The sequence below is a fragment of the Phascolarctos cinereus genome, unplaced genomic scaffold (genome assembly GCF_003287225.1).
Source record: "Phascolarctos cinereus isolate Bilbo 61053 unplaced genomic scaffold, phaCin_HiC Scaffold_5;HRSCAF=322, whole genome shotgun sequence".
Taxonomy (NCBI): Eukaryota; Metazoa; Chordata; class Mammalia; order Diprotodontia; family Phascolarctidae; genus Phascolarctos; species Phascolarctos cinereus.
The window spans coordinates 217,303,296-217,358,053 of NW_027555958.1; the positions used below are offsets into that span (position 1 = coordinate 217,303,296).

Consider the following 54,758-nt stretch of genomic DNA (forward strand, 5'->3'; position numbering starts at 1 on the left):
GTCATCCATGGCATCTCAGGCCTTCTCCAATCACTCTGACTTTTGTTTTGCCACTGAACTTCAATGATGCTGGAAGAAAGAGTGAAGCTGATGACTTTGTGCAACTCTGCCTCACCTAAATCCAGTTTACACACAAATCAAAACACCACCCTCATGACATCATTGGTTCTCTTAGAAAACAAAGGATGAATAATAACAACAACAAAAAATCCTTAAAATGAATTATCAGTGTCTCTTCAAGGTATTCATATTCCCCAATGTTTAGTTTGGTGAAATACAATTGCTGTAGGATTCACTTTCTGGAAGTCCTTTGTAGATTGTTGCTTTCCTCAAATCCAAGGAGACATCTGCCATGTAGTATTCCAGCAGTCCCTGATTCTCAGTGGCATTTTCTGTGTTACAATTCAGGTGATGTTTTACCACATGGTTCCCATATAAGAATAACTGCCCTGTCCCAGGTTTCACCTATACCTCCTGCTTTGGAAATCAAAGAAAGTGATCCGTAATCTGAACTCCTGGGTCTTAAAGCACGCCAGTTCTGCTCAGGAAAAAGCCCAATTTGAGTAGCTACAGCAGTAGCAGCAAGAGGACTGGATATTTCAACTGTGAAACATATCATCAACTTTGATTTGTCAAGTGATATGGAAGAGTGTGCACATCGAATTAATGGTACAGGTTGTGTTGAGAACCTCAGTCTCGTCACTTCAGTCTTCAGTGAGAGGAATGTCAAGATTCCCAAGTATTTGGTGGATTTTCTTGTGCAAACTAAACAGGAAGAGCCATCTGTCTTGCTAAGCAGCCTTATACACTGCAGCTTAAATAAGTTTTTGTTTGGATTGGTTTATAAATAACAGAGTCTCAAGTTTGATTTATATGTAAGTATATAGTAAAAGTATTTATTATTAAGATAGTAAAATAGGGTTAAGATTAGTAAGTAGAATAGAGTTAGAGTTAGTAAGGCCCAATAGGTAACAATAATATACTTAAGTCTTAAGAGGTATCAAATCTTGTCATGATCAATCATCACTGTCTGGGGAACTATCTACATCTGGATCCCATGGGCTGGGGAGTCCCGGTTTTCAGCCTCCAGAGTCCCAGTGAGATAATTCCTGGGCTCCATGTCTGCACCTCAGGGTATACTCCAAAGATAAAGTTGGGGCTACCTGCCTTTAGTATTTCCTTTTAACAAAGAAGGCAGTTTGCCAAAAATTAATGCATAATCTGTGGGGAAGGAACTGTTCTCAATACTATCCTTCAGAGTATTCCTGTTTATGAATATCCTGTTCTTGGAGGGGTGGCCAGCCCTCCCTGGAAGCAAATACCATAAACAGTCCTTCAATGATTAGCTAGAAATAAGATTAACATGAAAAAAGAGTCAGGGTCAAATCATATTTAGCTAGGTCAGAAAGTCTTTTTTGAATTCATTTATCACACCATCCCTGACAGAAAGCATGGCTGACAAACATCACTATAAGGGTAGCAGGCATGGACGTTCTAAGAGTACTAGATTCAGTGGAGGTTTTGGTGCCAGAGATTATTGACAAAGCAGTGATGCTTTCTAGTTTCAGTGGTAGTCAAGCAAGCAGTGGTCACAGGGGTAGTGGAGGTGGTGGTCATGGCAGCAGCAGAGGATTTGTGGAGGTGGCTATGGAGGCGGCTACGGAGGCTTCTACAACAGTGATGGATGTGGAGGAAACTATAACTCCCAAAGGGTTGACTGGTGGGGTAATTGTATCTGCTCACAGCAGGTCACCCTACCTAATAGACTGTACCTTAAGTAGTTTAGAGGACTTGCAGTACATTGCCAGCTGTGATTCTCCACTGAAATATTTATTTTAGGAAGCTCAAAGTCACAAGAAGTAATGAAAGGAACAATCAGCAACCCTACCCAGAAGGTGGTTTGAAGACCTCATCGCTGTAGTTTGGATTAACTCCCCTTCCTCCCATCCCTCACCCAAACAGCATTTTTAATTTTGTGTGTGAGGATCATGTTTATTAATGCACTGTGCATTTAACTTGACAACTTTATTTTCACATCCTCTTGGCTCAAGTGATGCTCAAGATATCAGTTGTTTGGACAAAATAAATTTCTTGAACTTGGGCTGAAATCAAACCTTGGCACAGAAGTGTGATACATCTTAAACAAGAATCATTGATTCATCCAAAAATATTACAAGGGAAAAACTTATGCAGTAGCTGGCGTTAGGGCTTTTGATATTGCAGATTTGGAAACCAAAAACCAAAAGCCTGAAACAGACATCGTGGAGCAGATCAATGGAATTCGTTTCTAATGTGGCAAACTACTAAATTAAAGTTCTGATTTACTCACTCTCTCCTGGATAGGCACTTAGAACTTAGTAGTCATTAATAAGCCATTCTAGTCATGATGGGGTAGCTGGCTGGCACAATGGTTGGTATGCTGAAGCTGGAGTCAGAAAGACTCATCTTTCTGAGTTCAAATCTGGTTTCAGATACTTAATAGCTGTGTGACCCTGGGCAAGTCGCTTAACCCTGTTTACCTCAGTTCTCATCTGTAAAATGAGCTGGAGAAGGAAATGGCCAACCATTCCAGTATCTTTGCCAGGAAAATCCAAATATGGTCACAAAGAGTTGGACATGACTGAAAAGTGACTGAACAACAAAAAACATTTTGTGCATAACTTTTTACAAAATGCTTCTTTTGATGTACAGAGAATTATCTATCTATATATGCACATAGACACATATACATATCCACACACGTCTTGTGTGTGTGTCTTAAACTCCCAGTCTTATTTTGTCTATTGCGGATTGTTAACCCCAAGGGACTAGATTCTAAAATGTATTTGCCATGTGGGAATGATAGTTGGGAAGAAAACCATTTGCCCATGACAGATTTCTGGATACTTTTTGCTGGTAATAGTATGTAGTGAACCATTTAACAAATATTTATTTTTGTAAGCCTAAAAGTGATTCTTTGAAAGTTAAAAATTACATATAGGTATATAGATAGATAGATAGATAGATAGATAGATAGATAAATATAGGGCACAGGGTGAGTTGAAGAAGAAGGGGTGATATCTGGAGAATAGAATTAAGGGGTGAGAGAGGATTATACTGGGAGAAGGAGATAGGGAGAGGTAGAATGGGGTGAATTATCTCACACGAAACAGACAAGAAAAGGCTTTTACAATGGAAGGGAAATGGGGGAAGGTGAGAGGGAATGAGTGAATCTTATTCTCATAGGATTTGGCTTAAATAGGGAATAACATACACAGTGGGGTATGGAAATCTATCTTACCCTACAGGAAAATGGGCGGGGGGGAGGGGAAGGGACAAGAGAGGAGGGAGATGATAGAGGGGAGAGCAAATTGGGGGAGGGGGTAATCAGAAGCAAACACTTCTAAGAAGGGACAGGGTCAAAAGAGAGAATAGAATAAATAAGGGTGGGATAGGATTAAGGGAGATATACTTAGTTTTTCACAACAACAACAAAAAGAAAGTTAAAATTGACCAAAAGCAGTACTAAAACACTGGCACCTGAATGTTGAGTGGCACTGTATATTTGAAATTACATATTTTGGGATAGTGTGAGCTTTTACTGTTACATCACATTAAACTCTGAAGTCAAATTAAGCAGACTCAACATTAGCTGTGCAGCCATAATTTTCTGATGTGAGTAATATAAAGCCAGCAACTTAGAATGAAAACATGCCAATGTTTTGATACACTTATTTTAAGATATGAATGAAACACTTCTAAATACTGATGTGGTGTCCGGATTCCCAGATGTTTGTTGCATGAGTTTTGTTTAGTCATCTTTTCTTTTTTCTCCCATGAATGTCTGATAACATTGCAATCGTCAAACAGGTGGTTATCTTTGCTGTACTGGCATAATCAGTGACTTGTACTTATGTCTTATGTGCGTGTCCTTAAACTGCCCATCTTATTTTGTCTACTGGAGGTTGTTGACCACAACAAGGGACTAGATTCTAAGATGTATTGGTACCATGGGAATGATAGTTGGGAAGAAAACTACTTGCCCATGACAGATTTCTAGATACTTTTTACTGCTAGTTTTGTGTAATATTTATGGAACCTTTTAACAAATATTTGTTTTTGTAAGCCTAAAAGTGATTGTTTGAAAGTTTAGAGGAACTTGACCAAAAGACAGTACGAAAACACTGATGTTCAAAAGTTGAATGTCACTGGGTGTGTGAAATTACACATTTTGGGATAGTGTGAGCTTTTAATGGTAGGTCATATTAAACTCTTAAGTCAAATTAAGCAGAGCCAATGTCGTCAGTGTAGCCGTAACTTTTCTGATGTTAGACAAATAAAATCGACAACTTGGAATTAAAACATGCCAAGATTTTCTTACTTCTAAACAGTGACGTGAAGTGTCCAGATTCTCAGAAGATTGTTGTATGTTTTGTTTCGTTGTGTTTTCTTTTCCCCCCCATGAATGTCTGATACCTTGCAATCGTCAGACATGTGATTACCTTTGTTTTATTGGAGTCATCAGTGACTTGTGCAATCAGTGGTAACGTCTTAGCAAGTTTTATCATCCAGCAACATTGTCAGTTCATAAATAAGGATTCAAAGATCATATGTAAGAATGGATTTAAACTTGCTAGATGTAAAGATTGCCCTCCAAGTCACTGTAGGTTTAGTTATTGCTTACTGGATTAGTTTATATGCTAGCACTGCATGTGCTGTGCATATTCTGGTGTTATTAAAATAAAAAGTTGAACTGCAATTATATATATGTATACATTATATACGTACATACATACATATGCATATATATAAAATTGCTAGCATTTTTCCGTGAATAGATTCTATAAGCTGCAACCTCCATTAAGGGGAGACTTTCATGGTGGCCTCAAGACCATCAGACCTAATCTTATGACATTAGCCTTTAAGGACCTTCATAGTTAAGTATTTATTCAAGAAGTATTTATTCATTGCTCACTACACTCCAGGCAGGAGCAGCTAGAAGACACAGCAGATAGAGCACTGGCTTAGAGTCCAGAAGACTCATCTTCACGAGTCAAATATGATCTCATGCACTTCCTAGCTGTGTAACCCTGGGGTAATCACTTAACCCTGTTTGCCTCAGTTTACTCATCTTTCAAAACAGCTGGAGAAGGAAATGGCAAACCACTCCAGTATCTTTGCCAAGAAAACCCCAAATAGGGTCATGAAGAGGATGTGACTGAATAACAACAAATATTCCAGGCATTGCACTAAATGCTAGGAATAAAAATATAGACAGAAAGAAAAATTGTCCCTACTCTCAAAGAGCTTACATTTGAATAGGGGAAATCAACTTATAAAGGGGAGCCGAAAGGGGGAAAGTAGTAGAAAAAGTCCTGTGGAGTTGTCAGTAGTGCATCCTGGAGAGGAGTGAAGAAATGGATGGCCTGGACCTCTTCCTTAATTTGGAGGTTCTGAGAGGAATCTGCCATTCAGAGAGAGACAGAGAAACAGAGACAGACACACACATAGAGACAGAGACCCTAGGGTTGGGAATGGGGTACTTCCATTGTGAGAAGTCCTGGGATGGATTCCAAGGGAAGAGGTTATAATCAAAACAAACTCAAATACTGAAGGGGAGGGGATTAAACAGAAAGGAAGAAATAGTAAAAACCTTGGATCCAGGATGGAGTAAAGAGAAGAACTTCAACAGAGAGAAAATGGGCTGTTTCACTTGTAAGATCACAAGAAGGAAGCTCCCTCTCTTCTACCATTTTGCTATTGGTAAAGAGGAAGGTGAAAGCAAAGAGAGAGAAAAGTACAAGAGAACTGGAAGAGAGAAACTCACCCTTAACAATAACTAAGAATGTGAATAGGCTGAACTAACCCACAAAATGGAAGAGGATAGCAGCATGGATTAGAAAGAGGAATTTGACAATCTGTAGTTTAAAAGAAATATACTGGAAATACAAAGTTTTACATAAAGTTAAAAATGAAGGACATATTACAATTAACATAAATTATGTTGTGGCCTGTGGTTTTATACTTTGAAGTTTTTTAGTATGTGTTCTGTTGCTTCAGATCTTTTTAAATACTGAAATAAATTTTCCAAGAACCCAAGGTCACCTCCACAAAAGTCTCCTCTGCTAACTTGGTGAGGTGTGGAGTTGCTCTTGTGTCCTCCAAGACCATGATAGAGGACCTCAAGTTCTGGCTGGTCCTACCAAATGAGAAAGGCTTCAATTATTGTCCTAGGGATGAACTGCCTGCCAATAGTCCAAGAATAAGCCTAGCTATACTCAGAAAGGCTTATTCTACATTGGTTACGTGACAATTATTTTTTTCAGCTACATTAAATCAGTTCTCGAACACTATCTGAGTTACAGTAGGGGTTGTGATTCACGTTGGAGAGAGTGTGCACAGATGGATGAGACGACAGCTCTTGAAGGATAAATTACTTTTTAAAAAATTTTTAAATTTTATTAATTTATTTTGATTTATCAACAATCACTTCCATATGCTTTTGAGTTGAAAATTTTTCTCCCCCTTCCTCACCCCCACCCTCCCCAAGACAGTGCACAATCTGATATAGACTTTACATTTACATACCCATTAAACATATTTTCACATTAGTGAAGTTGTAAGTAAAAATTAAAACCAATAGGAGGAACCATCAGAAAGATGAAACAAAACTCAACAGAAGGTAAAAATAAGTGATAGCGATTTGACTTCCACAGTTCTTTCTTTGGATGTGGACAGCATTTTCCATCCTGAGGCCTCTGGAGATGTCTTAGATCCTCGTAATGCTGAGAAGGGTTCAGTTTAACAATCTTAGTCGTTGCATAACGTGGCTGTTATTGTGTACAAAGTCGTCTTGGTTCTGCTCACTTCACTCAGCATCAGACCACATAAGTCTTACCAGGTTTTTCTGAAGTCAGCCTGTTCATCATTTCTTATAGCACAATAGTATTCCATTACATTCATATACCACAACTTACTCAGACATTCCCCAATTGATGGGCATCCTCTCAATTTCCAATTCTTTGCCACCACAAAAAGAGCTGCTATGAATATTTTTGTACATGTGGGTTCTTTTCCTTGAAGGATAAATTCTTGTAAGAATATTATTTTTTGAAATTCATTTAGCACCTCTATGCTTTTTTCCTGCAAATAGCTGCAGAATAAATAAGAGGTAAAGAGTCCATTTTTTAAAAAAAAGGCTTTTTTTTCCAGAGTAGAGATAAACATTCTTCCTGGATCCTGATAGAGGCGCACAAAATCTGACCATTTTAAAAGAGAGAGGTCAAGTCTGTTAAGCATAATAAGTAATTGTGCACATAACTTCCCATGTCATTATCTGTAGCTACCTTGTGTGTTACATATGATATGCTCTATACCACAACAGTTCTTTGTATAACACTCCTAAGTCAGTGGATTCAGATGTAAAACGGATTCCTGCCAACAACGTATTCACTTTGAAAACTAGAAATTAACATTATTATGTTGTACTGCATTTTTATTTATTTTGTTAAACATGTCCCAATCACACTTTAATCTGGCTAAGGCTGTACTCTGCTCTCAGTCATCTACCCAGTCTTTAAGCCATTTTCAACTGTAGTAACATGTTTGTGATCCCATTAGGAAGTGGGTTGTGATCCAAGTCCATAATCTGGTGATACAGATATTTTCCTTGCTCTTCTCCTTAGCATTTGGGCAGCAGACCAAGACTGGAACTAGTAGCACCAATCAGTGGAGCTTAACCATGCTCTGCTCCTTTGGAAATCCCAAGAACCTCCATTGCTCTAGGTCTAGCATCTCCCAACTAGCACATAAGTTGATACATTTGGTGAATGAGGACTTGTTTTACATTTAGACATAAAGGTCAAAATCGAGTATAAGTTTGTCCAGACAGAAAAGCTTGGGAAGTTTCTGCAAAAAGTAGAGCAGAGTCACTATCAAACTTGTAGAACTGTGGTAAACTACAAAAATATTCAGGTTGAGGCTTAGGTCAGCTTCTCACTTGTTAGAGAGGTCTAAAGCCAGGTTCCCATGGGGGTGAAGGGCTCCACTCAAGTTCCTGCAGGATAGTCACTTTTGGTTTTGAAGCTAGGGTATCCATTCCTAAAAAAGGTATCTCCGGAATGGGAAACAAAAAAATGAAAGACTTGCCTCTGTATCTGAAGAAAGGACTCCCACATTTTCCATGCACACTCACTATTGGTATAAGACTTACAGATTCTTATACAGATGGAGTTTTTACACGAGGAATGATCTTGCTAAGCAGTTTCCAAAAGAAGGATTCTTTGATTTTGATAAAATAGAACATTTTAGAAATACCCTTGAATCTTGCAGCTCAAAGATGAAAAAGGATGAGTCAGAAGTCTATTTTGGTCAGCAAATAGAAGCTGCCATGAGATTTTAATAGTAGAACTTTAGAGGTCTTAATGATTCTACCCAACAAGAGTTAAAACAAAAATGTACTTTTAGCCAGTCTGATTCCCCTTCTGTTTCTCCTCTGCCAGCTGGGGAGACGGAAACAGAAAAGAATCTTTTGGAACTTGACAAAGAACCCCAGGAAGTGAGGAAATTTCCTATAGCTCCCTCAGTGACTACCACTATTCTTTATTCCACTCTCTTCCTGGACCTTTCCCCTAATTTCGGGTCATGCTAGCTATCATAAAAATATTCTCCTTGAAGATGAATTAATAAAAGGAAATGGCTTGAAGACTATAGTCCTCTTCACCAACTCCTTGGAGTAGATAGGAACCTCATCTCAGCACCTAACCCTTGAGCCCAGGTGAAGTTGGTTATAGAATTTACTATAGGAAACACCCAAGAAATGAGGAACAATTAACATGTGTCATTAATTGCCATAATCCCATATTGGCAACTATGAAACAAGTCTTGCATGTCATGTTGCGCAATGTGGATAGGCAAAAGACTATCAGAAGAGGCCTGGTGTCCCATTATTGATGCTGAACAAGGTCAGAACCTTGATCAGGCTCAACAGGAATTGCTCAATGCAATCAATGGTCTGTCCTAAGTAAACAGGCTGGGGAAAGATTAATAACTGCAAGCAGAATGAGAATGAAGAGCCAACAAACTACTTAAAATGTCCGAGGACAACTTTTGAAAGGTACCTTATCACAAATGAACCCGTTGACAATACCAAGGAAGTGATGGCAGCTCCATCTGTCCAAGGTCTCCTCTCAAAATTCAAAAGCAGTGGGGAAGCTAGGTGGCACAGCGGATAGAGCATCGGCCTTGGGTTCAGGAGGACCTCAGTTCGAATCCAGCCTCAGACAGAATTCAAAAGCGGCTGCATAATGTCTGTATTGGGTAGCAGACTAAATCTCCAATAATTCGTAGCTGTGGCAGACCAGTCTTCCTTGTCACTCCTCACTTTCTTCTCACTGTGTCCCCCTCCCTCATATTCAATTAGTGGACGAATCCTGTTGATTCTATCTTTGTTATTGTTTAGTCAATTAGTCATGCCCTACCCTTCATGATCCTGTTGGGGACTGTCTTGGGAATGATACTGGAATGGTCTGCCATTGCCTTCTCAAGCTCATTTTATAGGTGAAGAAACTGAGGCAAACAGGGTTAAGTGACTTGTCCAGGGTCACACAGCTAGTAAGTGTCTGAGGCTGGATTTGAACTCAGGTCCTCCTGACTTCAGGGCCAGTAGTCTATCCACTGTACCACCTAGCTGTTACAGCTCTCATATGCCAGTGTCCTGATGCAGGTCCTCATTATCTTATGCAGAACAAGTTTGTTGGCTGTTCTTGTCTCAAGTTTCTCCACAATTGTCTACTCAACTGTCAAGCTGGCAATCTTCCTAAATCAAGAGGCTGACTATGTCATTCCCTTATTCAATAAACTCCAGTGCCTCCTTATCACCTTCAGGATCAAATATAAAATCCTCCGTTTGGTTTTTAATGCCTCAAAATCTGTCCCTTTCCTAACTTTCAAATATGCTCACACTCAAATATTCCCTTCCATGTCTGTCCTCTTACAATCCAGGGATACTGACCACCTTGCTGCTTGTCACACACGAGCTTTCCATGAATATTCACTGACCCTGCCTCATGGTTCCCAATATCTGTCTCCTGGCTTCCCTGGCTTCTTTCAGGTCCCAACTGATGCCCTGTCTTCTGCAAGAATTCTTTCACAGAGCAGAACCAGGAGGACATTGTATACAGTAACAGCAATATTGTATGACGCATAACTGTAAATGATTCACCAATTCTCAGCAATATGATGATCCAAGACAATTCCAAAGGACTCAGGATGGGAAATGTAATCCACAACTAGAGAAATTACTGATGCAGTCTAAATGCAGATTCAAGCACACTATTTTTCACTTTTTTTTTTTGAGTTTTATTTTCTAAGACATAACTGAAATGACTATGATCCAGGAAGGGTGCTAAGTACTGGAGGAGTCAGGAAGACTTGAATAAAAATTGGATCTCGCACACATATAGCTATATGGCCCTAGGAAAATCACTTAACATCCATGTGCCTCAGTTTTTTCATCTATAAAATGGGAATATTAATAGCACTTACCTCCCAGGATTGTAAAGATCATATGAGGTAATAGCTGTAAAGTACTTTGCAAACCTTAAAGCACCATATAAATCCTAGCTATGATTATTATTCGCGCCAACTTCAGCCATTAGTATTTCCTAAGCTTTCCCTCAAATTTGGGAGGTATGCTTTATTTGGAGCCAATGCGTTGACAAGATGTAGCCTCCATGTCCTCCAGCCTCCCTTTTCATAGCTTCTCATCTCTTCCATGATGCCTTTTTCCTTTGAAACAACATTGGGTTCCTTTATTAACTTTTCTGTACAAGTTCTCAAAGTTTTAGATGAAAAACAGACACCAGTAACACTAGGTTAAGAGAAGATTAAGGGAATTTCAGAGTTAGGGCCAATGTTCAGGATGCATATGAGGGACTTTGGCAAAGACAACACTCAGGGACTCCACTGCCCTGCTTACTCAAATGCATTGACTAACAGATAATTAAGTTATGTAAAAGAGGGCAGTGGGGCAGACAGGTGGTGAAGTAGATAGAGTGCAGGGCCTGGAATCAGGAGGTCCTGAATTCAGATGTGGCCTCAAACACTTACTAGTTTTGTGACCCTGGGCAAGTCACTTACCCCTTTTTGCCTAGTTCTTCATCTGTACAATGATCTGAAGAAGGAAATGGCAAACCACTAATATAGTAGAAAACCCTGCCAAGAAAACCTAAAATGGGGTCTTGGAGAATCAGACCCAGCTGAAATGACAAAAACAACCATGAAAGTCACAGTGTTGGCTGCAATGACAAGAATGCAGGGAGAAGGTTGCTAGCTCTGCTCTGGCATCACATGATGTTCCTTAAAGTTATTAAAGTTTTAATATTATTCAAAGTGCTGTGATACTGTCTGCAAAATTTTTTTTCTTTTCAACAAATATCTATTGTTTCTCTTCTGTGCAAGGTACTATGCTCGATGTTGGGGATTTAAGGGGAAAATGAAAAAAATCTGTTTTACAACAAATTCTACTATGGAAACATGACATTTATCTGCAACATTCTTTATAGGAACCAGTAGGAATTTACTCTCTCCTCACCCAAAATAGCAGGGAGGCTTGGAGAATTCCTTTGAAGGAAGATTTTGAACATTGCTAAGCTAAAAGAGCCAGAAACACCATTAACTGCAGGCAGATTGGCTGGACAGTCCCACAAAAGAGTGCTAAAACTTCCTCTGAAGAAGGAGCCCCAATCCCAGCCCTAGAAGAAGATTTCAGCAGTTTTAGAAACAGGATAGGATATCAGTGGGGCATTCACACTTGTCTGGGATTTGAACCATTAAAGCTATTGCAGCTGAGCCATAACCTTGGGCCCTCCTGAGTCCCATAGGTAATATTCCCATTCTGATGGGCAGCATGGGAATCCATGGGAAATTGTATTTCTTTATGTCTTGGGTCATTTCCCTTGTTGATTTGAAATGAGCCCTTATGGCAAGGAGACAAAGCATATTTTATTGGAATGGATTTCTACAGTGGAGAGGAAAAGAGGTTTTATGTGTAGATGGGCAAGACACTTCAGCCTCAAGAAGACCTGGCTTTAATCCTGTCTCTGACTCCTACTGGCTGTGTGAGCCTGGGCAAGTTGTTTAACCTCTCTGTGTCCCTGGCAACTCTTAGACTAAAAATCCCAAGACAAAGGCAGATGTGCTATCAGCAGAGGGAATTTCCTCTCCAGGGAGCTCACTACATAAATCAAAGCACAGGAATCTATAGGATTTATTTTGGTATTCGTCCTAAATGAAAACTTTCCTATTTGATCTATGGTTCCTGAGTTTTGATAGGGAATTCCACATCTGCATAACTAGGATCACCCCCAAACAATACCTGGAGTAAAACCGGGAGTTATTTGGAATCCATGATACCCACATCTAGATGACCAACTTTGATATAATGATAAAAATTATCCTAGTAGACATTCCTTACACAATGAAAGAAACTTCATCTTTACATTTCAATTATGCTATGTGGTCCAGGTTAAGCTGATCAGTTCCTATTCACCAAAGTCCCAAATTCATTTCAATCATTTAAATAGATCCCTGCCTAGCTGCCTTCAGCCTAGCATTGGGAAAAATGGGAGGGTCTGAATCCTGCTCTTCACATGATTCTCCTCCCTCTTCTCCCCCCCCCCCGCCCTCATCTACCCTCTGAATCATTGGCCCTGAGAGTTTGGACGTTTCTCATATATCCTTGGTAGAGCAAAGACTACAAAAAGGACGGCTTTTATATCTAGGTCCTGGTCAGATTGTTTGTTCTCTCTTGTTTTTCAGAAAACCAGGAACTGAGAATCATGGCTGGGAAGCCCAAACTGTATTACTTTGATGGCAGAGGCAGAATGGAATCGGTGCGCTGGCTCCTGGCAGCTGCTGGGGTGGAGGTAGATGTTTCATTTCTTACTTTGTTGTTTTTCTTCAGATTAAGTGAATATTTAGTAGAGGAGAAGTCACATGGAACTTACTTAATGACTACCTCCAAAAAAGGGGTCTAATCATTGTGATCACCATCTTTCCCCCCCCCCCTTTAACAGTGAACTGAGTCTCAGGAGCAAATTGAAAGTCATATTTATCTTGCTAATTAAGTGTTGATTGAGTTCCCCTTCTGAAAGTGGAAACCGAGCACAGTAGAAAAGTCACTGGATTTGGATTGAGCAGATGTGGATCCAAGTCTTGGTGATACGACCAGCTAGCTATATACCTTTAGGCAAACCTCCTTGCATCTCTGAGACTCAGTTTCATCATTTGTAAAATACAGGAGTTGAATTAGATTATCTCTGAGATCCTTTGTAGCTTTAGCATTCTGTGATTCTGGGATCTTTGCCTGTACGTAATTGAAAAATATCTAGGAACAGTGGTTGTGTTTTCTAAAGAGATTTAAGCAATCTACGTTTTTGCTGACTTTTAAAAAAAATTCAGTCAGGTTTGGGGAAGGTTCAGATTCCTTATATACAAGGTCTTCCTAAAATCTTTGCAAAGTTTCTAAACTTTTAAACATTAGTAATTTAGATTGATATGCCAGAAAAAAACTTTGTAATAATCTTTCAGGTGATAATGAATGATTTTTCTCCCTCCTCTCTTATATTGATAAATCACTTCACCTCTTGGGGATTCACTTTCCTCTCTTGCCAAATGAGGAGATTAGAGGAGCTAATATCCAATGTCCCTTTCAGCTCTGCCTACTTCATAAGATGTGAGGGACTTCAATTCTGCTAATCATAGGACCTTACTCTGTGGCAGGATGGAAAATACAACTACTTTGTGGACAGATGTGTAATGTGGTTACTGTAAACTTGAACAAACTTCTTTTTAAATATTGAAAAGCTATTTCTTTTGTACCTGCACCCTAGGTTAGGCCTAAAGCTCTGCAGAAGTTTTAAGAGGACCCTGGGTGGACACATACATTAGGTTAATATGTAATGAGTGTATTATTGCTATTCTAAATGAATTAAAATTTTAAAAAATAGATTTACAATTACAATATATGAAAATTTGGCTATTGTAATGTCTATGTTGCAAATATCAATAGATAGAACCCACATAAACAGAAGCTAGTTGGGTGGGTGTCACATCAAGAATGCAAAGGGGGATTCTGATAATAAAAAGTTTGAGAAGTGTTGGACGAGACCATCACAGAATCATAGAGGTAGAGCTGGAAGAAACCTTGGAGGTCATTTAGTCCAAAGTCCTCATTTTTGCAGGTGAGGAAACTGAAGCCCAGAAAAGTTAAATGACTTGCCCAGGGTCACCCAGCTAGAAAATGGGTACCAAAGGCAGGATATGAACTCAGGTCTTTGTGACTCCTAGTCTTGTGCTCTATCCATGAAACCACCTGGTTGTGTTAGGTGATCTCTAAGGTCCCTCTCAGTGCTAACATTTCATCATTCCATTGCCCTGATACCCTCTTGTGTCCTTCTCCTTTCTAGTTTGAAGAAGTGCTTTTCGAAACAGCTGAAGATTTTGAGAATTTAATTAAGGGTGAGTTCAAAGTCTTGCTGTTGTGCTCTGCTACTCCATGAAGATCAGACTAACTCCCATTGCCTTGCCTGAAAAGTCATGCAAAAAGTCTCCAAGATCCCTTGTAGCCCTAAAATTCTCTGATTCTATAGTTGTGACAGGGAATTACATGAAACAGTACACATGTGTGCTTCTCTGTACCTGAGAAGTAGGGTTTGAATTTCAAAACAGCTACCTCAGGGAAGAAAGTAAAGCTTTTTTCCTCCTGAAACAAAGGGCCTTTGGCTTGTATAAAGGAATAACGGTGGAAGTAAAGAGTGATGGGATTTAAGACTGGAAAGTTTAGGTTGGCGTTGGGTCATGCGATTCTATGAATTGGAGGAATGAGTAGGCAAAAGGGAGTTACTGGAGTTTTATTTTTTTTCTTGTAGAAATAACTTGATATTGCTGTGTTTCCTTTTTATTTCCCTGATGTTTCCTGGACTGTGAAGTGGGAATGATGATATAGCGCCTGCCTCCTAGAGCTGTGAGGATCAAATGCGATAATATTTTAAAAAAACACTTCACGTGGTACCTGGCACATAGTAAGCACTTAACAAATGCTAATTTGTTACAACGACCCTGAAAACTTGGTGCTATTATCATCCCTATTTTACAGATGAGGAAGCTGATGCTAACAGGTTAATTGATTTGCCTAGGGCCACATAGCTAGCAAGTGTGTGAGACAGGATTTGAAATCTGGTCTTCTTAATTCCAAAGTCCAGAATGCTGTCCACTGTGCCATTTATGTGAGTAAAAAAAAAGGGGGGAAGGGAATAAATATGCATTAAATGGGTCTTGTAACCATCTTGGACCTCAGTTTCCTCCACTGTGAAATGAGAGAATTGAACTAGAGGACCTCTACTGTCCCTTCTGGTTCCAGCACTATGATTCCATGACTGTACTCCAATGACTTGACTTTTCTTTCTGTTTTTAGGTGGAAAACTAATGTATGACCAAGTGCCAATGGTTGAAATGGATGGAATGTACATGGTACAAACCAGAGCCATCCTGAGATATATAGCTACAAAATACAACTTGTATGGGAAGGACCTGAAGGAGAGAGCAATGTACGGTAATCATTGCATGCTTATAATTGAACATTAAAAACCACCTTTTTCATTTTGGAAAATTTCTTTTTAGTAATTGAGATTGGCAACTAATTTGTCCTGGGTCATATGACCAGTAGAGTTCAAAGGCAAGACTTGAACCCAGAAAATCCTGACTCAAAGGCTCGCTGTTTATTCATTAAAACCTCTGTCTCTCAATGAAATTGTGTTCAGCAGTTACCTTCTTTCCTGTATAAAAGCAACAATGCTTTCGTCAGTATGTTATGAATACGTAAAACTTTCTAACTTCCTTTCCCCATCTGAGCTGCTTTTGGACTGGGGTTGGCCTGGTAGTAGGTATCTCTACCAGGTAAGACCAACAAAATAGTGAGAGGTCAAAGGAGAAAAAAAAATCTCTAACTTCAAAGTAGATACCTGACTTTAAAGTAATGATATTGACTTTTGTAGACTACTTATCAATCAATTAATCAACAAACATTTATTAAGCATCTACCATGTGCCAGGCATGTGCTATGCTCAAAGGCCACAAAAAGGCAAAAAACAGTCTCTGCCCTCAAAGAGCTTATATTCTAATGGATTGCTTATGGAATATATTCCCACCAATATTTTAAGGGCCATATGCAATGGGCTAGGCCACCCACAGGTACCTAGATGACTTGCTCAGGAGATAGGAAATAATGGCTTTGGAGCTCAAAACAACTCCCAATAATCCTGATTTGAAAAAGCGTGAGTTCAAGAACAATAAATATCTTCACTACTTATTCAATCAATGAAAGTGAAGGTGTTTAAAAAATTAATATCTATGTTTATTAACTTATCATAGAGAAGCCACATAGTATACTGGAAAGCAATCCATATTGGATGAATCATCCACAAGCATTTATTAAGCACCTGCAATGTGTTAGGTGCTGTTCTAGGCTATGGGAATAAAAAACAAAGACCAAAAATATTTTGAAACAATTTTTATTCCTAAGGAGTTTTTTTATATTGTGGAGTCAGAAAGAACTGGATTCAAGCCTAGGCTTTGACACTACCTTTTTGACTCTTGAAAGGTTATTTAACCTCTCAGTGCCCCCTAAAATAATAAGTGGCAGGTGACTTGTCAGTTTGTGTAGTTGAAGGAGTAACCCATGCTGTTGAAATCATAGGTGCAGATAAAAACACAAAACCAAAACAATTCATGGAAACTGTGAGCTCCTTGAAGGTAGGGGCTGTCTTTTGCCTCTTTTTGTATTTCCAGAATTTAACATTGTCCCTGGCACATAGTAGGCACTTAATAAATGCTGATTGATTGACTAGTAGTGAATGTTTGTCTAAACCAAATGAAAATGTCCTTTAAAATGAAGGTTGATGTTTTTAAAATCCTGAATCAAGCTTTTTTCCATTCTAAAGAAGATCCTGGCTGCCAATCTGTAGACAGACCATTTTCCCCATCTGGGCCTTAAAATATGTATGACTGATTAGACTGTGTTCTTATCCTGGGGTTTATGACCTTGTTTATTTAAATATTTTGATAACTGTATTTCAATTTAATTGGTTTCCTTTGTAATTACATATATTTTGTTTTATGCATTTAAAATATTATTCTGAGAAAGGGTATATAAGGTCTAACTGGATTGATAATGGGGTTCATGACACAGTAAAAAGGTAAAAAATCTCTGGATTAGAGGAAAAGTAGAAAGCGTTCAACATAATAGCATCATTGATGTAGAGCTAAAAGTGATCTTAGAAATCATCTATTCCAACCTCCTTATTTTACAGATGAGGAAACTGAAGTTCAAAAGAGTTAATTATCCTGTTCAATTTGAATTGCCAGTGATGACTGCTCTTGAAATGAATAGATCTGTTTCAGGAGAGAGGCAACAATTTTAAACTAATTACATTTTTTACATGGGTCTGTTCTTCAAGGTAGGGCCGGTATTCAAAGCTTCTCCAACAGGTCTTTGGGCATGTCCCTGGTAGCACATATGTTACAGTTTTGGCCTGACCTGTGATTTCATTGGCAGAAGGAATTCCAGTAAGGAAACCCTTTCTAACAATACAAGTCAGCAACAATTATGACTTAGAGTCTTATAAAGTTGCTTTCAGTGACTTGTCTAGAGTCGTGCAGCCAGTATGTGTCAGAGATGGCACCCAACTATGATCCCCCAATTCCAAGGCTGGCTTTATAATGTGGGGTTCTTAACTTGGAGTCCATGAACTTGCTGGGTTTTTTTTTAATTTGATAACTCTGTTTCATCCTGATTGGTTTGCTTTATAATTCTATGTGTTTTATTTTATGCATTCAAAGTATTCTGAGGAAGGGTCCATAGGCTTAACCAGAAAGGGTCCCAAAGTCACTTATGACACAAAAGGCTAAGGATCCTTATTCTTTACTTCCCTATGATGCATCTTAGAGCCTACACTACAATGATGAATTAATATCTCACATATAACATCTTTCTTTGGTATGTCATAACAACACTTTATACTTTTAATAGTATGTTAATAGAAAAGATCAAGTGAGGAGTATACTAAGTGGCTTTTGAGGTCCTTCTAGTTCTGAATCTATAATCCTATATTTTTAAAGCACAGGGATGACCATATTTTAAAAAAGAATAAAAAACTTCTGTGTGGTGACCAACAAGATCCCAAATAAGGCATTTTCTCTGGTCCCCACTAACTCTCAAAGGCCCTCTCAAAAGAGCAACTGTGTGCCAGAGGTAGAGTAATACAGTTGAATCTACAGGAAAAGAACTTGAGATTCCCAACAAGGTAACAGCTTATGAATGAACACTGGGCAGCATTAATCCTTAAAACGTTCTCTAGGCAACCCTCTATGACCTATAAGCCATTGAAAGGGCATACAAAACCATCCATGGGCTTGTGCCTTGGACCTGCACAAGGACTTTCCTCCTAGTGCAGACACTCGAAGCACACATCCCACCTCCAGCTGCCATTGCTACAGGCAGTAGGCATTGATTCTGCCTAGCTATGTGAGGAGGAAGTGGGTTGGGGAAGGGAATCAGGCTTCCTTCTGCCTGGGGCAGTCCTTAAGGAACCTCAAGACTACCGAGACTATATAGAATACTACTCCACCCTACCCAGCACCTCAAAAGTAGTAGAAGCTGATGCAGTCCAGTTAGAGGAAGAAAGAACCATGAAAAGTACAAAGTGTTTCCTTGCACCAAGTCTAAAGGAAAGGGCAGTGAAACACAACTAAAATAGCTAAGTCCAATCCAGAAGTTATGTAGGCTAGGGACCCAGGCCCTAGCCTGGGAAAAGTATATCCTTCAACATGAGACGAGATTGAGGCAGATTTGTAGCACAGCCCTGAGAATATGCCTACAAAAAAGGTAGACTTTCAAGAAGTGAGTAATAGGGTTTAAAAGGAAAAAAGGCTAAAACTACTGATAATTTTGAGATTAAATTTAAAACCCTGAAGCACAAGTAGATAAATCAACAGAAAGGATAAACAAATTAGAAGGAAGGATGAGTACTAAAGTCTCCAAAAGATGACCAAGTTCTATAAATATTACAAGACAAAGGTATTGGACTTTGCTCAGAAGCCTCCAGTGGTTCCCTAACTCTAGATAAAATACAGACTTTTCTGTTTTATATTCATAGTCATTCAAAACTGGAATTAAGTTCCAGGTTGTGTCTTTCTGAGTTTCTCACATATTACTTACCTTGACATACTACCTTCCAGCCTAATTTGCCTTCTTGCTACTTCAAACACAGTATTAAGGCTCCCAGTCTCTGCCTTTGAAAAACACCCTGGTCCCCATGTCTGGAAAGCACTTCCTCTTTACGTGTGCATCTTAGAATTCTGAGATCCCTTCAAAGCTCAGCTCAAGGGCCACTTCTTACAAGAGTCCTTTTTTGACTTCCCTCATTTCCCATCCACCCCTCCAATTATTTTGTACTTATTGTATATAAACTTTACATTTACCTACATATTCACATCTTATTTCCCACAATAGGATATAAATTCTTTGAACCCAAGGATTGTCTCTTTTTGTCTTTATCTCCCTAGCATAGTACCTGGAACATAGTAGGTTATTAGTAAAGTCTTATTATATATACATAAAAATGACTTAATTAGTGTTTGTTGGCTAGGGTGAATTGGAACCATTGCTCTAAGTGACAAAGTTGTAGCATTGTAGGGGTCGTCTTGAACCTTTTCCCCTATAGGAACTGTCCCTACTTTTGAACCCACTTCATTATTGTCACTCAATTCACAGAGTCAATTTTAACCTTTCTTTGCCCAGTTGACCACTTCTTGGCTCATTCTAATACTGTATATTTCTTAGACATTAATTATGTTCTCTACATCTATTAAATGCTGAAATTTACAGTTTTTGAGGTCTATATGTCTGAATATTCTTGGGGAAAAAGCATTTTTTTTCCAGGGAAAAGCCCCGACAACTTTGATTTTAGGTGGTGTGACCTGCCTTTTAGGGATGAAAAAATTAAATGTTAAATAACAGATGACAGGATCAGAGATTTAGAGCAGGAAGAGACCTTAGGAGACTTCTAGTCCAAACACTTCCTTTTACAGATGAGGAAACTGAGGCACAGAATGTTTAAGTGACTCAGCCAAGATAGTGAGTGACATAACCAGAATATATGTTAGACCTGGACTCAGAGTGGTGACGAGGTGCAGTGGATAGAGTGCTGGTTCTGGAGGTAGGAAGATTCATCTTCCTAAGTTCAAATCTGACCTCAGAAGTCACTAGCTGTGACCCTGGGATCTGCATACACCATACAGAAGAAATGTACCTTTTTAGACACTTAGCCCTGTTTGCCTCAGTTTCTTCATCTATAAAATAAGCTGGAGAAGGAAATGGCAAACTCCACTCCAGTACCTCTTCCAACAAAACCCCAAATGTAGTCACAAAGAGTCAGGCATGACTGAAATGACTGAAGAACAATAACAGGAAGACCAGGTTCAAACCTTGTCTATGAGACATTATAGCTGGGTGACCCTGGGCAAGTCATTCTCTGAACCAATAATGCCTGTAGGACCTAGCTCACAATGTGGAGAGGCTCAAATGAAATCATGTGGGTAAAGTGCTTTTCAAATTTTAAAGCCTTTTCTCTCTATGTCAGTTATTATTAAATGCTTTTTCAGTCATTTCCCCTAGTACTCATATTTTTATTTATGTCACTTTTCTCCTCCAGTATTGACATGTATGTGGAAGGGATGAGGGATATGAATGACATGATTATGCTCTTCCCACTTTCTTTGCCTGAAGAAAAACAAAAGAATCTCAACTATATCCTGGAGAGAGCCACTCAAAGATTCTTCCCAGTGTATGAGAAGGTATGGAACAATGCCGTTTGTCCTTCATTCTTAGAAACAAACATGACTCAGGGAAGTGATGCCATGACATACAAGTGAATTGCATTTAAGTGAGGAGGGCTGTGCAAAGTCACCAGCCTCAGTTTCTCCTCTGGAGTGATCTGGATCCAATGGCCAGATATGGATCAGGATGACTGGAGAAGGCCCAGGATGCAGTGGGAGACCATGGCCTTTTCAAGCTAAGGTCTTTAACTGGTCTCAGTTTGACTGAGGCAGCACCCATTCAGTGATTAGGGCTTAATAAAAAAAGAGGCAAAGATCTTCCCCTCCCAGATCTATGGAACAGTGAGGCAGTGTGTGATCTGCCTGTACAGTCATTGAAATTACTAGCACTTTGTCTACTTCATTATGAGCAAATACTTCACAGTGCAGAAACACCGGAGGCCCCAGTGGTATAGAAGAAAGACCACTGGCTCTGTAGACAGATGATCTGAGTTCAGATCCTGCCTCTAATACTTATTACTTGTGGAAATATGGGCACATCACTTAGTAACAGACCTCAGTTTCCTAAGCTTTACAAAATAAGAGAGCAACTTATAGTGGATAGAGTGCTGGACTTGGAGTCAGGGAGACTTTGGTTCAAATCTTACCTCAGACCAGCTGTGTGACCCTGGGCAAGTCACTTGTGCTCTCTGGGCCTCAGTTTCTTCATCTGTAAAATAAAGAAGCTGGACTTAATGACCCCTAAGGTCTCTTCTAGCTCATAATCTATGATCCTATGAATTCATAAAGAGCTGAAAGTAGGCAAAAATAAGATAGGCAGCCACTTAGAACTCAACATCAGAGGATACAACAAAAGGCACTTAAGATTCATTTTTACATTGAAAAGCTATATGGTTGGTCCTGGCACTGATCTCCTTGAGTTCTTATGCATCTTTTTAGACTGGTAAATAAAGGAAGGGCTGGTGGCTCCTTGAGTTCTCTTCATAAGAAATGGATTTTTCTGAACCTATTTATAAAGTTGGTACAATCTAATCCTTTTGGGATGAAGACTTACTAAATCATTTAATACACATACATTAACTGCATCAGAAGACGCAATAGCAACAACCTCTCCACAAGCATTTATTAATGAGCCAACTGCATGCCAGAGACTGTACTCAGCACTGAGGACCCAAAGGCAAAATGAAATAGACCCTGCCCTCAAGGAGCTTACATTCTTATAACTAAAAGTGTTTGTGTGTGTGTGTGTGTGTGTGTGTGTGTGTGTGTGTGTGTGTGTGTATACACACACATAAGTACAACGTAATTTGGGGGGAAGATATTACTAACTTCATCCATATGACATCTCTAGTAGATTATTAAACTGTGAGTTTATAGATCATAGTTTTACTGGAATATGGGAGGCAACAAAATATAACACTAGATTTGAGCTCTGAAATCTAGGTTTTAATTCTAGCTCTGCTATTTTCTCTATATATACTTTGGGTGAATCACTTTAACCTCAGTGGGCTCCTTTTCTCCACCTGAAAAAGAAGGGGGTTGGACTAGGCAATCTCCAGGTTCCTTGCACAACTTAATCTTCTATATAATTCTGAGTGGCAATGAAGTGCATGTTTTGCACAACTCTTCATTATAATTTCAACATATATACTGTGCACTGATTGTCTGTGTATCTTGTAGTATCCTCTGCCTGGCATAGTACAAGCTCCTTGATGACAGAGATTAAATTGTTTTTTGCCTTTTTATACCTATCACCTTACCCAATGCTATGCATTGTTATTCTTGTTCAGTAGTTTTCAGTTGTATCTGACTCCTCATGACCCCTTTTGGGATTTTCTTGGCAGAGATACTAGAGTGGTTTTGTCATTTCCTTCTTGAGCTCATTTTATAGATGAGGAAACTGAGTCAAACAGGGTTAAGTGAGTTGCCCAGAGTCACACAGCTAATAAATGTCTGAGATTGGATTTGCATTCTGGAAGATGAGTCTTCCTCACTCTGGGCCTGGCAATCTAACCACTGTGCCACCTAGGTGTCATGCATGTAGAAAGTATTTGATGAATATGTGTTTATTTGTTAAATAATATCTGAAATAGAAAAATATGTTGTACCAGACTTGTTACACAAATTGTTGTGTTGTTACACAGATTGCATACACCTCTGTCACAGTGGAGAAGAAACTGATGCATGGATCTGTCAGTTTCAGTTTGTGGTGACCGATAATTCACAGACTCCATCATAGAGAAAATCTGTTTAAAAATACTTGGTGTTTCTGTCCTTGGTAAAAAAAAAAAAAGTTGTCAAAATTATAGCACTGTCTCAATAACCTACAATTCTTGTAGGCAGATTGTCAACACAACCTGAGAATGTGGTCAACAGATGATCCCTCTGGGCTCCTAATATGGGCAAAGGATAATGACAAAAAAAGCAATCAGATTCTGCTGTAACCTGGGTTTAGGTCACATGCTATGTTTCATTGATTGTCATAGCTAAGGAGACCTTAGCTTGTCTTGGGTTTTGTAAATTTTACTTTCCCAGTTTTGTGACTTTCCTTAAGCTTAAGGATATTTCCTTTTGGCTGAAATATTTCCCTCTCCTCCCCCCCTTCTAGGATTTGTTGTTTTTTTTCCTCCACTGAAATTCCCTTTTCTGGCTAAATTGGGGTCTCCTGTAGGATTCCAAATAAATTGTGCAACCTTACTGCCTGTGGATTACTGCCAATAAGTATGTTGACTGCGTTAAATAATACTGCTTAGAGTTCTATGCTATTGATTACATAGTTGTTGAATTGAACGTGGCCCTGAATTCATTGCTGTTGCCTGCCTTATGGTATTTTATTGCTTGTGTGTGTCTATCTGAGCTTCTTGGTTATCATCACCCAACAAGACTGCATATTTTTTTTTGGTTAGAATTTGCCCGATTGCTTTGTTGAATACATTTTAAAATGGAGTTTGAGCCAAGAGTTAAAAGTCAAGACTTTACCCATTTGTTGTGAGGTGATGCCATGAGAAACTCACTGAGGATTTTACATTCTAGTAATAATAATAGCTAACGTTTATATGACATTTACTATGTACCAGGCACTGTGGTAAGGACTTTACAATATTATCTCATTTGATCCTGCCAATCACCCTGCTTAGATAGTCTGAAGATGTAAGGGGCAGAGATTTGGGAGTGGACAAACTGAAATGTCTGATCAAACTTGAAAAAGATATTACAGTCAAGAGGTTTAGACCTTCTCCCACAACAGGGGTGCCCTAGGCTAGGGGTTTCTTCAGGAAAGCTAGTAACTACTACAATCAAGAAAGGAATCCAGGTTTCCTAACTCCTGGCCCAAACTGGGTTTTTTTTTCTTTTTTAAGACTTTTTTTTGGGGGGGGTGAGGGATTTGGGGATAAGTGACTTGCCCAGGGTCACACAGCTAGTTAGTGTGAAGCGTCTGAGGCCGGATTTGAACTTAGGTCCTCCTGATTCCAAGACCAGAGCTCTGTCCACTGTGCCACCTAGCTATTCCCCAAATCCTTTTTTAAAAAATTTTCTTTCATAATACAGTGTCTCTCTCCATCTCTCGTTTGGAGTAATTCATAGTGAGGAGAAAGATTCTACTGGGTGGAAAGTAATTATTTTGCTTGCAAGAGAGAGTATACCAGGCTATACTTTTTTATTTTAAAGTTAATCATCAAAAACCTAAATATTTGGATATAGAAAGAAAGATTATATAAGAAACTGTAAACTTTTATAAGGTGTCTCATACCTAGAATGCAATAGCCATTTGGTTGATCTACCTGCCTCCATTCCAGTTCATCTTTCACTTAACTACATAGATAATCTTCCTTAAGTGTTAGTGTAACCACATCCCTCTCCTATTCACAAAACTCCAATAACTCCTTATTACTTCCAGGATCAAATACAAAATCCTCCATTTGGCTTTTAACTCCCTTTCATAACCTTACCCCTTCCTACATTTCCTATCTTCTTACGCTTTGCTTCTCTCCCACTTCCACCCTAGTTACTCTGAGATTCAGAGACCCTGGCTTCCTTGCTGTTCTGAACAATCTCCTGACTCCTGGGAATTTTCCCTGGCTGCCTCCCATGCTTGAAACTCTCTCCACCCTCATCTCTGCCTCTTGGCTTCCTCCAAATCTCAGCTGATATCTCTTTTGCAAATCTCTTTTTCCAGTTATCCTTAATTTTAGTGTCTTCCTTCTGAGACAGCACTGAAATTATCCTGTCTGTAACTTGTTTGTATGTAGTTGTTTATATGTTGTCTCCTCCATTAGACAGACATCTTTGAGAGAGGGATCTTTTTTTTTCTGCCTTACTTTACATACTCACTACTTAGCACAGACCCTAATACACAGAAGGTGTTTAATAAATGCTTATTTCCCATATAACTAAGAAGGCAGAAATAAAATTCCTCTCTATCTCCTTCTACCTTATGTTTTTTTTGTGTGTGTGTATTTTTTGCTCTTTCCATTAGAATACAAGTAATGCACCCTATATTCTCCCACCTTCTTACCCTTCTCTCCTTGTTACTGGCCCTATAGGCATTACAAGACCATGGGAAAAATTACCTTGTTGGCAACCAGTTGAGCTGGGCAGATGTACAGCTGATTGAAGTCATCCTAATGGTTGAAGAACTCAAGTCTGGCATTCTCTCTGCATTCCCTAAGCTTCAGGTAATTCCATCAAAAGTGGTCACCACCTATTTTGTATATACCCATTGCTTTACATGTTGTCTTGCCCTTTAGATGTAAGATACTTTAGGGCAGGGATGGTGTTTGTTTTTTCTTTTTATCTCCAGAGTTTAGTGTAGTCCTTAGAACACAATTGAAATGTTAATACATGCTTGCTAATTAGTTGACTTAACAGATCTGGGATTTCCCTTGTGTGCATCCTTTCTCTACTGACCCTAATTCTATTTATCTCCCAAACCTTTCATAGATGGTCTTCCTGGGCTGCTGTGGCCCAAGACATTCATCAACTGTTGAGCACCCTTCTGCTGATGATTCTTATGAATTTAGCTGAATATGTTTTCAGATGGTGAGCAAACAGCCCAGGGCCAGGCCCAAAGCTCAAAGTCTTTCCAGGTTGGTGGGACCACCTAAGGCTTTCATTTGACTAGCATAGCTTTGGAGAATTATTGGTCTCCTCCACACCACTTTGAGCAAACAGAGGAGGATTTTAATGGAAGCCATGTTAGGACATGGCCCTAAATTCGATATAGTCATCAATTTATTCACTAATAAATCATAGTTAGCACCAATTATGCACAAAATAGTGTGCTAGTCTCTAGGAATAGAGGTAGGGAAATATAAAAATGAATGTCATGATCTTTGCCTTCCAAGGGCTTACATTCTATCAAATTTTGCTAAAGCTTTCCTTTTTGATTTCTAATGTAGCTGTTTTTATTGTGGGCAGGGGTAATCTGAGGTCATCATTCATTGGTATAGGGAAATCCTGTTGGGCAAACTCAACTCATCAGTGAAATTCAACACTACTTCTATAGCTTATAGTTGTAGAAGACTGGGAGTAATAAGAGGTTATGTGACTTGCTCTGAGTCACACAGCTAATATGTGATAGAGGCAAGACATGAACCCATGTGTTCTTTATATATGGAGGTCAATCGGTGCTCCATTCACTACTTTAAGTTGCCACTTCCAATTTGGCTTTTAATAAGTCTATATAAACAATTAAAGGAAAAAACCCATGTGGCATATACATTTTGAAAAGAGAAAGCTGTTCTTTCTTATACTATATTATATTGTATTGTATTGTATAATATTGTATTATAAACTGAAAAGTAGGCCTTACACATTTGCAGACCAGGGAATTCCTGAGGACTTTCAAACATCACTGCTCATAGGGAGAAAATGATTGCCACAGTTTTCTACCAGGATGAAATAGTTTCCAAAGGGTCTTGACAAGAGCAACCCTGGGGTCCTGCTCCAATGTGCAAGGATTATTCCTTCATTTACAGGTGATGTCATATTGTTTTTTTTTTCCATTTTAGGAGTTCAAAGCTAGAGTCATCAAGCTCCCCAGGATCCAGAAATTCCTTCAGCCTGGTAGTCCAAGAAAGCCACCAGTGGATGATGCAAGTTTTGAAGTTTCAAGGAAGATATACAAGATTGATAAAAATTTGGTTCTTAAACACATGAGCTAAATATTCACAAGTAGAGTTCTAAAGAACACAATTAATATTTTAGTTTCCATCTGTAGTCATGCCCACAGAAATACTAGGATGTGCTCCTGTGACATTCCTAGGTTCAATAACTAGCAAATATGATTTCTCCCTATAGGGCTCATTGTAAATCAGAAAACCTAATCTTTACATTGCTTATTATAAAATTTCATTTAATTAGAACCTCACCTTACTCAGGATTGTAGAATCATAGATTATGTTCTCTTTTTAATTCCAATAAACAGCTAAATTTAGAGCTAGAAGAAACCTTAGAAATTTTTGAGTGTAGTTCTGTCTCCTCCACCCCCATGCCAGTGCTTTTTACTCAGATAGTAATTAAAATCCAGACATACTCCAAGGTCACACAAATGGTCAGAGGTAGAGCAGGGATTCAAGCTCAGGTCAACTATAAAATATGGATAATAATAGCACTTACCTCCCAGAATTGTTGTGAGGATCATATGAGATAATATTTGTAAAGTTCTTAGCATAATGCCTGGCACATAGTAGGTGCCCAAGAAATGCCTGTTCCCTTCCCTGACACTGACCATTCCAAATTTAACACTAGTTCCACTGTTATACTACCCCCTTCCAATTAATTCAAAATTTTCTGCGTTCTACTTTAGGAAGAAAATTATACAAATTATGAGTAAGATGATAATAAAGTTGATTTTTTAAAATTACTACATGAGACATTAGGTTCAGTATAGATTCCAACCTTTTTTACCTATCCTTTTGCTCTTAAGGATCCTCAAAAAAGAAGAAATATTTGGTTATACTCACTCCACAGGATTTGGGCAGGAAAGTAGTCTGATAATATCTTAGGTTTTCAATTTTTAAAAAATGGTTGTTTAACTCTCAGATAACTAGAAATTTTAATTAAAGAAAATGCCCATTCTCTCTGTGTTATATTGCTTTATCATGGTTTTACTTGTGTAAAAAGAAAAAGATTACTTTTAATACTATCAAGGAAAACAACTTTGAAAATTTCCCCTTTTGAAATAGCCATTGACTTGCAAATGCAAGAGAGACTTTCTGGAGAGAACCAGTGGTTTCATTTTTTCCAAGCAGATAATTTATCCGTGCAACATTGTGTTAGATTGTATTGCAAAGCCACCTAAGAAGAAACTTACCAGCATTTAGAGGTAGAGTCAAGGGAAGTCTTAAGTTTTCATTTGGGTTACCTAGTTTTTGTGCGTACTGATTACTGATTACTGATTACATAATAACTGGAGGAGGATGGTTCCCAATATAATGTTCTCTCTCAGCTCTGGAAGTTTTTTTTTTTTAAAGGCATCTATAACTCTCTACCATTTTTTGTCTAAGCTCTGAGCCCACGGCCAGAGACAGCATTCTGGCAAACACCTCAGTTTTTCATTTCTCTTTCTTCCCGCTTTCCTGGGACACTTTCTCTCAATTGCCTCCTTTCAGTTGTAACCCCAGTGGATATACCCCCAAAAAAGCAAAGGTCTGTGGTTAACCTTACAACCTTCTTATAATCAAAGTAAATGTTTAAAATGAAGCAAGACAAACAGACTTTCCCCATACCCAAAGAAAAAGGATTTACACTTCCATGATGGAGCTCAAAAGGAGAAAGGAAATACCAAATTACTGGCTTGTCAGGTCACTTGATTTCTGGGCTTCAGTTTCACCATCTATAAAATGTTGTTTTAAATGACTTCTAAGGTCCCTTCCAGTTTTAGATTAATGATCTTATGAGGCTACTCCAAATGGGAAAAAAATTTCAAGGGGAAAAGAAAATCACATTCAACCTGGATTTTTAAATATTATATATGTAGTGCCTTACACCTCATAGGAATTAATTTTTTTTCATTCTTTCCTCGCTTCCCTTCTTTCTTTCTACTTTTCTTTCTTTGTCTGTCTCTTTCTTTTTGTGCCTTGTTGCATTGTCCTTCAGTTTATTTTGGTTGGTTTTTTTAATTTTGCCACAGATATAAGCATTAATGGAACATAAAAAACCTTTTGTGCTCCCTAAGAAAATAAGATGGAGGACCAGAATTTGGCAAACTAGAAATTAATGAAAGTTATCCCACTGACTTGAGAAAGGGAATGGAATCATGGATTCTTAAGTATTTAGTCTATTCACTCAAACCTCAGAGGACGATTTCAGCAAGTCAATAAAGTATAACCAGTTCCAAAAAAAATTTTTCATTTTTCTCCTTAAGTTTCAAATCCATGAACATGCAAAGGATCTATGATTTCTTCCACATGGTGATTCCCTCCATCATTGCAGTTGTCAATTAATTTATTATTTAGTTTTTAAAAAAAAAACACCCCACAGAATTGCTAAAGGCAATTTAAAGAGCTTAGGTGTTTTGTCCAGGATCACACAGCTAGCAATTGTCAGAAGTGTGATTTTAACCCAAGTATTCCTGACTCAGGGCCCAGCGCTCTGTCCACTGTTCCCACCCCACCTCTAAAGTTGAACATATAGCATAACCAATGTGTGGATTTGTTTCACTTGACTAAACTTACTTATTATGAGAGAGGATTCTATTGGTAATGGGCAGAGAAAGTGGGAAGTAATGAGGAAAAGAAAAGAGAAAAAAGAAGAAAAAAGAGAAAAGTATCAACAATAAATAATTTTAAGAAGGAAAAAATAATAATTACTTGAGTATTGCACAAGGGAGGAAAGTGTAAAAGAATAGTGGCTTCAGTAACGTTGCAGGTCACAGCCTACAGGCTGATGAGCAGGAGGATTTGGTTCATGAGTAACTGCTGCACTTCCAGCCAAAGTGAGATGGGAGATGGGGACAAGGGAAGGCAAGCATTCATTAAACACCGACTGTGTCCCAAGCACAATGGTAAGCACTTTACAGATAGTATCTCATTTAGTTGAGATAAGAAGACTCAGTCTCCAAAAGAAACAAAAATCTCAGTCTACTGGGGAGATAATGGCCAAGCAAGCATGAACAAACAAGCTACATACAGGTTAGAAGTAACGTCAGGTTATCTTTTGTGTAGGTTTAACTTGACTACAACACTAACTTCTGTTCTTTTAACTTGAGACCATTTAGTTAACTGCTCGTTAGGTGTGACTGTTGACAAATGAAACAGAGAAAACATTGCCAACTTGTAGGCTTGGTAAGATTATCAACGTGAACCATGCCATATTAACCAAAAGGTTATCTGCGTTATAATACATAGATGCTTTTGATCTCCAAAACTATGCACGAGTATTGGAACATTGTGTGGCTATTCACCACCAAGATGAGGATCAGGCATCTTGGGATTTCAGAGATCTTAGGGTGCTGAGTCAACATTTAGCTTGTGAATTTTGTGCAGGGTTCATGAAATAATGGGGTCAAAAGATTTAAATCCAGGTCCTTAGGGATTACCTACCCAGTCTCTTCATTTTAGGGACAAGGAAGCAAGCCCTGAAAAGGGAAGGACTGCCTAAGACCACCCAGCAAGATGGGAGGAGATGAGTCTGGAGAAGGGTCTGGAAGGATAGGGCTGATGACATTGATTTCAGGCAGAGCTTTGTCCAGGTCCCAGATTTGAAGCGAGAAAAAGGTGAGACATTGGTGTGTATCTTCTCTTGCCTCCTCCAGCTCCTGGAAATTAGTTGGCCATCAGCAGCTACAGCTGGGCACATTTACAGACTTCTCCAGGGGAGATCTGCAACATCTTGTTGGGGAGAGATCAATGTCCATTTCATCTGCTCCTACCCTTTTCATATACCCTAAGATGACTAAAATGGGTTTAGTCATAAGTAGCCTTATAAATCATATATTTCAGGGGCAGTGGGAAAATTTCCCTGACCATCGTATCATGCCTTCCTATGTGCTTAATGTTACCTGCAATTTCTTTAATAGCAAAAAAGGCTTTTGAACTATTAGGGACAAAAGCCTAAAAGGTAAATGCTTATGCTCTTTGATCCAGCAATACCATTGCTAGGTCTGTATCCCAAAGAAATCATAAAAACGGGGAAAAGAACCTACACACACAAAAACATTTATAGCAGCTCTTTTTGTGGTGGCAAAGGATTAGAAATTGAGGGGATACCCATCAACTGGGGAATGATTGAACAAATTGTGGTACATGAATGTGATGGAATACTATACTATAAGAAATGAAGAGCAGGGAGATTTCAGAAAAACCTGGAAAAACTTATGTGGACTGATGCTAAGTGAAGTGAACAAAACCTGGAGAACATTGTACATATTATTAGCAACATTCCAGAATGATTAAGTGGGAATGACTTAGCTCTTCTCAGCAATACAATGATCCAAGACAATTCCAAAAGGATCATGATGGAAAATGCTATCCACTTCTAAAGAAAGGACTGATGGAGTCTGAATGCTGATTGAAGCATCCTATTTTCCTTTTTTTTTTTTTGCTTTTTTAATTGTTTTCCCTTTTCTTCTGTTTCTTCCTTTACAACATGACTAATGTGGAAATATGTTTTATCTGACTGCACATGTATAACCTACATCAGATGGCATGCCATTGTGGGGGAGGGGAGGGAGGGAGAAAAATTTGGAACTCAAAATCTTTCAAAAAATGAATGTTGAAAATTGTCTTTACATGTAATTGGAAAAATAAAATATTATTAAAAAAGAAAAAAAAAGCTAAATGCCTGGTAGAAGCAACCCACAAATATAGGATATAGACATTTGAGTTCATTTCTTAGAATGGGTAGATCAACTTTTATGTTTTTTATCCATAACCAATAGCAGAGCTAGGGTGGTATGACTTTGTTTCAAGGCTTGGAAATTTCAAAATTAAAACATTTATGATCCTTCAAAATTATAGGAACAACTGAGTTTAGCACCTAGTTAGCAAGAATAATTGGTTAAAATAGGGAAATATGCGATGACCCATGCTTCATTCTGCACACTTCATTCCCCCTCCTCTCCAGCTCTGCCAATCCAGTGAGCTCTTCCCCTTACCTGACACAATCCCCCTTTCCTTTTCCCTTTCTCCATCAGTTTTCCAATCACCAGCTTTCCAGTATTCCAAGATCGCTATCATGGTCTCAGATAAATTGAGGGTATGTTTCAAGCCCTTGCGTTAGGTTCAAAAACTACTATTTATGGCTCTTGCCAAGTAGTTGGATAGCTATAGCTTTGTGATATGGTTTGAGATTTGCTAATGTTGTGTCTCCTTCATTTGCTTGAATTTTTTTTTTTACCTTTTGTTCCTCCAAATGAATTCCATTTTATCTATTTCTATGAAGTCTCTCCTTTGGTATAGTGATTCGTATAACTTCTAATCTATAAATTAATTTAGGCAGTACTGTCATTTTCACTTTATTGGTTTGATTCAACCACAAACAATGACTATCTTTCCAATTACTTAATTCTGTATTTATTTATGTAAAGAATGTTTTGTAGAAGAGGCCATCTTCATGACATCCAATGAATTTGAGCTGAAATGGGCTAGTGCTTAGGACACAGCAGATGTAATTTTTTTTTTTTAAAGATTCAGCTCCAGGCAGGCCATTAGAATGTTCACTTTGGATTCTTGTGACTCAGGTTCAATTAGTCATTGTCTTTAACAGCTGTTGAGAAAGAACAGCTGCAGGAACTTTGCTTCTTGGAATGAGTAGCTTCAGAGAAGCTTGGATTGCATTCAGTTATGAACTCCCTTGCCATCACTGTCCACCTATACAGAGAGATGGGAAATACCTCTGAGTTTTTACCTAATGTATTTAGTGACTTCTACCTGCAAGGCACCTTACAAAGTGCTAGGGAAACAAAGGTGGTAGTTGTAACAATTAAAAAAGGAAGGATGCTGAAATCTTAGAAAATATTTCAGTCCTAACTGTTATTCTCCCCTCCTCTTCCCTCTCCCCCAAAAAGTGACCAAGAAAACATCAATGACTCTTGAATCCTAGACCAATGTTTTTTTGTTCTGGACCTGTGATTTCATTGGCATATGGGGAACTCCTGACAGAGGAAGCCCTCTGCTAACGCAGATTTGCACCTATTTTGCAATTCATAGCTTTAGAGATTGCCTGGGGGCAATTTAACTGAGAGGTTAAATGATTTGCTCGGACTTGTGTCAAAGGCAGAACTTGAACCCCGGTCTTACTCAAGCTGAGATCAGCTCTCTATCTACTATCCCAGCAATCTCTTCTACTTAACAGCTGCAAACCTTGTTCAGGGTTAAATTATCTCTTGCCTGTACTCAAAGCCTCTCCTTGGGGTAGAGACCTTGACCTTGGGGTGCTGATAGCACTCGTAGTCCTTCAGCTGGAGCATCATGGTTTAGTAACATTTTCTCCCTACATGATGGACTCCTGCTGGTGAGATTCTTATTCCCTGCCTGAAGCCAGGTTGTTGATGAGGGAGGACTGAGAGCCTTAACCTCCTACCTACCATCTTTTTTACACTCTCCTCACTCCAACCCTGTACTCATGGGCCTGACCCCAGGCTTCCTTTCCTTTCCTTCTTTCCTTCCTTCTCCTATGCTAATACAACAGAATGCTAATTACATTTACACTTCTCAAAGCTTGCAAACCTCAAAGCTTCCAATGTTTTCTAAAAACAAACCACCACCACCACCACCACCACCACCACCACCACCACCACCATATTTGATAGTTGTTGGGGTTTTTTTTGAGGAAATCAGGGTTAAGCGACTTGCCCAGGATCACACAGCTAATAAGTGTCAAGTGTCTGAGGCCTGATTTGAACTCAGGTCCTCTTGATTTTAGGGCTGGTGCTGTATCTACTATGCTACCTAGCTGCCCCTGGGTTCTCTTTCTGCCTAGCCAAAGGCCAGGTGTATCACTCCTTGGTGATCTTCTGCCTAGTCTCCAAATCAATGTCAAACAATCAGAAATGCCCTGGAGCCACTGAATTTGCTTCAGTCTCAAGAGTGAAGTAGGCAGGAGTCAGCCCTGCTTAGGAATAGGCTAATGACTGGCATCTCAGGTGGGTTTTTCTACATTTAGTTAGCTAAAGTTGTTTATCACATAATTTGGTTGTTTACTTCAAAATTGCTGATAAAATTGTGTATATTATTTTCTCATTGGTAGACTGACTTATTGCATAGTCTCTGGTGTTTTATCATCTGTTTTTAAGAATATACTTGTTCAGTCATTCCTGACTAAATATGTAATAACTTTGTGACTCCATTTGGGGTTTTCTTGGCAAAGATACTAAAGTAGTTTACTATTTCCTTCTCTAGTTCATTTTACAGATGAAGAAACTGAGGCAAACAGGGTTAAGAAACTTGCCCAGCATCACAGAGCTAGTAAATGTCTGAGGTCAGATTTGAATTCAGGAAGACGAGTCTTCCTGACTCCAGGCCAGGCCCTCTATCCACTGCATCATCTAGCTGACCTTCAAGAATACACAAGTGTTGTTTATTACATCACACCACATTGGAACTTAATTTAGCGATAAAAAACAACTTTAAAAAACCAATCTACTAAAAAAGCCTCAATCACAAAATTGAGGCTTAAAACCAAATAGAATCAGTTACATTAAATCAACAAACTATCTTAATAAGGTAATAAAACTTATTTACATGAACCCTTTCCCCCTTCTTTTCTCCTTTCCTTTGCCCAGTCTCTCTCCACTTTCTACTTAGGTTATGTCCACTCTAAGCATATGAAAACTACCCTTGGCAGAATGGGCCTAGAACAAAAAAACCCAATATGTTCCAAAGGCCATGAAACAGCTAGATGGTGCAGGGGATAGAGTGTTGAGCCTGGAGTCAGAAAAACTCATCTTCCTGAGTTCAAATGTGTCCTCAGGTACTTCCCAGCTGTGTGACCCTGGGCAAGTCACTTAACCCCGTTTGTCTCAGCTTTCATCTGTAAAATGAGCTAGAGGAGGAAATGACAAACCATTCTAGTATCTTTGCCAGGAAAACCCCAGATGGGGTCACAAAGAGTTGGATATGAGTGAAAAATGAATGAACAACCAAAAAAATTTTGCCCATAACTTTTTACAAAATGCTTCTTTTATTGTACATTCAGAGAATTATCTATATGTATGTACATACATACATACATACATACACACATGTATACATACATATCTATGTGTATATATACATACATATACATACACATATGCATATATACATATGTATGTACATATATACATACATATACATACACACGTGTATGTGTGTGTGTGTGTATATATATATATATATATGTATATATATGCATTTATCTTGTATGCATGTCCTTAAACTGCCAATCTTACTTGGCTATTGGAAATTGTTGAATACAAAAAACGACTAGATTCTAAAATTTATTTGTGACCGTGGGAATAATAGTTAGGAAGAAAACTATTTGCCCATTACAGATTTCTAGGTACTTTTTGCTGCTAGTTTTGCACAGTATTTATTGAGCCTTTTAACAAATATTTTTGTAAGCCCAAAACTGATTCTTTGAAACTTTGGAGAAACTTGACCAAAAGACAGGACAAAAGCACAGGCACTTGAGTGTTGAATGTCCCTGTGTATGTGAAATTACATATTTTGGGATAGTGTGAGCTTTTAATGTTAGGTCATATTAAACTCTGAAGTCATATTAAGCAGACTCAATTTTGGAAGTGTAGCCACAACTTTGCGATGTCAGTAAAATAAAATTGGCGACTTGAAATGAAAACATGACAAGGTTTTGATACACTTGTCTTAAGATATTAATGAAACACTTCTAAACACTGACACAGTGTCCAGATTCTCAGATGTTTGTTGCATAAGTTTTGTTTAGTTGTGTTAACTCACCCCCCCACCCCACCTCAAACATGTGGTTATCTTTGTTTTATTGGCATCATCAGTGACTTGTACATTCAGTGGTAACATCTTAGCAAGTTTTATCAGCCAGCAATATTGTCAGTTCATAAAGAAGGATTCAAAGATCTTATGTAAGAATGGATTTAAACTTGCTAAATGTAAAAGACTGCCCTTCAAGTCACTGTAGGTTTAGTTATTGCCTACTGGATTAGTTTAGATGGTAGCACTGCATGTGCTGTGCATATTCTGATGGTTTTGTTTTTGTTTTTTTGCTTTTAGGCAATTAGGGTTAAGTGACTTGCCCAGGGTCACGCAGCTAGGAATTGTCAAGTATTTGGTCTGAGGCCAGATTTGAACTCAGGTCCTCCTGACTTCAGGGCCGGTGCTCTATCCACCGCGCCACCTAGCTGCCCCCCATATTCTGATGTCATTAAAACCAGAAGTTGAATTGTAATATATGTATATATTATATACATATATGTTATTGCTAGTATTTCTCCATGAATAGATTCTATAAGCTGCAACCACCATTAACGGGAAACTGTCATGGTGAACTCAAGACCACCAGACCTAATTTTATTATACTTGACTTTAAGGATCTTCATGGTCAAGTCAAGTCAACAAGCATGTATTCATTGCTCACTGTGCTCCAGGCAGGGGCAGCCAGATGATATAGTGGATAGAGCTTAGAGACGGGAAGACTCATCTTCAAGAGTTAAATCCATTCTCAAACACTTCTTATCTGTGTGACCCTGGGCAAGTTACTGAACTCTGTTTGCCTTAGTTTCCTCAAAATGCCTGAGGCTGGATTTGAACTCACAAAACTGAGGTAGCTCGGTGAGGCACTGAATAGAGTGCTAGACTCCTCTTCCGGAGTTCAAATCTGGCCTCAGATAAGAGGTTATATTATAATAGAGGAAATCAACTTACGAATGGGAACTGAAATGGGGAGAGTGATAGAAAAAGTCCTGTGGAGGTGAGTCAGTAGTCTCCAGCATCCTGGAGAGGAGGGAAGAAATGGATGGCCTGGACCTCTTCCTTAATTTGGAAGTTCTGGGAGGAATCAGCCATTCAGAGAGAGAGTTAGACAGATAGAGACACAGAGACACAGAGACAGAGATCCCCAGGTTGGGAGTAGGGTACTTCCATCATAAGAAGTCCTGGGGTGGAGTGAGCTTCCAAGGGAAGAGGTTATAATCAAAACAAACTCAAATACTGAAAGGCAGGGGATTAAAAAGAAAGGCAGAAATAGTAAAAAACTTCAATCAGGGATGGTGGAAAGAGGAGAACTATAATAGAGAGCAAATGGGCCATTTCACTTATAAGGAGGAAGCTTCCTCTCTTCTACCACTTTCTTATTTGTAAAGAGGGAGGTAAAAGTAAAGAGAGAGACAAGTACACGCACAATATGAAAGGATTGAACTTACCCACAAAATGGAAGAAGATAGAAGCATGGATTAGAAAGCAGAATTTGACAACGTGTGGTTTAGAAGAAACACACTTGACACACAAAGTTTTACATAGAATTAAAATGAAGGGCTTAAAGTCTATTATGTTCTAAACAACATGTTGCAATTAACATAAATTATGTTGTGGCCTATGGTTCTATACCTCATAGTTTTTCAATATGTGGTCTGTTTCTTTAGATCTTTTTTAATACTGAAATGGATTTTTCAAGAATCCAAGGTCACCTCCACAAAAATCTTCCTCTGTTACCTCTGTGGGGTGTGAAGTTGATCTTGGGTCCTCTAAGACTGTAATAGAGGACCTCAAGTTCTGGCAGGTCCTCTGTTTTTTCAGCTACATTAAATCAATACTCACACACTGTCTATCTGAGTTACAGTAGGAGTTGCAATTCATGTTGGAGAGAGTGTGCACAGATGGAAGAGATGATGTCTGCTTGATGCACAGAAGGATAGATTCTTATAAGAATAGTATTTTTGGAAATTCATTTAGTGCCTCTGTGTTTTTCTCCTTCAACTAACTGCAGAATAAATAAGAGGTAAAGGGTCCATTAAAACAAAAAGGATTTTTTTTTTCAGAGTAGAGATAAACACTCTTCCCAGATGCTGATACAGGCTCACAAAATCTGAACATTTTAAAAGAGAAAGGTCAAGTCTGTTAAGCACAATAAGTATTTGTGCATGTCACTTTCCATGTCAGTATCTGTAGCTACCTTGTGTGTTGCGTATGATAAGCCCTAAACCACAAGAATTCTTTGTATAATACTCTAAGTCAATGGTGTCAAATGTGGAACAAATCACAGACATTAACATATTCACTTAGAAAAACCACAAATTAACATTATTTATGTTGTATTGCATTTTTGTTTATTTTGTTAAATACTTACTAGTAGTATTTTAATCTGGTTAAGGCTGTACTCTGCTCTCAGTCATCTCCCCATTCTGTACCTAATGTCAGCTGCACGACCATTATGAAATGGATTGTGATCCAACCCCATGATCTGGACATACAGATTTTTTCCTTCCCTTCTTTTTAGCATTTGGGCAGCAGAACAAGACTGGAACTAGTAGCACCAATCAGCAGAGCTTAACCATACTCTGCTCCTCTGGAAATCCCACGAACCTCCTTGCTCTTGGTATAGGGTCTCCCAAGTAGCATATGAGTTGTTAAGTTTGGTGTTTTCTGTACACTGTCAGTGGCTTGTTTAGTGACTGTGGACGTGTTTTATATTTACTCTTTAATTAATTTGTTTATTTTTAGTTTTCAACATTCACTTCCATAAGATTTTGAGTTTTAAGTTTTCTCCTCCATCCCCCTCTCTTCTCTCCCCAAGACGGCATGCAATTTGATATAGGCAAAGTTGCAGGACATAAACCCACATAAAGCACTGGCATGTCTATATATTACTAACAAAACCCAACAGCAAGAGATAGAAAGAAAAATTCCATTTAAAGTTACAGTAGCCATCATAAAATATTTGAGAGTCTACCTGCCAAATCAAAACCAGGAGCTATATGAACACAATTACAAAACACTTTTTACACAAATAAAGTCAGATCTAAATAATTGGGAAAACATAAGTTGCTTATGGGTAGTCTGAGCTAATATAATAAAAATTACAATTCTACCTAAATTAATTTACTTTTTTAGTGCTATACCAAACTACAAAAAAATTATTTTATAGAACTAAAACAAATAATAACAAAATTCATCTGGAAGAAAAAAAGGTCCAGAATATCAAGGGAATTAATGAAAAGAAATGCAAGGGAAGGTGGCCTAGCAGTACCAGATCTTAAATTGTATTATAAAGCAGCAATCATCAAAGCTTCTTGGTACTAGCTAAGAAACAGAGTGGTGAATCAGTGGAATAGGTTAAGTACACAAGACACGGTAGTCAATGACTATAGTAATCTACTGTTTGATAAACTCAAACACTCCAGCTTCTGGGATAAGAACTCATTATTTATCAAAAACTGCTGGGAAAACTGGAAAACGGTATGGCAGAAACTAGGCATAGATCAACATCTTACACCCTATGCCAAGATAAAGTCAAAATGAGTTCACGATTTAGATATAAAGGCTGGTACTATAAGCAAACTAGGAGAGCAAGGAATAGTTTACCTGTCAGATTTATGGAGAACAGAAGAGTTTATGACTAAACAAGAGATAGAGAACATTACGAAATGCAAAATGGATAATTTTGATTACATTAAATTGAAAATTTTTTGCACAAACAAAGCCAATGCAACCAAGATTAGAAGGGAAGCAGAAACCTGGGAAACAATTTTTACAACCAATGTCTCTGATAAAGGCCTCATTCCCAAAATATATAGAAAACTGAGTCAAATTTTTAAGAATACACATCATTCCCCAATTGATAAATGTCAAAGGATAAGAGCAGGCAGTTTTCAGAGGAAGAACTTAAGGCTATCTATAGGCATATGAAAAAATGCCCTACATCACTATTGATTAGAGAAATGCAAATTGAAACAATGCTACATCACACCTTTGGGGAAGCTAGGTGGCACAATGGATAGAGCACCAGCCTTGGATTCAGGAGGACCTGAGTTCAAATCCAGCCTCAGACAGAATTCAAAAGCGGCTGCATAATGTCTGTTTTGGGTAGCAGACTAAATCTCCAATAATTCGTAGCTGTGGCAGACCAGACTTCCTTGTCACTCCTCATTTTCTTCTCACTGTGTCCCCCTCCCTCATATTCAATTAGTGGACGAATCCTGTTGATTCTATCTTTGTTATTGTTTAGTCAATTAGTCATGCCCTACCCTTCATGATCCTGTTGGGGATTGTCTTGGGAATGATACTGGAATGGTCTGCCATTGCCTTCTCAAGCTCATTTTATAGGTGAAGAAACTGAGGCAAACAGGGTTAAGTGACTTGTCCAGGGTCACACAGCTAGTAAGTGTCTGAGGCTGGATTTGAACTCAGGTCCTCCTGACTTCAGGGCCAGTAGTCTATCCACTGTACCACCTAGCTGTTACAGCTCTCATATGCCAGTGTCCTGATGCAGGTCCTCATTATCTTATGCAGAACAAGTTTGTTGGCTGTTCTTGTCTCAAGTTTCTCCACACTTGAGTCTACTCAGCTGTCAAGCTGGCAATCTTCCTAAATCAAGAGGCTGACTATGTCATTCCCTTATTCAATAAACTCCAGTGCCTCCTTATCACCTTCAGGATCAAATATAAAATCCTCCGTTTGGTTTTTAATGCCTCAAAATCTGTCCCTTTCCTAACTTTCAAATATGCTCACACTCAAATATTCCCTTCCATGTCCGTCCTCTTACAATCCAGGGACCCTGACCGCCTTGCTGCTTGTCACACATGAGCTTTCTATGAGTTTTCACTGACCCTGCCTCATGGTTCCCAATATCTGTCTCCTGGCTTCCCTGGCTTCTTTCAGGTCCCAACTGATGCCCTATCTTCTGCAAGAATTCTTTCACAGAGCAGAACCAGGAGGACATTGTATACAGTAACAGCAATACTGTATGATGCATAACTGTAAATGACTCACCAATTCTCAGCAATACAATAATCCAAGACAATTCCAAAGGATTCAGGATGGGAAATGTAATCCACAACCAGAGGAATTACTGATGCAATTTAAATACAGATTGAAGAATACGACTTTTCACTTTATTTTTTTCATGTTTTTTTTTCTTTTAGTTTGTGGGGTTTTTTTCCCCACAACGTGACTGATATGGAAAAATATTTTGCATGACTGAATATGTGTAACCTGTATCAAATTGCTTACCATTTCAGGAAAGGGGAAAGTAACAGAGGGAGGGAGAAAATTTGGAACGCAAAATTTTTTAAAAATGAGCTAAAACTTGCCTTTACATGTAATTGGGAAAAAAAATCAAAATCTTTTTTTTTTAAATTAGAAGCCTTTTACAGACTTCCTTCAGTTCCTTACCTCTAAGATCATCTCTAATTTGTCCTAAACATATTTTGTTTGTACATAATTGCTTGCATTTTATCTTCCCAGTTAGAATATGAGCTTCTTGAGAACAGGGACGATTTTTTTCTTTCTTTGTATCCCCACTCAGACTTAATATAGTCTAGCACAAAGTAAGTACTTAATAAACTTATTTACTTAACTTAGCACAATAAGAAAAAGGATGCCTCTGAGGAAAAATTAGTGGTTCTTCAACTCCAGAGACTTTAATTCATCTGATCTGAGGGCCAAAGAATAAATAAACAGGAAAAATAAACTAACACAAATTGGAGCCAGAAACATGCTGCTCGTTAACTTGTTCCCCCCCCCAATTCACCATGCACTTTTATTGCAATAAATTTTATTTCAATAAATCCAGTGACCCTCACCATTCCCCAAAAAGGAGGCGCTTTTACCCATTCCCCAAAACTTTCCCTACTAGGACAGCCTGAAGGATAGTAGTCTTGTCATTTTGATGGTTGATGGCTTTTGATGGTTGATGAGGCTGGCCCATATATTGAACACTCAGTAAATGACTATATACTTTCTTTTTAAATAAAATTTTTCCCAATTACATGTAAAAAGAATTTTTAACATTCACTGTTTTTAAAAATAGTTTTAAAGTTTTAAGTTCTATCTCTCCCACTCTTCCCTCCCTTTCTCTATGAGACAGTAAGCAATCTGATATAGGTTATACATGTACAATCATGTAAAATACTTCCATATTTCTGATTTTGTGTAGGGAAATGAAGGAATGAGAGAAAAAGAAAGGAAGGAAGAAAAAGAAAGAAAGTAAAAAATAGTGTGCTTCAGCCTGTATTCCAGCAACATCAGTTCTTTCTCTGGAGGCAGATAGCATTGTTCATCATCGTGGAATTGTCTTAGATGTATTGCTGAGAATTGCTAAGTTATTCACAGTTGTTCATTTTACAATATTGCTGTTACTGTGTACAATGATCTCACGGTTCTGCTCATTTCGCTTTGTATCAGTTCACATAAATCTTTCCAGGCTTTTCTGAAATCATCCGGTATGACGGCTTTATAATTTCCCTTCTGGTGGATACAAGTGCTAGCCACTCTACTGTCTATGTCCAAGGTTTCCTTGATATGTGATCAGTGGCATTACTAATAAGCTGGGTCCCCTCTGGGTACTAAATCTTTTTCTGTTACTTTAGGAGCTATTTCTGACCAGCATGCATGTCTTTTTGCTCAGCCCTCCCTCCCCCTTCCTATACATTTGTTCAGAAGACCATCTTTTTGAGATGACCTCCTTTAATGTTGTACTCCAGTTGGAGTTTTTCTTCATGCCCCAGATAGAGAATGAATGCACCATTTTGGCAGCTCTGAAACAGCCATCCACCCTCTAATATACAGGAGTCAAGTTTTAAATAAGACCCACCCTGTCTGTGGTCTCAAGCATGTAAATCAGATAGGATGCATTTTATTATACCTTTGCCTAGTTCCTCAGTATCCATTGTGCCTAGAAGCAGAGGAAGGTATCAGGCTGATTGATTACTCCCGCCTTTGTGAAATAAGGTATTATTATTCTAACCACTAGGCCTTGTAATATTCCTATATTACCTGTCATGGAACCTGGAAGGAGCCCCTATTTATTTGTCTAAGACCTAAGGGATGTAAATTCTGTAGTTTTGTAGTTTTGCCTGTCTTCCCAGTTGTCCTAAACCCAGCCAACATATTATGTTGCACCATCCAAATATATATTATTTTATGGTTGTTGATGTAGTTTCTGCTTTCTTTTCCATCTCTACCCAATACGTGTTCTCTTTCACATATCAGAGGCTGCAATATACTTTCATGAGGCAGTCACAGGATTTTATAGAATCCTCTTCTCTGTTTCTACAGATACTTGAGAAAGACCTTCAAGATGCTCTTTCAGGAGGATTCTGTTCTCATTCAGAATGTAGACAGGCTTCTTCTTGGCAAGCTTGGTTCCTTGTATTTGGTCTCCAATCTAGCCACTTTTATGAAGGCAAACCTAGGCCATCTTTTGCCTCACTTCTTACCTAGACTTTAATTATTGAATGGATATTGCTTCAGACAAACTGAGACCTGGGAGAGACCTTACTTAGAAAGGCTGTGGTTTTCCACTGCATCCAGGTTCATTGCCAGTTGTCTTGACCTATGTCTTGCCCCTGGACTCCAGTGACTCTGGAGGAGAGAGTGATGGGGATGACTTTGGGCAGCTCTGCCTCACTTAAATCCAGTTCACTTGAAAGTCAAGACATCACCTTCCTGACATCACTGGTCCCCTTCAAGAAATGTACATGTTGAGGAGGACAATGAGGTCTTGCCTATGGCTTCAACCATTAAGGCCCTTCATAAACTAACTAAATACATTAGCCTAGAGACTCTTGAGAATGAGATGGTTTTATACCACAATTAAACAGCCTTCAGCCTAAGGATTGCCTGACAACGTTAAACTTTTTACCATGTCTGCCTTAAGAACATTGAGATTTTTTGGTTCATTCATTTCTTCCATCTCAAATTATGTAACCTGAATTCTAGCCTTCTCCTCCTCTAGCCATCTTCTCTTAGTTGAGAAGCATGACTCACATGTAACTCATCAATCTAAGAGGCAATTTGTGGCCTGGGCAATCAACGTGGTCAAAGCAGGGCTTCTGTCCTTGCCTCAGAAAACTTGGGAAGAATGGAGCTCAGGACTGGCTTGGTTGCATTTTGATTGTTTATTTCTTTATTGCCACTATGGACTTTCTCTTTATTCACGTTATCTTTTCTCATGCATGAGCCCTTTTCTGATCCCCTATTACTCCTTTAATTACCTTGTATTGTATACATATATGTGCATATATAAGCACTTACATATAGTAAACACAGTCTGAATGCATATTTAGTAAATATGTAGTTTATTTAGTATATATTATAATACTTGGTACATATAGCATGTATAATTACAATATTATACTTTAGTATACATTATATATTATATATAAAATATATTATAATATAACCTATATAATAGCATATGTTATAATTTTATATATTATATGGAGAAGAAAATGGCAAACCACTCCAGTATCTTTGCCAAGAAAACCCCATATGGTGTCATAAAGAGTCAGACAAGACTGAAAGGACTGAACAACAACATATATTATGTATTGTAATTTAGTATAAATTCAGTATATAGTAAATATCCTAGCCTGACTTCCTTATTTTGCCAAATGAGAAGTCTAGTGATTTGGAAAAGTTGCATAAGACAGTAAACAGCAAAGTCTGGAGTCAAACCCAGGGCTTCTAACTCCAAACTTAGCAGTGTGGAAGGTAGAGAAGATAAATTTTGGTTAGATTGCAGGGGTTCTTACCCACAGCATTAGCTTCACTTGCCTATCAAGAGACAAATGCTGTTGATAATATCTCTCAGAAACAGGGGGACAGCTAGGTGGTGCAGTGGATAGAGCACCAGCCCTGAGGTCAGGAGGACCTGAGTTCAAATCCGGCCTCGGACCAAACACTTGATACTTACTAGCTGTGTGACCTTGGGCAAGTCACTTAACCCTGATTACCCCCCCCCAAAAAAGAAGCAAAAAAAAAAAATCTATCAGAAACATCAATCTTAAGGATGTATTTAATCACCAGGTTACATAAGTCTGCTGACTTAGGATGACTCTGCACTTTTGAATGCTAGAATGTTTTTGAAAACCAGAATCAGTTGCAATATTTGCATTTTACTGTTGAGTAATGATTTTGCTTGATTAGAGTTGGGTACTTTCCACCAAAGCACTGCTAAATTCCCTCTGCTCCATCCCTCATAGGACATTGGAAAGATTGTAAATAACCCTCCAGGATAATTAATCCTTGACCTTAGATTCTAATATCTGTACTTTTTTTTAATTTGGACTTGAAATTTCACTGGATTGGGAACTCCCCTTCTACAGTTCAGCAAACTAGCCTCCTCTCTGTGCCTCCGACATGACGTTCTATTTCCTCTGTTGATAACCTTTGCAAGGACTATCCCTACTGCCTGGAACACTCTAGCATTCAAAAGTGCAGAGTCATCCTAAGTCAGCAGACTTAGACTCATATAACCAGGTAGAGGAAATATCTGGTCCCAGACCTGAAGATGGAGTGAAATATTTAAATACATCCTTAAGGTTGATGTTTCTGATAGATATTATCAACAGCAATTGTCTCTGGACAGGCAATATACAGTGAGTGAGGTCTCTGCTTCTTAGGATCCCTCATTTTCTCCAAAGTCCTAAATTGGGTCTTTCTTGATCCCCTCAGTAGCTAGCGACTCCCCCCCAAAAGTACTTTGTATTTCCATATACTTATACAGTGTACCCCAAAAGTCTTAAGGAAGAAGTTTTAGACAAAAATTGTAGTAAGACTTTGGGGACATAGTGTATTTGTGCATGTCATTTCTTCTCATGTCATTTCTTCTCATGTCTTAGAATCCCTGGTACCTTGTGCAGTGTCTGGCCCATACTAGGTGTGTAATTAATATTTGTTGAGTGATTGATCACTCTTTCTGAACTCTCAGAGCACTGTATTTCTTCTATTCCTTATGCACTTCTTTCGCGACCTCTTTGTGTTTTGCTTATTTATGGATATGTTTTATCTCTTCTTCCAGTCTAAAGCTCCTTAAAGTGCTTAAATCCTATTTATTTTTGCATTTTATTTATTTCTGTATCTCCCTTTTAAATCAGAAGAATGCTTTGCCTATAGTCACTTAAATGGTATAGTACAATAGTCCTAATTTACATTTCTAAGTGGAAGAAACAAAGATCCCTAGGAACAAGACTATATAGCAAAGCATACAGTTCTGTGCAGTCAGACAAAAGGCGTGGAGCCAAGTGACCCATTAAAAGGTAGAATGATCCCCTGGCCAGATTCACTGGCCAAAATATCCATCTTGAAGAGCAGCTGGGTGGTTCGGTGGCCCTGTAGTCAGGAGGACCTGAGTTCAAATATAGCCTTAGTTCTCAGATGAAGAAATTAAAGCCATCTGTAGTCATCTGAAAAAATGCTCTAAATCTCTATTGATTAGAGAAATGCAAATCCAAATGACTCTGAGGTACCACATCACACCTGTCAGATCTGCCAACATGACAAAATAGGAAAATGATAAATGTTGGAGAAGATGTAGGAAAATTGGAACACTAATGCATTGTTGATGGAGTTGTGAAATGATCCAACCTTTTTGGAGAGCAATTTGGAACGATGCCCAAAGGGCTATACAAATGTGCATAGCCTGTGACCCAGCAATAGCACTTCTAGGTCTGTATCCCAAAGAGATCACACAAATGGGAAAAGGACCCACATGTACAAAAATATTTATAGCAGCTCTTTTTGCGGTGGCAAATTGAGAGGATGCCCATTAATTGGGGAGTGGCTGAACAAGTTGTGGTATATGAATGCAATGGAATACTATTGTGCTATAAGAAATGATGAGCCGGCAGACTTCAGAAAAACCTGGAAAGACTTGTATGGACTGATGCTGAGTGATGTGGGAAGAACCAGGAGAACATTGTACATAGTAACTGACATGTTGTGTGATGACTAACGTTGATAGACTCAGCCCTTCTTAGCAAAGCAAGGATCTAAAGCATCTCCCAAGATCTCGTGATGAAAAATGCTAAGAATGAAAGAACTTTGAATGCAGAAAGAGTTTGAATGCAGATCGAGGTATACTATTGGCTATTTTTTTTCTTCTGTTTTGTTTTCTCTTTCTTGTGGTCCCTCCTATTGGTTCTAATTCTTCCTTACAACACCACTAATTATGAAAATGTTTAATAGGAATGTATATGTATAGCCTATATCAGATTGCTTGCCATCTTGGGGAGGAAGGCAGGGAGGGAGGGGGAGAAAAATTTAAAACTCAAAATCTTATGGAAGTGATTGTTGATAAATCAAAATAAATTAATTTTTAAAAAAGAGGAGGAAAAAACATAAAAAAATATGGCCTTAGACACTTGACACCAGCTGTGTGATCCTGGGCAAGTCATTTAACCCCTATTTCTTCATACACACACACACACACACACACACACACACACACACAAAATGAGTTTCTAAACTTTTTCTATGTAGTCTGCTGGCCTTTGTGTGTACTCTGTGGCTTCTGCAAAACTCCCCCCAAAATTCCTATGTTATGCTCACCCATAATATATCAGAAGCTCAATGGAGGAAAATCATGATATGGAGGGGATAACTGTTCTCATAGAGCAGGAAGGGACCTTAGAGATGGTTTAGTTGCACCTCTTTGTTTTAAAGAATTACACGTATTTATTTATTTGTTTTTACTTCTGTGACAACAACCTAATTTATTATTTGATAATAAAGAAAACTTGTCTGACAATACATACAATATTCTTTCCTAGTAGTTCTCCACCTTTCTGTTGTGATGAAGGATGTTATGTTTCATTACGTCCTCCTGGATCTTCACTGACTTTTGCAGGGATCAGCAAACTATAGATCAATTACTTTAAATATAAAAACCATCTTCCTTGTATGGGGTACAGGTGAGAAGGGAATGCATTCTTTTACCAAGTGGGACAAACCTTCTCCCAGAAGCCGTCTTTGATCTGCCCCCTAACCTCTTCACTCAATCAAAAGTACTCTTTCCAAAGTTACCAGTGATTTCTTAATTGCTGCACCAATTGTTCTCTTCTTGATCCTCATCTTTCTTGATCTCTCTGCAACATTTAACACTGCTGACCACCTTTTCCTCTTGGATTGTCTCTCATTTGGGGGTTTTCAGAACTCTGCTATCTCTTGATTCTCCTCTTCCTGTCAGACTGCTCCTTCTCAGTCTCTTACTGGATTTTTGTCCAGGTGACTACCACTAACTGGGGGCATCCCCCAAGGCTCTATCCTGGGCCCTTTCCTCCATATACTCTCAATGATCTCATCAGCTCCCATGGATACAATGATCATCTCCATTGAGATGATTCTATAATACACACACATATCTATGTCAGATGTCTGTCTATATCTATCCAGCCCTCCTACTTTTTTCTCTGAGCTCTACTTCCATTTCACCAACTGCCTGTTAGACATTCAGATTGGATGTCCTGTAGGCAGCTCAAGGTCAAATGTCCAAAATATTTTCCTCCCCAAACTCTCTCCATTTGTCACCTAGCTTTAAAACTTCACTATTATCCTTGACTGCTCCTACTCATTCTACAAATCTAATCAGTTTCCAAATTTTATAAATCCTATAACTTCTTTTTCTACAGGATCTCTTGCAGATATTCCCAGCCAGCACTCCAATTAGGCCCTGTACCTGGACTAATGCCATAGCTTTCTGATTGGACTCCTTGACTCAATTCTCTCCTCACTCTACTCTATCCTCAACTCAGTTGCCAAAGTGATTTTTTCCTAAAGCTTTGGTCTACCCAGATCACCTCCCTACTCAATGAAATCCAAGGGCTTCCTATGACCTTGGAGATATAATATAAAGTCTTTTGTTTGACATTCGAAGCTTTTCACAACCTGGATCCTTCTTATCCTTCCAATATTCCTGCATTCTGTCCCCACCCCCGACCACGTTCTATATGATTGGGCCACAGCAGCCTACTTTCTGTGCTTCCACATGACACTCCATCTCCCACCTCCAGGCCTTTGTACTGGCTGTTCACCAAGCTTTGGATGGTTTTCCTCCCAACCTCTGACTCTGGGAATCTCTGGCTTCCTTTAAGTCCCAGCTCAAGCACCGTCTCTTCCAGGACCCCAGGTCTGGTCTTACCAGCTGTTAGTGCCCTCCCCTCAAAAGCTGTCTGTCATTCATCTACTCATTTTATGATGTAAGATGTTTCTCCATTAGGAAGTAAGTTTTCTGAGGGCAGGCACTGTTTTTACTTTGTCTTTGGCTCTCTAGCACTTGGCACAGTGCCTGGTTCATATTTAGTGCTGAGTAAATGCTTCTTGATTGATTCATGGTCCTTGAGAGTTGATAAGGCTGAAAAATTCATCACCCTGTATTCCCCTTGGTAATCAACACCTTCAACTTATCTAGGCTAATGGAAATGGAAGACACAAGCTCCATCCCTCTACTAGTACTCCACACCATTCAAGTTCTGTAACATCTTCCAGAATTTGTGCTCCAATGGCATGGTGTTCAAGAGACCTGTGTCACCTCCATGCCATGAGAAGGAATCAGAGATACGGTGTGGTAAAAGGTCTAATGCAGCACTATTACTACCTGATACCATGGGTGTGCTGGTAAATGTATAACAACCTCAGGAAACACACACTTTGAAGTTTCATCTGCATTATTAATACTTTCTCAAGTCTAGAAAATCACTACAACAATAAATCAAGCCCAGATTATTAACATCTGCTGATTCCTGAGGCATAAAAGCTAACATAGTATTAGAGCTGGTTCTAGCATACGCTTGTCTGGTACTATATTCTACTTGGTGGTAGTGACCTGAAGTGAGATCAGTCTCCCAAGAAAGAATGAAAAAAAGCTTGGCCTTGAAGCTAGACTGACCTTGATTCAGGTCTTGCCTTTAATACATACCGATTGTGTCGGGGAAAAGATCAGCATGAGACATGAAATCTAAAAGCAAGGAGCCTCCACAGTGGGTGAGGTTCACAAAAATGTACTATTTAGATCTGGTTACTACAAACTAGAACAAATTCTCTCTGAGAAGTTCTCATCTAAAAAGTGGGAGAGAAAACTGTTTTAGGCTAGTCAGTATAGCCCAGGGGTAGGGAATCTTTTCATGCTGGAAGGCTGCATTAATATTTAGCTGTAATCATATTCAAGAAACTTCAATTAGATATAGTTTAAAAGGCACATTATTTTGTAAAAATCTAACTAATACATACTTAATCATTTCAAAAAATGAAAACTATTTGTTAATTTTAAAGTTAACTTTAATATAATAACTTTAAGATAATAGTTAAGCTTTAAAGCTAGGCGACAAGTGGAGAGAGTTTGGGGAAGAAAAGTTTAAAATTTAATGACTTTATTGTGTCTGCTATAGGTTGGGAAACATTTGAATATTTGGTTGCAGCATGGAGGTCCGCAGTGTCAGCTGATTCAGCTGATATTAATGTCATTTTGTTTTGACACGATATCACACAGAAATGCAGCATTCCCATAGATCTTCTTTCAGTAATTCACACTGCTGATTCTGTTGTTCATAAAATTTAACTGTCTGTTCCAGCAGAGATAAAATTTTGGCTAACACCTGTCCTGACAGCCAACGCACTTTCAAATGATATGGCAAATCCACACTGAATACCTCATCGGTCAACTTTTAGCATGTTATAGAACTGATAATGTGGTATTGCATTTGCATGAATATAGCTAACAATACTTATAACTTGCTGCAAAGTGTCCTCTAAAATAGTAGCTTTAGCACAGAGATTTTGCTGATTCAAGATACAATAAAAAGAAATGAAGGTGTCTGGATCTGTTAATGCTTTTTTTCATCAGTGCAATAAACCCTTCACAGTTTCCTGACATGGAAGGCGCACCATCAATACATACACTCATTAAACTTACCAAATTCAGTCCAACTTCACAACATCTATTTTGAAAGCTGTTGAAGATATCTATTCTCTACATTCTGTTCAAAAGAGTGCCCAAAGAGAGTGACTCTTCATAGCAAAATCTCCTGTTATTACCTGAATGAAGTATAAAACCTGTTCCTAATCAGTAGTGTCAGTTGATCCATCCAAAGCAATTGAATAGATATTTTCCTTTCAAAGGATAGCATGAAGTTATTTCGTTAAGTTGAAGGCTAATTCATGCTGCCAATCAGTTATGGTTCTCCTTGAAAGAGGCAGTTGTTTGTACTTTGAAATGTTATCAAGGCCTAAGCATCCTACAACTTTGACAATGCAATCTTTCACATTTTCTACATCGCTGAATGGCTTCCCTTTTTTCCCATGGGTATATAAGTTACTTTATAAGTTGCTTCAGTGGCATTATTTCCAGGTCTTATTGCTGCTTGGAAGACTTGTCTTTGCTTTTGCTTCTCATTTTTTAATTTCTGCAATACAACCTTTCACACCTCTCCCTCTAATTTAAAATATTTGTGGTCCTTACGAGTGTTATCATGCTGATGAGCACTGAATTTCGTTAATGTTGATATTGCAATATCACAAAGCAAGCAAATCATCTCATCTTTAGTAGAAACAAGATAATATCGCAATTCCCAATCCTCATTTAAAAAAATCTGTTTTCTTCCTTCAGCATTCTTTTGGTCTTCTTTGCCATGATGGGCTGTTAAGCAGACACATTTTAAAAATACTGTCCATCTGTGCAACTATTCACGAATTCCACTTCAAACAAAAACACAGTGCACTGTGGTCAAAAGCTGATAACAGACTGGCGTACTCAACCTCTATAAACTCTCACCAACCAGCCTCCTGCAGTAGTGGCTCCAGTTAGTCAGGGGAAGTTAAAACTAAATGATGAGTGTAGCAGCTGTCAATTCAACCCTTAGGGTGGTTCTAATAGTGCTAGTCAATCTGGGAAGATTATTTCATTGAAAATTATTTTATTCTTTGATATTTTAAATACATTCATTTAAAAAATAAAATAAAAATATGAAAGACAAGCAAAAATGTATCAATAAAAATAAAATGATATGTCCAAAGGCTCCACTTAAGAACCTAGAAGGCTACAAGTTCCCCACCCTTGGTATAGCCCCCTTCCAGTTTGAAAATTATGTTTACTGTGTCAGGTACTGGGCACTGACTGATAGAGCTAAGAATGTCAGTGATGAAATGGAAATTTGGGTTCAAATACTGCTTTGCAAGGTTTTTAAAAAAAATTTCATTAATTTATTTTTAGTTTTCAATGTTCACATTCAGATTTTGAGTTCTAAATGTTCTCCTCCACCCTCCCTTCCTCCTTCCACAAAATGACATACAATCTGGTATAGGCTATACATATGCATTCATTTTAACAGATTTTTACATCCAAGTCTTTATAGATGGAATATCTTCAGCTCCAAACCAAAGTTCACGTGAAGAACATTTCTTATTGCAATAGAGACCCGCTGTCCATCAATCAGTGAACATTTATTCATAGCCAAGGGGTAAGGACACTGGACTTGGAGTCAGGAGACCTGGGTTAGTTACTTCCCCTCTCTGAGCCTCAGTTTCCTCATCTGTAAAATGAAGATGTTGCACTCAATGGTCTCTAAGGTCCCTTCCAGTTTGAAAATTATGTCACTACATACCAGGTATTGAGAACTGACTGATTGATAGAGCGGGGAGGAATCTTAGATTCCAACCCCTCCCATCATTTGACAGATGAGAAAACTAAGGATCAGAAAGAAGCTGTGACATATCGAGTCAGACAGATAATTTGTGGAAGAAATGAGAATAAAAGACAAGTGTCTTGACTTTAATCTAGCATTCTTTCTATTTCATCTCTTCTGCAAAATGTGCCTCTTCTCCTTCTACAACTTACCTAGGAGATTTCTAAGGGAGTATGGCTTCACATTCTGATCATCTGGAAGGATAATTTGAGCTAACTAAGAAAACCTGGGATTAATAATGTTAGCTAACATTTACATAGCACCTGCTATGTCCCCAGCGCTCTGCTAAGCACTTTACAATTATGATCTTATTTGAGTCTCCTAAGAGCCCTGAGAGGTAAATGCTGTTATTATGTCCAATTTACAGATAAGGGAACTGAGGCAGATAGAGGTTAAATGATCTGCCCTGGCTCACACAGCTGGTAAGTATCTGACCCTGAATTTGAACCCAGGTCTTCCCAATCCAGACCTATCACACTATCCACTGTGCCACCTAACTGCCAAACAAACCCACTAACCTAAGTCAGGGATGTGCTGGAGCCAGCTCTGAGCCTTCCTAAGAGCCAACTGTTCAATTTTCCATGTCAAGGTTTGCACCTTGGAAATTGGCAAATGTTACAAATCAGGGCTTGATTTATTTTTTTGTTGATTGCATGCAATTAAGAAAGGAATGGAGAAAATATTAATCATATTAAATGTTAATAATGAAGATTAAATATAAAAATCCTCCCACCAGATGTTGTTAAATATTTACCAGCACACCTTTGAACCCAGTAATAATATTATTAAAATTATCCTTATATTAAGAATTAGAAATAGCTTGTAGATTTCCATAGCTAGATTAAATTTTTTTTTGATATGAAAAAATTAAGCATCCTTGTTTAATTTGTAAAACAGATAGTACTATAAAGGATTTTTAATAGACTAGTATAAATCAAGCAAGAGGCAATGTAGCTTAATTGTTGAAGGAGTGGGCCTTGAAGATAGGAAGGCCTGGATTCAAATCCTGCCTCTGATACTTACTGGTTAGACTTACACTTTAGGAAACTTGTTGTGATAGCTGGGTATAGATTGGAAGGAGGAGAGACTGGAGGCCAGGAGACCAGTTAGAAGGCTATTCAGTCAGTCTGCCAATAAGCATTTATTAAGTGCCACTTGCCAGATATCATACTAAGAACTACAAAGAAAGGCAGGCAGCAAGGTAGCACAATAGACAGAGTGCTGGGCCTAGAGTCAGGAAGATCTGCCTTCAAATCCTGCATCAGAGACTTACTAGCTGTGTGACCCTGGGAAAGTCATTTAACCCTGTTTGCCTCAGTTCCTCATCTGTCAAATGAGAAGGAGAAGGAAATGGCAAACCACTCCAGTATCTTTGCCAAGCAAACCCCAAATGGGGTCATCAAGCTATTATACATTCAGGTGGATATGACTGAAATAACATTACTTGCTGCATGTGAACCATCCAGTCCTCCAAGACTTGTTGTTCTTGTGGGAAGTTCTTGGGTCCAATAGACATTAGTTAATGGGGTTATCTATTCCTGTAGCCTCATTTTTCAGATGAAGGAATTGAGAACCCACAAGGTTAAATGACTTGCCCCATGCCACACAGGTGGCAAAGGCAAGGTTTGAACCAGGTCCTCTGGCTCCAGATTCAGCCTTCTTTCCCCCCTGAACCATGCTACCATGTCAGTGAGGCAAAGCCCCTGATACCGATTGTGATGGCCATGCATTGTTCACCTTGGGCAACTTGCTGAATCATGTCACTATACTATGTCTGTTTGGAGAAGAGAAACCCATGTGAACATGAGAGCTATCTCCATGTTTTTGAAGATCCATCACAGGGGAGAAGAACAAAATTTCTGTGTAGCTCTATGGGGCAAGCCCAGTACTATCTTTGAAAGTTATTTGGGGGTGATTTTGAGTCAATGTAAGAAAGAACATTCTAGCAATTTTACATGTCCTAAACTGGATTAGACTGTTTTCTAAGACAGGAACTTACCCACCACTGGAAGTTTTCAAACAAAGGTTGAATGACCTTTTGTCAGTGAGGCTGCAAGGGGATTCCCATACTGGGTGGAATGTTGAAATTCAATGTACAACACATTCAGTGTATAATACAATTCCAGAATTCCTTTTCTTCTGTTTCCTTAGAGCTATTGTTTGATTGGTCAGTCTAATGTATATGTACCATAAACTCAGCCTTCTTTCTTCAGAAAATTTGGATGTCAGTAAATGGGCAATTCCATTTAAAGAATATCGGTTGAAAAAAGCTCTTTTGTACTAGCTGTGTGACCCT

General features: G+C 38.6%; 1 protein-coding gene across 1 annotated transcript; it reads left to right on the top strand.

Annotated features, from left to right (window-relative positions):
* The first annotated feature begins 12,679 nt into the window (after window positions 1-12,679).
* On the top strand, window positions 12,680-27,954 carry LOC110213584 (glutathione S-transferase-like). Its single transcript, XM_020993954.2, has 6 exons — window positions 12,680-12,905; window positions 14,448-14,499; window positions 15,455-15,587; window positions 20,751-20,892; window positions 25,419-25,550; window positions 26,886-27,954. Exons 1-6 carry the CDS (start codon window positions 12,819-12,821, stop codon window positions 27,036-27,038), a joined length of 699 nt encoding a protein of 232 aa, XP_020849613.1. The 5' UTR covers window positions 12,680-12,818; the 3' UTR covers window positions 27,039-27,954.
* The last annotated feature ends 26,804 nt before the right edge of the window (window positions 27,955-54,758 follow it).

Excerpts from the sequence above, each read along its gene's own strand:
- LOC110213584 (XM_020993954.2), top strand. The coding sequence starts at position 12,819 with ATGGCTGGGAAGCCCAAACTGTATTACTTTGATGGCAGAGGCAGAATG. Across the intron at positions 15,588-20,750 it reads GACCTGAAGGAGAGAGCAAT|TATTGACATGTATGTGGAAG; the intron begins GTACGGTAATCA and ends TTTCTCCTCCAG. Across the intron at positions 25,551-26,885 it reads CTGCATTCCCTAAGCTTCAG|GAGTTCAAAGCTAGAGTCAT; the intron begins GTAATTCCATCA and ends TTTCCATTTTAG.